This window comes from Cornus florida, unplaced genomic scaffold, assembly GCF_030987335.1.
Source record: "Cornus florida cultivar Cherokee Brave unplaced genomic scaffold, ASM3098733v1 CherokeeBrave_3.0.0_Hap2_Chr01, whole genome shotgun sequence".
Classification (NCBI taxonomy): domain Eukaryota; kingdom Viridiplantae; phylum Streptophyta; class Magnoliopsida; order Cornales; family Cornaceae; genus Cornus; species Cornus florida.
This window is the reverse complement of record NW_026775571.1, coordinates 27,965,278-28,037,366: the sequence shown is the minus strand read 5'-3', so window position 1 is coordinate 28,037,366 and position 72,089 is coordinate 27,965,278. Positions and strand designations below refer to the sequence as shown.

The 72,089-nt window shown below is 35.4% G+C and overlaps 2 protein-coding genes and 1 long non-coding RNA gene across 3 annotated transcripts; 1 reads left to right on the top strand and 2 right to left on the bottom strand.

The window, feature by feature from the left end:
* The first annotated feature begins 22,535 nt into the window (after positions 1-22,535).
* On the top strand, positions 22,536-23,670 carry LOC132281530 (late embryogenesis abundant protein Lea5-D). The gene is made up of 2 exons (XM_059783493.1): positions 22,536-22,794; positions 23,263-23,670. Exons 1-2 carry the CDS (start codon positions 22,721-22,723, stop codon positions 23,483-23,485), a joined length of 297 nt encoding a protein of 98 aa, XP_059639476.1. The 5' UTR covers positions 22,536-22,720; the 3' UTR covers positions 23,486-23,670.
* A 3,096-nt stretch (positions 23,671-26,766) lies between these two features.
* LOC132294069 (glyoxysomal fatty acid beta-oxidation multifunctional protein MFP-a) lies at positions 26,767-39,917 on the bottom strand. The gene is made up of 18 exons (XM_059791799.1): positions 39,655-39,917; positions 34,432-34,503; positions 34,285-34,350; positions 34,144-34,200; positions 33,973-34,040; positions 33,811-33,892; positions 31,320-31,375; positions 30,915-31,217; positions 30,751-30,837; positions 29,739-29,913; positions 29,517-29,638; positions 29,111-29,274; positions 28,779-29,033; positions 28,551-28,672; positions 28,345-28,466; positions 27,947-28,095; positions 27,723-27,861; positions 26,767-27,028 (listed from the first exon to the last, which is right to left on the bottom strand). The coding sequence occupies exons 1-18, from the start codon at positions 39,749-39,751 to the stop codon at positions 26,993-26,995; spliced, it is 2,172 nt and encodes a 723-aa protein (XP_059647782.1). The 5' UTR covers positions 39,752-39,917; the 3' UTR covers positions 26,767-26,992.
* A 9,709-nt stretch (positions 39,918-49,626) lies between these two features.
* Positions 49,627-50,501, bottom strand: LOC132281006 (uncharacterized). Its single transcript, XR_009471715.1, has 2 exons — positions 50,237-50,501; positions 49,627-50,149 (listed from the first exon to the last, which is right to left on the bottom strand). It is a non-coding gene; the product is annotated as an uncharacterized LOC132281006 (long non-coding RNA).
* Between the last annotated feature and the right edge of the window lie 21,588 nt (positions 50,502-72,089).

The following is a 72,089-nucleotide window of genomic DNA, read 5'->3' as shown; positions in this document are numbered from 1 at the left end:
TTCTACTCAAAGTGTCCCCTATGAAAGGTGTAGTGTGCTTTGGGAAGAAAGGGAAGTTATCACCACGGTTTGTGGGTCCATTCATAATTACCGTTTGCATTGGAGCTATAGCTTATCGGTTAGCACTTCTAAATCTTTTGGATCGAGTCCAAAACGTGTTTCATGTTTCCATGTTGCGAAAATTTCTGCGCGATGAGGATACGTATCAGCACATAGATGTGGGTGAGATTGAGTTGCAATCGGATGTAACATATATGGAGCCACCGTGTCGAATTATAGACCGTAAGGATCATGGTCTTCGCAATAAAGTCATATCGTTGGTACGTGTCCAGTGGAGTCACCATAATAAGGCTGAGTCTACTTGGGAACAAGAGGATGTCATTCGCTCAAAGTTTCCAGATATAATGGAAGAAGGTAAGGGCGAATTCCGAGGACGGAATTCCTTTTATTAGGGGGGAAGAATGTAATACCCCTAATTTTAAAAGGATAGTCTCGGTATTATTTTAATTGTTTTAAGTGCATTTAATTATTTAGTTGATTTCTTGGCTAATTGTTTACTTGTTTAATTGATTTAATTATTTGTTTAAATGTGTTAATTGACTTATTTGTTTAAATTAAATTGTATGTGATGATGTGTATTTGTTTAAGACTTTAATTGTTTTATTTTTATTTTTATTTTATTTATTTTCTTTTTATATTTTTAAGGAATTGGATATGGATAGTAGTAATGGACCAACCAATTGGGCTCCATGGACTACTTAGATAAGGGGTTTTATGGGTACGGATAATTACCCATGTATATGTATATTTAATAAATAAATAAATATATATATATATATAAGGAAAGTCTTTTAGAAATAATCTAATATATATTTATATATTACATATAAAAATAATTACACATAGATTCTACGTAACATATATTTAGGTTACCTTTTTAGTATTTAAATTTTATTTTATTTTATTTTTATTTTATTTTAGTTTGTTTTGGATTGGGAAAAGAATTAGGATTATTTTAGTTGCCTATAAATATATAACTATAGGATTGTGAAAGAGGTTAGAAAATATATCACGTACTATATTTTAGAGAGAGAAAGAAGGAAGAGGAAGGAAGAGAAAAGGGAAGAAGGAGGCTAGGGTTTTTATCAAATCCCTAAAGGCAAGTTTTAATTCTTCTCTTCTCCTTTGATTCATACCTTATGCATGCTAGATTAATTCTAGGTTCTTTAAATAAATTAATTGAATCTAATTACATGAATTAACTTAAAAATTAAAGTTCATGTATTTTAATAATGAATTTGTGATGAAGTTTCATATTTTGATAAATTGAATTTTAATGTGGTTGTTTGGTGGTGGGTATATTTGTTATTTTTCTTAAGCATGTTTTTTACATGATTCAGTATGTTATATATCTTACGTCAAATTGTGATTTCTTATGCTTCATAAATATACACGCCGAACGAGAAGGAGTAAAAAGTTAAAGGTTTAAACAATGATGAATCAATTTTGCTTTTTAGTTGATATTACGTTTTTTTTTTTTCAATGCACCAGTTCGTTTCTTTTGTTTCATGTTGGTTAGGTGGTTAGGAATGTGTTTGGTATATAAAAATAATTAAATAAAGAATTTCTTTTCATGCAACAGTTTGTATGCATGTGACTTGAGTCAAATTAGTATTCTTTACAAGCTATGCACGCCGAACGAGGCAAGCTAGAACATTGCTTGAATTTGATTGTAGCAATTCATAGAACTGTATTTGGAATTTTTTTCTTTTATGAATTGGGCACTCCAAACGAGGAAGGGAAGACAATGGTGTTAGGAATGGATCAGGTGGTACATAACAGTATTGGTTTTGCATTAAATAAATTTGTACGTAAATCTGATTAATGCTGAAATATTAAATTAGTATTATTATTTTATTATTTTTGAATTGATGGATCTATATTAAATATTTGATTAATATAAATAGATTCATTAAGCATTAGAATGCATGATTTAAGTTTACATGCTAAATATGAAATTTAATTAATTTTAAAAAGATAAATTAATTAGATATTGTTGGATTAAATTATTTTAATCAATTGCTTATATTTAAATTAATTTAATCAGAGCATGGAGATGTACAATTTAGTTGAGATGCATGTTAATTTCTTGTAATGTAAATTCAATGCATGCAACTAGAATTGATATTTTTGCTCAAGTAAATGCAAAGGATGTGTATATGATTTATATCTTGTTCATTTGGATTATTAGATGTAGATATTATTTACATAATCCTTGGATTGGAAACTTTTATTTGGTTATGATATGGATTAATGCACCATTATGGGATAGGGGCATATTAGGGACGGATTAACTTAAGAGTTAAGTCCTACCTATTTTCAATAAGGGAACGGATTAACCATAGTGTTAAGTCCTACTTATTCATGTCAGGTGAACGGAATAGTTGGATGGCATATTTTTATTAAAATAATAATTGGATAGTTTATTTTAATGATTGGATAGGACGGATTTTAAATATGTGATTATATGCCATGATATGAGCATGAGTCTCAGGATCAGTGGCTAGGGTGTGTATATTGCCAGGGATGTGTAGCTAGATATAGTGTAGTTTTGTACCCTGGTAGGTCTAGGTACTCATGCCCACTATATGTGCGTTTTGCATGTTGCCTACTATTCAGGTAGAAACAACTCTATAGTCTAGTGAGGTTCCTTTAGTGTGTATATATCTATATATGGACTATTTAGTTATTGTTGGATTAATTAGGATGTGTACGTGTATCGGGTCTCTATTTGAGATGTAGTAGATTAGAACTTGTATGTGGGCCTGACCCACCATTATTTTTCAGATGTTCGTCAGTTCCAGTCTTAGAGATTGTTCGTGCTGAGCAGAGACAGCCATTCATTCTTCTGACTCTACGTAGTACTCTTCTTCATTAGTAACTTATTATTTTTCTTTCGATTCAGTTATTTCAGTTAGGATATTATTAGGGGTCCACAGTATGGATTCCCGAGTTGTAGTTTAATTAATTACTGGTATCAGAGGATTGGAGGATTTTATTATGGGATTTTAATAATTATTTATTTGAGAATTTTTAAATAAGGATTTATTATTTAGTTTTCCTTTCAGCTTATCTATTTATTTTTAATTCATCTTGTATTCCAATGCTTGTTTAAATATTAATTGTTTGATATCCCTCGGATCTGTGCTCGGACTTGATCACCCGTGGCTCTAGAATCGAGGGGTATCACAGAAAGCTTGGTTAGTTAGCAAAGTTCAAGTAGAGGAAGTTGTTCGGCATCATTTTTGCTGGGGAAAGCTCGTCCAAGATGGTCTATCATTGTAGTGTTTGTTTTACTAAATCGAGTGCCATCCATGGTGAATCTTCAACGAAGAAAGCTTTGTTTGGTTGCTAGGTGTACTCTATGTCAAAGTGCTTTGGATACAATTGAGCATTTGTTTATTAGTTGCAACTTTACGCAGAAATTTTGGAATTGGCTGGGGGAGTTGTTGCAATGGAACATGCAGCAACTTACTGATGTTATGTCATTGGAGGATATGTTTCATTGGTTTAAAGATTTATCTGCTGCAATCTACCATAAGATCTTTTTGCTGCAGCTCTTTGGGGAATTTGGCATGAAAGAAATGTTAGACTCCATGGAAATTCTACTGAACCAGATGTGGCTGCTAGGAATATACTATTGGAGGTGTTGGACATACACAATATCTCTCTTTATGATTTGATGTAGTTGTCCTTGTTGATTTATTGTGCTTGAACAATGGAGTCTATCCACTACTCTTCAGTTTTCTTTTCAAAGTTTAAGGTATGGATTTATATATCCATTCATTCTTAGTTGTGTTCTTTCATTCTGGGGGAATGCCCTCTGTGCTCCTGTACATATTCTTATTTTTTTTTATACAACCATAATTATGAGAAAAAAAAGGAGGAAGGAGAAAGAGTGGTATTGCCCTCCATTTTCACACCTAGGAGCTCCAAGACACACAAACCCTCAAGCTCACAATATTTCTCTCTCTACAACCTTACAAAAATGTGTAATATTAATAATCCCTGCTTCAAGCCTCTTATCTAGCCAAAAATATCCTCACAACCACTCCACTTTCGTGGCTTATCATCCCTAGAAGAGTGCAGAGCCACATAATGGGTCTAGGGGACAGCAATGGATGAAATAATGCAGCCCACACACATTTGTCTGCAGATTAGCGTGCGCCCATGGCTTTACGAGGCTACTATCAATTTGGGCGGGCGCCGCGGCTTCATGAGCTTGCTGGCCATTTTGGCAAGCGCCCGCAGGTTTCTTGCAGGCGCCTGCAGGTTGTCCTTAGCTCTGCGCACCTTTGGTAAAAAGGCCATAACTCCCTACTCCAAACTTCAAATGACGAACCGTTTGATGATTTGGAATTCTAACTCAAAGAAAATATACTTTCCTCTCAACATAGAAAATATAGTGCTATGAGTCATCTTTCCAAATCATTAAACCATTTAGCAATTGGATTTATAACTAGAGAGATATGGTCAAAATATCACAAGGGTGCAAAGCTAAGTTCCGCCAGCCTGGCAACATGTTGGTGTCCTCTTGCTCTCTATTTTTGACATTTGAAACATGGTAATTAGACTTCCATTAAAAACATGCCAAACATAGGGCTTTGAGTTCTCTTTCCATAGAATCAAACGGTTTGTCATTTGAAGTTCGGAATAGAGAGTTATGGCTTTTTTACTGAAGGTGCACAGAGCTACTGACATGTGCGCGCGCAAGACAAGGCCCTACGTCTAGACGCAAGAACTCGCGTTGGGACGCCAAAATGGCCAGAGGCTGGAATTTCACAATTGCCAAATGGCGGCCGGGATGAGCCCGGAAAAATGTGTAATTACAAACTTAAGCTCCATAAGGCCCTAGACACCCAGAACGTGAAAGTGCTATTTTTATGGTCCGAAATTAATGGTCTTTATTGCATTTTATTGCATTTTGAGGCTAAGCACCTGAAAATAAGAAAAACACAAAAACGCATATAAGGTATACAACATCAATACAAAAATGGACTAAAATATGCAATTTAGGGCGTTTGAATGTGAAATATTCGGCGCTTATCATGGAGGATGTGGGCGATGACAAGGCCACAGAGGATGAGATGGATACTTCTGATGGCCAGGCACCACATAGGAGGCAAACAGCCCCAGCAGCACAGCCTGAGAGTTATTCTCAGGCTGAGATTCGAGAGTTACATGCTAGAGTGGCAGAACTGCAGGATGAACAGACGATGCTTAGAGAGATGTTGACCGAGCAGCGGAGCATTCTAGATAAGTTATTACACCGCACTCCATTTGCCAGTTCTACTTCTATTGATCGGTTGGTCAATTAACATCAACCTTCGCAATAGCACGAATCATTGTAAAATAGGGCTATTGGTCGGGTAAGTTGAACCACTGGAACTGCGCTAATCTATGGCAATCTAAGTGTCTAGAGTCATTTTAGAGTGATAAGGGGTGTTCATAGAGGGTTTGTTTTATGGTCACTAAACTAGGGATTCAAAGTGCATAAAACAATAGTGTGCTAGGAAGTAAAGAGAGATAGAACAATAGAGAAGAGACTAAGGAATTGACTTCACCACAAGCCATATAAATATGCCTAATTGCAATTAACTTGGGGAACAAAGTATACATGCAACCATGATATGTAGAAATGCAAGACAACTACAATATCTTCAAGAAGTTCACACATTCAAGAATTAAGTATAATCCATCCAAGGTTGGCATAAGTCATCTATCTAAACTAGGGTATAGAATGAAGTATCCTTCCTAAGCTATAAACTATCAAAGTCCTCAATTTGTGTGGTAAGTGCACATGAAGTCTAGAACTAAGCCATAATCCATCAAAGGTTTCCCTAAGCCATGGAATATCAAATTTCTTAAACAACATGCCATTAAAACTATTGTATAATCTCATCTTCATTCTCACTATAAAGATGTAAGTAGCATAATCATGAAGAAACAATTTCTAAGACAAGATAAGAGTCTCTACAAGATTAAATATGGAATGAAACACAAATACATCAAAGTGTATCTCTAGATTAGACAACTTGTTACATAAATGCAAAGTTCCCCAAATATAAACACAATTAATACATATTTACTTGACAAAGGTTACATCAACTCCCTAGGAAGAGGTTTAGTTACCCATGGTAGCTCTAGATGAAGCAGGAAGCAAGGCCTCCAACTCCATTTTCGTGCTCCCTTGTGTTGGCTTGAAGAACTCCTCTCTCTTGCTCTCTTCTCTCTCCTCTAATCTTGTAGAATCAAGCCTCATGTAAATGTGTGGCTCTCCCCTCTTTATGTAGATAAGAAATCCACCCAAAAAGCCCTCTCTCTCCTCCAAGAAACATCCCCAACCAACTCATAAAGGAGAGCTTCCAAAGTAGGTAAAATCTGAGCACAAGTGGGCTGAGTCGTGTAGAATTCTGCCCTAATTTCGAGTGCTCGAAATAGGGCCTCGAGCACTCGAAAATTGGGCAGAATGCCCTATGCTTGGTTTGCTCCGCCCGGACCTACTTTGGTAAAATGGCCATAACTTTGCGCTCCGAACTCCGAATGATGAACCGTTTGAAGATTTAGAAAGCTGATTCAGAGTTCTAAAAACTTCATGTTTTTGTGGAGATCCAAATCTCAAGGATGGTTGGTCGAAAATAAAGATCAAGGCAGAATTTCATTGCTGCCAGGCAATTCTGCGCACCTCTGGTAAAAAGGCCATAACTCTTTGCTATGAGCTCCGAATGACAGACCATTTGAAGATTTGGAAAGCTGATTCAGAGCTCTAAATCTTTCATGTTATGAGGGAAGTCCAGTTCTTGAGTTTGCTAGGTTGAAATGGCGAGCAAAGTCCTGACTCCACCGCTGCCAGAAATTCAGCATTGGCACCTTTTGTTGCTCAAGATTCCACAAGGCCTTATTCTTGTTCCATTTTGGCCAATGAACCTGAAGTTGCATAAAAACATAGAAATGAAGATAATCTACATAAATTAACATACAACGGACTTTACTAATGCAATTTAGGGCGCTTGAATATACAATATTCGGCGCTTATCATCTATCGACCCTCCGCCATCTCTTACAGATTAGTTATCTAGGACTTCTCTAAATTGGTTTTTACTAGATATGCATCTTTTGTTGACTAAGGCAGTATTTTTTATGTATTTCATTTGATATGCTCTATTTCTGCCCTAAGTCTGTTGTTCAAAGCATTGTACTGATCATGATTATATATGCATGTTTTTTGCCTATTTTACACTTGTGTTGATATTTGTTGCCATAAGCTATATGATTGTTATTTCTCTATTATTACTCCTTATACTTGATACTCTGATGTGTGTTGGAGTTGATGATTTTGCCAGGTACTAAGGACTAAGTTTGGGGGTGACTTCTCTATTTAGCCCTTCTGTGCTTCATATTGGTTTATCTTTGTTGGTCTGGCGTAGTATGGTAATATCTTTCTAACTCTCCTTTGTTTTCACACATTGAGGACAATGCGCACACTAAGTTTGGGGGTAAGGGAATTTCAAATTTTTGATGAGGATATATTGAACACAAGGTCCTGAATTTTTTATGTTAAAAGCATGATTTTGAGTCTGTTGATTGTCATGATTTCTATATACAGTCTGATGTTAGTTAGAGATGACTTGTATACCAAAGTTATGTTAAAAAGGAATTTTTGAAAATTTTTGAAATCAGTTGGTGGCCTGTGGTCCACTTTGTCAAGATGATTATTATTTGATGATTATTATCTCTAAAATACTTCACTTTGCACATATTCACACTTGCATGAATTCTGTGGGGTATAAACTGGAAGTTTTGTTTTGTTTTGAGTTAAACTTAGATGAGCAATAGAATTTAATGATTTTGATAACCAAGGTATAAATATATATATAGAAAGAAAGAAAGAATTGGTATGTATGCAATAAATGAAAAAAAAAAAAAAGAAAGTGAAGAAAAGAAGTAAAAAAGGGTCAAGTTAAGATATGTACCTAGATTGTTTGAGCAATTAAATCCTTAGGGACATGTTCTGACACCTAATGCCTAAGACCATTTGGTTTGGGAGTCATTGGCTGAAAGTTTATTACAAAAGGGGTTTAGGTTACTTAGATTACTTGAACAATTAGGTCCGGAGGGGTGCTTTATCACTTAATGCCCTAAAACCGTCTGGTTAGGGAGTCATTAGCCGAAAGTTCATTACATGGGTGATTTAGAAAGCTTAATAAACCTGAGCATTGCACAGTATCCTTTTCAAAAATGCATACGTGCAGAAAATAAATAATAATAATAATACCTTGGAAATTGGAATTTGAAAAGTTTGCCTGTAAATTAAGGGATAGCATGGAATGAATACAAGTATGGATAGTAAGTCACATGTTTAAAAATATGAGTTCACTTCTAAAGGGTTTTAGAGATTAAGATTGTTGAATAAATGATTAAACTGACATATGGGGACCATGGCTGCTAAATTAAAATTGGAAGTTTGAAAGTTTTTTTTTATTAATATAATTGGTTATACGTGTTGTATTTGATTGATTGATAAACTGCTAGGATATTATGATTTAAAAACAGGCTTGAATGAGCTTATTGTGCAATTAAGGCACTGTTTGAGATGTTTGCGGGTACCATCACTAGAAACCCTCACGAGACTACAATTCGTCCACTAGGGGTTTAAAGGCTTGTTGCATAAGCTAAATGCAACTGTGATTCCCACGAAAGCAGCTTTTTACTTCTGTATTGCTAAGGGACTAGCAATATGTAAGTTTAGGGGTGTGATGAGTGTTGAATATTGCATGTTCGAGCCCCTAAATATACGTATGTTAAGACCTAATATAATACTTCTATCTATTATTAGACTGATTTATATTTATTGTGTGCTTATAAGTACTTTCCCAAAGAAATAGTTAAAACCGAGACTTTATAATGAAAATACTGATATCGAAGCTTACAGAGTCGTTACCGGTCATTCAAAGCAAGCCGAAAGCTTAAATGGTGAAGTTTGGAGGAATTCAAATGCTAAGGCTCAAACCTAAGTTCTAAGGCTCGAGCTCTACAAGAAAAAGAAGAAAAATCAACCAAGGCATTAAAGCTTGAGCCTTATACCTCCAGAGCTCAAGCCCTACACAGTGGTGCTCAAGCCTTACCCAAAGGTGCTCGAGCCTTTGCCTACAAGCTCGAGCATCAGGCGTCGGAATTTAAAGAGTTGATTTCAAGAAAGCCAAGCTCCCAGGGCCTCGTGCCAAACCTCAAGGGATCGAACACTGTCATTCAAAGCTCGAGGCCTGAGCCCAAAAGCTCAAGCTTTGTACCTAAAGCTCGAGCCCTATAAAGCAAGAGTCGAGCAATGTTAAAAGAAGAAAACCCAAAAATATTCGAAGTGTTGATGGAAAAGACGCTTCGGAAAATAGTTGAAGAAATTTGACTAAGTACAAAAGTGAAGATCGTGCACGATTCTTTGAAGCTCGAGCCATATTTCAAGAAAGCTCGAGTTTTGCTTCCAAAGCTCGAGACTGGGCCAAATAGCTCGAGGCTTCCATGACAAATTAGATTTAAAGTTACGGGAATTATTCTTTTTCAAGTCTTAATTCATTCCAGATGGGCCAGAAGACCTAAAAGCCTGCCAGATCCTTAATTCTTCTATAAAAGAAGGCACAAGGCCTTAGTAGAATAAGTCTTTTTTCCTCATATTGTTTAGAGTTCTAATATTGTGGTGGCGACTTTTAGGGTTTCCATAACCTTAGAAGGTGAAGATCCTAAGAAGAGAAGTGTCGTCTGTAACGATGAAGACGACAACAACACAGATGATATTCTGCATCGTCATGAGTAGCTAATTCCTCTCTTAGGGCACTGATGTAACCCAATCTAAGTACTATGGTTTGATTGTTTCAATTTTGGGTATTTTTAATATATTATATTTTTTATTACATGATTATGAGCTGTTACCCAAGAATTGACTCTAGAGGGAGGATGAATAGAGTCAATGGCCAATTTTCACAAATTATAGAAATACAATTTCTAATCAACATTATAACCTATTGCGCAATAATCAACATATGAAATCAAGATATGAAAGTAAATAATTTATAGCACAATTGTAAAAGAGATAAGGGAAGAGAAATTGCAAACTATAACACGGCGATTTTTGCGAGGTTCAGAAACTCCTACTCCTCGGCTCAAGATCCCTCTTGAGATTTCCCAATCCAATATAGCTTCTCCTTACGGGTGGAGAGCAAACCTTTACATGAAGCAAAACCTTACTTCTTTTCCTTGCTAGGAGAACACCCTTCTCCTAGGCTTCTTTTGGGTCACACCAACCCTTACAAGTTTGTAGAAAAGATTGTAATTAAAATACAAGATTGAATCTCTCTCAAGATAGATATACAAGTGCAAGCTCACAAGAAATATCTCTCAAAGATTGATGTACAAACTTTAGCTCTCAACTAGAGTATATATGAATATAAATGAAGCTCAAACTCTATAAATGATATGAATGAGAGAAGATGATATAAGTGAAGAACAAAAACTCTAATGAACTCAATAAGATCTCTCAAGTGTAGAATAGAGCAAAAACTCTATGAAGATTAAAATAAGAGCAAAAGCCCTTTTAATATTTACTAGAATCTCTCAAGATAGAATAAGAGTGAATGAGAGAGATGAAGAGAAGATTGGAGAACAAAAGCTCTCTTTAATGCAATATGATATCTTTCAAATGATGTATCTTGGTTATACAGACATTCCCCACTCTATTTATAGAGTTTGCAAGCTCAATATAGCTGTTAGGAGTAAAATGCATAAGGGTCGAGTAGAATAGAGCCGTTAGAAATTTGAATCTGCAGAGCTGCAACCAAACCGGTCGACGTATCCTTTTTCAAACCGGTCGATGTATGCTACTTACCGGTCGACGTATTTGTTGAGTTCCTGAGATTTCAGTACTGCCTAGATACCGGTCGACGTATGCTTCAAACCGGTCGACGTATAAAGCTTCTTCTTGAATTTTGTTATTGCATAGATACCGGTCGACGTATGCTTTTTCAAATCGGTCAACCTATTCTGGTGCATTGACAGTTTGGACATTTTCTGGTGCATTGACAGTTTTGACAAATTATAGCTTATGCTTAGGACTTTTAGTACAGGACATCTGCACACAGCTTATTTCCATTGAAAACATTTAAGTAAATGTCTAGACATTTACTTTAAGTTTACAATGTAAATAAGGAAGTACCCCCCATTTGGATTCAATAAAAAATACTAGAAAATTGAAATCCAACTAAATCAAAATGTAGAAATTCAGTTTTAGTACAAATTTGGATTTCCGATAGTTTTCGTAAAAATGAATCCTTGTGTAGACCAATGTAGAATTGATGAAAAAATCCCATAAAATCAGTTTAGGCTAGTTGAAGTATAAGGAGTAATTACCGAGAAAAATTATTTTGAAATAACCATTATTTCAAAAATTCATTTTTCACACTTAGTCATTTTTCATACTTGGCCAGAAAGACAGTTTTTCATCAAGTGCATACTAGGGTCCTAATGTCCTTTACTAAGGCTTTAGAGATGAGTAATTAAGTTCTAAGCCTTAGACTCTACTTTCTATAGACCAAAGTGAATGATGAAATTGATGTGCATGATCCTAGCATTTTAGCTCAAGTGTTGAGTTCTTTCAAAGCTTATGCAAGCTTGAAATAAACTCACTCTTTAGCAAAAACTCCATATGTCAAATATGATGAAGTTTATAGTCTATTGCTAATATATATAGGAACATATAAATGATGATATGATATGCATGGTCCTATAGAGATGAGCTTCAAATGGATTCATAAATACTTTAACATTGAATCATAAACACTCACCATTCTATCTACCCCTTTCTTCATTCTTTGTCCATAATCGTTTAGACTTTGAGGTTTTCTTGCTTTGTTCCTTTCTTTGAGTTGCTTTCTTGCTCGTTGTAGTCCAAGCTTTTTTTTTTTTTTTTTTTTTTTTTTTTTGCAACTTCAACTCTTCTTTGTATCCATTTTTTTCCTTGATGTGATCTTGAATAATGGAATACTTGGAATGGTCTTTATGATCTTCATGAAGGTTCTTCTTTGAATATAAGTCATCTATAACACTCAATGTGAACATTAGTCCTTAAACACCATTAATGGTTTGTTATCATCAAAATAACTAGATTGTTATTGGATGAAATCCTTAAGGTCAACATGAGCAATTGAGATAACTCAATTGGATTTTAATATCTTAAATAGTTTTTGAAAAGTTATTACCATATTTTAGATATAACTGCTCTTAAACTATTCTCAACCCATTCTTATTGGACAGTATCTGGCGGACCCCTGCCGGATATAAGAATGGAGATCATGTAATGGTGTTCCAATGATTTTTATAAATAAATGTTTTCATAATCTATGCTTAGGAAAGATGGATTGTTTGCAAAATTAGTTAAAGTAGGTAGGTGGATATTCTATACTAACCGCAGATAGATTATAATTAATTGAAATTTATTGTAACGACCTGGGTTTTGATTCAACCCGGTACTACAGTGATGAACCGAAGATTGACCCGATAGCGAATCTAGATGCGGAAGTAAGAAACAAGTCAACGGTCTCCCAAGGCACAACACACCTCTAAGACACTTTGATGAATTTCCATGAGGTCGTGGAACTCAATGAGAACTGACGCGGAAGCAAAAGATCATAAATATGACGAATAAGCCCCCAGGGGCAAAATGGTCATTTCTGAAAATATATAAAATCGGGTGCTACCGAGCACACCACTAGGAAGACAGCAAAAAATTAATCAAGTTAGACTCAAGAATCACTTGATTCGGAGTCCGGATGGAAGAGAAAAGTCAAAACAAAGTTTTGACGTCGCCGCGGCCGTGAATAGTACCTGGGCAAAAATGCTGAAGTTCGTGTGCCGTTTTGAGGTACTAAAAGATGTTTTCCGGAAAAACACGAAGAAGAAACCCCCCTTAAAATAATTTTTCCAAGCTGACCATGTCAAAAAAAAATTTTATTTTTGATATGAAATCCCCAAAAAGCCCTTGTAACAGAATTTTTTGAATAGTGCATATGCGCACAGGAAAGCAAATTTGACGCGGGGTTTTCGGGTCCGAGATGACATTTTCTGGAAAAATGTTGTGAAGAAACCCCCCCTAAAATCACGTTTTCTATGTGACCATGTCAAGATCGGAATTTATTTTTTAAAGAAAATTCCCAAAATGCCCCTAAATCAGAACTGAACAAGAGGACAAGAGTTGCTACAGTGACTGTCTGCAACTGAGAGCAAAAACGGGCTAGAAGATGAATTTTTCTTGAAAAACACAAAGAAGAAACCCCCCTCAAAATTGCGTTTTCTACGTGACATTCTAAATAATTCAAAAAAAACACAATGTAGAATGCCCGAAATGCCCCTCCATGAAATTTGGTCATGGAGGTCCAAAAAGCTGCTAAAAAAAACAGAAAGCTGAGCTTTGCGATCGATTTCCGGCACCAAGACGACATTTTCTAGAAAAACACGAAAAAGAAACCCCCCCTAAAATCACATTTTCTAAGTGACCATATAGAGACCGGAATTTATTTTCCGAAGGAAAACCCCGGAATGCCCTAAAATCAGATTATGCAAGAAAATTGCAAAGTGAGTCCGTAGGAGGCTCAAATCTCCAAGGATGAGGTTTTTCTTGAAAACGACCATGCACGCAAACGTAACTTACCTATTAAGACACGCTACAATGGTCCATGGCTTAAAAATACCACCGACGCAAAATCCGACCCCCCAACTGGCAAAGAGACAAAAATGAACAAGAAACGGGAAATTTGAAAACCAAAATTATCAAATGATCTCAAATTACCGTTTGGCCCTTGGCCACACTCAAACATGATTTATAAGACCCTATGAAAGAATAAAAATGGAATTCCCACACCCGATGCAAAAGTTATGAAGTAATGACTTAGCATTTTTCAATATTTTCTCAATATTTCAAGAAATCAGAAATTACATAGAATGCAATATACATGTCATTGGCCTCCGGCCTCATTTCATACATGTCAAATACATTGAAAAGAGTGTACTCATGTACACATTACATGTTTAGAATCAAATATACACATTTTGACATAAAAGGGTACAAATAGCATTTCAAGTCGACCTTTACAAGAATTGAAATCTTCAAGTCTACAAATCATCCAAGTATGACAAGAATCACGAACCAAGTCTTCGTACCTGATCAAAACCCCCAGTAACTTCGGGGTGAGTAAATAAGACTAACAAGTTTACTCGTAGAGAATGAGCATGCATGACTCGATTTCTTTACGATTTTTAAACTGACATGCAATAGTTCAAATAGATCATGCCACCTAACGTCTATGTCAAGATTTGACTCAGAGATCATCCTAAGCTACCATCGTGTAATAGCTACAAGAATCATGACATGTATACACATATGAAACGAGTCAAGGTTGGGATAACCCAAGGAACACGACAAGAAGTGATACATGGAATCGGGGACAAGGCATAATATCTATGCAATTTTTAACACGATTGGAGCATTCCAATTTAACAAGACAAGATTTATACATGAGTTCAAAGATAAGGCATAATATCTATGCTAGTAAACAAGATTGGGACATTCCAATTAGCAAGGCAAGAGTTATATATGAATCAAGAACAAGGCATTATATCTATGCAAAGACAAAGCCTAAAACCTAAGCAAGGATAAGGCATAAAATCTATGCAATTAAACAAGAATGGGATAATCCATATAACACGATGGTAAGTATACTTGGATATAAGTCAATAAGAATTACATTATCAATGCAATTTACATGATTGGACTATACCAATTAACATGACATGAAGTATACTTGAAATCACGAATGAGGCATAATATCTATGCAAATGACAAGATTAGGACATTTCACATAATACGACAAGGCTTAAATCTTCAAGGAATAACAACTTGAAATTTAAAGAGTGAAATCAACCAATGTGGAAACTTGGATATTGCCCGGATTAAAACCGTACTCTTGAGATCAATTTAGGGCTACTAACCCATGTGTACCTTTCCCCTACTGCGCATTATAAGATAACCGTTCAATTGAGATCACTTTAGGGCTACTAACCCAATGGTACCTTTCCCCCAATATGCACTAATAATAGGGAGCTCTCTATCTCCCGTACTAGAACCAAGTCCTAGCCATGTTATTTCTTGATTGATATCCCAAGTTCCAAAATCAATATGTTGTGCAAGTCAAGATAGTATCAAATACTAGAAACACATTAACCACGTCTCATGCACAACCAAGATTTTGAAACATACAAGTCATGCCCTAAGTTTACATTAATATGATATGATGAATTTCAGATCTTCAGTGTGCGATTCGTTACACGCTATGCATGAAAGATGTTTAATGCGAAGTGTGCAAATCATTACACAAGGCAGGTCCAATGTCAAGTTACAAGTTCATTCTAAGCAAGATACAACCATATGAATTAAGTTCCATACAAAGGAATTAATTAAATATAAGTTTCAAAACTTATCCGATTATTCTCGATTTGATACACGTGAATGAACTTGTCTAGAAAATCATGAATACAAGGTTAGAAACTGAATCAAGACCAATGAACTATGAAATGGATTTTAATTACTTCATTTAATTAAAATCTCTAGGTTTTGAAATTCATTTAAATGATCTCAAATTAATATATGTTATACAACATGCCAAAACTTGATTTAAGAACACGATACAAGTACATTTCATGCAATGCACGGCCATGAGTATTAAACCTTAATACTAGAAAAATAATAAATGAAAGGTTTCAAAACCTAATCAAATATTCTAGATTAAATATATGTGGAACTACATGACATACATATCAAGAATATCAAGTCAGAATTCCAATGGAGTGAATAGTATGCTCGGAATAAATTAATTAATCAAATTAATTAAATATTACTAGATTTCAAAGTACATCCGAATACTCTCAAAATAATCTATGTTGAAGAGCATGCTAGGGCCTAATATAATATGCTAACACATACTGATTTCAAGTTAGTTAAGGCCATGTGAATTAATCTTTTACTTAAAATAAATATTAAATAAAATCTTTGATATTTATTCAAATATCCTAAGTTTTATACACGACAATGAGCATATTAAGGGGTAATATAATATCATGCTACATGTTTAAACCAAGCCATGAGCAACCAGGAAAATCAAATCCCGTATAAGAGAAATAAATAATAAAATCTCTAAATTTTATATTTAATCATGCAAATAAGTTGTATAAGCATCACAAGCATGCTATATAACAAGAAAATAAATTATAACGCCCCCTACCTCAATTTGAGATGAAATCTCAAAAGCCCACCGAAACAAAAGTGCTCCGAATCCGACGATACCGAAGGGTTTTGTCGGGGACTACACTGGGAACAAGAATCCGCAAGAAGCCCCATGAAAATCCAAACTTGACCTCAATCCCGAACTCAAAAAATGGTCGGAAACAGGTTCTAATAAGGGTGAAAGAAGCGCATAGTCAAGACAAACACAAAACGCGAAAGCACTATGACTTTATAACAAAGGGAATGAGGTTTAAATGAGAGGAGAAGGGTGGCAGCCCCCCTTGGGCAGCCATGGGAGCTGCTGGTCGTACTTGATGAGAGGAGAAGATGGCTTTTTGACTTTAAGTCCCCCTATTTATAGAAAATCTCAAAAAGTGCCCCGAACGGGCCCCACCGAGTCTGGAAAAGTGAATTTTGAGCAAACGCGCTCAAACGTCAAAACTTCATGAACAAAAAAGATTTAAAATGATAAAATATGAACAACGGAAGAAACGACATTGAAATTGAGTCCCGAGCGAAAAGTTATGCTCCGAACAAGTTCGGCGGCAACCGGGGCCAGAAACCCTGAAACTGGAAAACATTAATCAGGAAGAAATTCTATGAGTACACGACTTGACGAAATATGAAAATGAATCCCGTACGAGGATCCAGGTACCAGACGAGATATGTTTGCAATAACTTTAGTTAATTGCACAATGACCCCCACAAAAAGGGTTAACTGCAAAATTGCCCCTGAATGAAAATATCTTCCAAAAGATATTTTCTTAGATACCCCTGAAATAGAATATCTTCAAAAGATATTTATGAAAAATACCCCAAGAAAAGAAAATAATTCCAAAGAACTGTGCATCCATGCTCCTATGGACACCGAGAGTAACCAGAGTATTTTCTTGAAAAAGTAAAGATACGTATTTCGTGGAAACCACTTCGAATGAAGATACGTGAAGTCAAAATCTAACTCCGAGCACGAAAAGTGAGGTTGTGCCAAAAACTGACAAACGGGGAAAAGACAGAATAGGGAAAAGGACAAAATAGCGCATAGTGTCGAAAAACGAAAAATGTGGAAATGACTCGGTCCTCAAAGGAAATTGTCAATCCAAACGAAAGATTCTCGAAAACCATTCCAGAGCACTCGAGACGACACTATGTGACAAGAAACAGAGCTAAGAACAGAAAACTAAACGGAAAAAAATTATCCATAGAATTTCAGGAAAAAGAAAAGGGAGTCAAATGACCGGGTCATTATATTTATAAAATATCTTTCTTTAAAACCGAATTGAACTAATGTTATTGAGTTCAATTCACTTGAAATATAAATTGTTAAAACCCCAGAGTTGAACAGTTAACCATAGTACGAAGTTCGAGGTGAAATCAAAGCCCTAAGACCTTAATCTCTCTGATCTCTTTAGTTTAAATTCAGCTTAAGTTTATTTTATGTTTGTGACAACCAATCAATGAATTCAATCAGTTACCTGTAAACCAAAAAGTAAATTGGATTAGCTAGAAACATAACAAAGAACAGTCATCTCCCTGTGAGATCGACACCCTCTATATAGTCCTATCTTACAAAGATTCGTACTATTGCGAGTGGTAATTAAACTGACACATCAGGGTCTACATGATAGATTCCCGAGTTGTAATCTAGAGGGATTATTGGTATCAGAGGTTTTGAATTATTTTAATGAAGTATTGTTGGAGGATTTATTACTTAGTTCTTTTAGCTTATTTGTTTATTTGTGATTCATTTTGTACTCAATGTTGTTTAAATACTTTAATTGTTAGATACTCCCTCGGGTTTGGGCTTAAGCCTAATCAACCCATGTCTCGAAGTCGAGCGGTATCACATTTAGGGCTTCAAATGGGTTTGAAACTGGAACTGGTAGAGGGGAGGAGGCACCATCATGAGATAGGGTCAACATATGAAGGGATAAGTCAACCACACGGTTCAAGGCCTTAAACATGTTAGTTTGGGGGTAATGAATCATGGTTGGGCTCTGTAATGGAACTATTGTGCTTATTCATTATTGGCAAGATAGGTGTTGAGGTTTCTGCTGTGTCTACATTGCCAATAATAGCATTTATATCTGAATATGGTATGAGGGATAATTGATTAGATGGAGATTGCTCAGGAGGAATGGATGATGTGGCCTCAACAGCTGACCTGTAGCTTGTAGGGTCTGGGAAACGGTTAGGGATGGGGTGACATTGTGTGTTATTGCGAGCATTCTTCCTTGTGACCACCTTCCACCCAACTACCTTTTGAGGGCACACCCCTGTTTCATCACCAGACTCATGCATGTCATTCAAAGACCCAACACATTGGTCCAAGGTGTGACCAAAGGAGTTACACCCTGTGCATATCAAGGGCTTCCAAGGGTATTGCACGTTGATAGTCTCAAATTTGTTGCCTTTTGTTTTGACAGGAAAGGAACTTGGGAGTGTGGATTGTGGGTTGATTTCTACACACCATTGCATGGTCAATCATGTTCATATCCTGAGTGTTTGCATCGGCAAAAAGGGGTTTCCCTATGGCACTTGCAATATAACTAAGCCCCTTTGGGGACCAAAGGTGCAGTGGAACATTGAAGAATATTACCTAAATGGAGAGAGAATTGCATTTCTCTTTATGGGGTGGGCGACTGTCCCTGAGCCAAAGTCTAAGGGTGATTGGGTTACCTGTAAAAACCCACTCCCTACCCGAGATAATCTCCTTGCATTTATCCACTGAACAAAACCTGAAAACAAAGGTGTCATCCTTGCTTGCAATGACCTTTTGAAGCCCTCTGCTCTTCCACAGCTTATAGGCAATACTTGATACCAGTTTGAAAGGCAATCTCTTGTGAAAGAAACCCAAAATACAGTTCTTCCAATATTTTTCCCCTTCCAGATCAATGTCATTAGGTGGCTCAACAAAGAGGTTGTCATTATGGAGAGAGGGTTTGAAGAATTCAAATGACCAATATTATCATGAGTACCTTGAGCAATAGAAGACCAGCCGCGGTTTGCATTATCATGGGACTCATTCTGTCCCACGGTGCACACAGGTGTGGCTTCCGTTGGGTTTAGTGTGGGGTTTGGATGATTAGGTGTGATGGGGTTAGATAAAGAATTAGAATATTGGCTTGTGGGGACCAAACTTGTAGTTATAAGGGGATTCGTATACTGTACTGTACGGGTCAAACCAGCAATTATGGTTGGATCAACATGGTTAGTTGGGAAGGAAAATGAGTCACTGCTAGTTGGATTAGGACTAGGTATATCTTGGTCAATGTGTACTGGGTTAGATGTAGCTTGATTTCCAACAATCGCAGCAGACGGCGCGTGTAGCTCACCTCCAGAAATACGCTTCGGCCCGAGTGACCTTATGATGAAGGGGGTACAACGGTGTCCAATCTTGTAAGGATGTCATGCAACAAAGCAATTTCATTCTCCATGAGGGATGGCTTGTTGAGCCTCTTAAGCGCAGCTTGAAGCTCATCATCTTTCGCCTTGAGTAACCTTTGGAGTCTGTCAACCTCCTTCAGAAGTTCAAGTTTTGAGGCTTCCATGATAAAGGCATCAAGCCCTTCTGGAAGATAGACCACGTCATCAATTACCTTATTGCCGGGAATAAGGATACGATCCTGCTGCAGAGAGTTTTTGACCCGCAGGCAAGGGTGGTTTGGGAGGAGTATTAATGGTGATCGAGTTGTAATTTTGGCTTGCAACGGGCTTATGCCTGCTCTCCAGTAATAGTGTGGTTTTGGTTGGTGGACCGTCTAGGTGTTTAAGTGGACAACGCGCAACTGATTTGAGCTTGGTTTGGTTGGATCACAATGATGGCTGATCGATTTGTGTAGGCAGGAATCGGGGTTTGAGGTGGTTTGGTGATCGTTGTGGCAGGTTTGGTGGTCGTTGTGGCAGGTTGAGGTGGAGGTTCTCTAGGTTTTTTATAGTGTGTGACCTGGGCAAGTTATAAAAGAATTTTTTTTGTCCCTTTGTTACTGTACAAAAAAAATTTTCTTAAAAGAAAAAAAAAAATGTATTGCTATTTTCAAATAATATATATGTGTATGTATGTGTGTAATGGTAAGGCAGAAATTATAATTCATATTTTAAAAAATAACTCTAGCTAACCTCCAATTTCTTATTCTACGGGTAAAGTATAGTCTTAGAAGTTTTGCTCTTCCTTTTTTGGATTTTGTCCTCACGACTTAAGCACAAAACGAACCGATTCAAGAGTGAGGGATACATAAAGCATAGAATAACGGTATCTTTGGTGACATGGCACAAGCCAACGGTCTTTGAGCATATGATCCTCAATTTTAATCATTTGATCCATTTTAGGGTGTCAATTGCCAATTTTTCATATTAGTGTTCATAGTTGTCCTCAGGTTTGATATGTCCAATTCACCCCATGAGCATTAAATGAATTGACAAAAAATTATTAAAAGGTCTTGACCACACTTAATGGATCAGTTCAATTCAAACTCTCCAATTAAAAAATATATATATATTTATATATTCTAAAGAAAAATTTTCATTAATTTTTATTAAATTACTCCACCAAATATCAATTAATGTGCGGACCTTGTAGTAATTTTTCAAAAATTATAGTCATGGTTGGAGAAAGATCAAAGGGTCAAAGAAAGCTTTAAGTTGTGAACATTCCGTGGAAGCTACAAACGCCAATCTGACCACTGCATGAATTAAGGAAGCTTGTGGTGCAAGTAATTAATGTCATTAATGGCGGGCTCGGAAGGTTTGAAGAAATTTGCTTTAATTGTCGTGACCTGCTTTGCGAAAGCGAGGCACACAACGCAACGTGTGCACGTTAAAAAAGGATCGTATCATTTTCCCAAAAAGACCAGCAAAAAGGTTAAGAGCGAAGAGACTCTTTAATTTTAGCAGCTTCACGAGAGAAATCTCAGTGAGGATTGCTACTCATGGTCATAAAATAAGTTGCAAAAATAGAAATAAATATATATATATTTTTAAGATTTTGAAATGGAAAATGAAAAATACTTTTTAATTTTTTAAGTACCAAGGAAAAGTAATTAATATTATCCTTTTTAAAAGATGGTCATACAGACATACATATATATATATATATATATATATATATGATGATCAAAACAATTTTAACAAATTGATAAAGTAGTACAGTTGACATTTAAAAGAAGGGTTAATTTGGATTTGGCCAAATATAAATATCTTTTTGAAAATTATTATCACTTACATTCAAAAAGGTTTGATTCATTTTTTACTCATATCCTAAAAATTACTTTTGATATATGTCAACCCACTTTTTACATGTAAAAAGATATTAATACCTCTTTTGACTTTGTATTGATTTACTAATTGTTTGATGTATAAAATGACATTTGTTCTCTTATTCGATCCATATTAAGTGACCAAAATACCCATTAAAATATATGTGTGTTTATAACTTTATATATTATTTTACAAAAAATTCAACAAAATCCATAAAATAAATAAGTAAAACCCAAAAAATAGATTGCTTAATTCTTCACACACACATATATATATATAATTATGATATATATTAAGTGAGGGTGTTGATGTTTTTGGATAATCAATGGGGTAATTTCATCCTTATACGGTATATGTAACGAAAATGTGATTTGAGGTGTGAGTTATACTAATTTTCAAAAAGTATTACAACGTGATATTTGATGTCAGTGTAATTAACCCTTAAAAGAAACTAAGGTCGCTAAAATTTGTGGTCTAATGCTATATATCACTGTCTTGCAAAAAAAAAAAAGGAAAAAATGCTATTTTTTTTTTTAGTTAAACGAACAATAAAAAATGATTAGTCCTTTTTAGAGTATAGTGGGAATTATTTGTAGAACGAAAAAGATATTTATTTATTTATTGTTCTTACATATTTGTAAAAATTAAAGTCATTATCCAATAGAGTAATTAATCTCATTAGATTTATCAAACTTCTAGAAATACTAAATTATACTATTATTATTATTATTATTATTTATTTTTGGAAAAGGAAGATTGATTTAACTTTTCATCTAGAACATTGTTCCTCGCTTCATGGAGTTTCCTAGAAGAAAATATATATACGTATAAACCACAACGCAAAAACTAGAAAAAGTGTAGAATGAGAAAGCCAGACCAGAAAAAAGAAACCCACTTTGACACGCTTCTCTCAAGTCTCAATTTTACAACTCATTCAAAAGCGGGTTCCTTGTCTTTCTAGAACACCCACCCTACCTGTCATCTCTCTCTATATATATATTCTCTCTCTATATATAAATTACAACTCTCTACAGTTTACACATATATATAGCCCAACAAAAGTAATCTCTGCTCTCTACATATTAAATGGCTCGATATCTGACAAACGCTAAGCTTCTCGCTACTTCCACTATAGATGGCCTTTCCTTCAATATCATCAGGTGAGTATAATATATAGTATGTGAATATATAATGGATGTAAATGTTTGTTTGATGTATATATATTATATATACACAAGTAATGATTGAGCCAAAAAAAAAAAACTTTTTTACGCATATCAAGTCATGATAACACACCGTTGGATATGAGTTGAATGTAAAAAAAATTAATTATTAAATAACATAACAATTATATCCAAGCGTTATAGTTGATGTGAATAAATGTTTTCGTTGGGAGCAATTGTCTCACTAATTTTTTTATTTAATATTATATCCTTGATTATTTATTTTTTGAATTATATATCAATAAAATTTCACTTTTGCACTTCCTGAATTACAAAAAATAAAAATAAAAAAATAAAAAAAATATTCACTATTGCCATTCTTACGTAATTTACTGAGTCGGACTTATATATATATATATATATATATAATGGTTTTGAACAACGTTTTGATCATGTGGTAAACAGGCGAGGTTACGCTGCAACATCACAAGGAGCTGTGGTGGCTGAGGGAGGGTCCTCCAGAGGAATGGTGGGGAAGGTGGAAGGGACGGCAGTGATTAAAGAGAAGTCTGCATGGGTCCCAGATCCAATCACTGGATACTACAAGCCCACTGATCGTCCGGCCGAGATTGACGCGGTGGAGCTTCGAGAGATGCTATTGAATCACAAGGTAGTAAAACCACAATGAGTCCGAAGTGAAAAAAAAAAATTGGATAGGGTCAATTGTATAAGAGAATTGGGTGGTTAGTCTGATCTCTCGTATCCTCTGTTGTATTCAGATTGTATTGGTGTACATGAATGGTGCCAAGTTCTTAAGATACTTAACTTTCAAAAAAATTAAAAAAAATTCCGAAAATACATATATTATTTGTATATTGTTGTATTATTTTTTTTTTTTTTTTTTTTTTTTGTTCTTTATTGTTATATTTGTTAATTAAGATGATAATCTCAACTTTTCTGCGTGGAATTTATTATACCTATATAATTATGGAAAGTGTCATCACCTGCACATTTAGTGTTTACTATTTTTACAATGCCTAAAGGTGTTCATGCATGCAAGTGTTGGCCAGCAATTTCTCCCTCGAGCAATATGAGACTTTACGATTGCCACCACTTGAGACCAAACGTTCTGAGTCTTCTGACTAAGTTAGCTCTCACGCTCTTTCATTTTTTGTTAGGAATTGGCTTTGATAACATCTGGTACGATATATCTACCTTATGAAGCCGCTGGTGAAATATATGTTTAGACAAGTTATGTGGTATTTTTTCTATCTCTCAAAATGAATGTTGAGCAATATCTAGTCTCATAATCAATTGTTTTCTTTCTTTTAGGATTACTGTACGCAAAGGAAAGTAATAATAAAAAAAAAACAAACAAACAAATTTTTGGCCCATGATTGTGGTGTCGGACTATTAGAGAAGAAGATATTCGGTGGTGCACTGGATCATCACATCCATCCATACCCGCACGTGCACAACATGGATGATTGTGATGTGCCCGCTGCACTGAGCACACCTAATATATTCTTCTATTAGAGAACACCATATTCTTTCATTTTTTAACTTATCGAAAAAAGAGGTTAAAAATATAAAAGAAAACAATCACAAGGCACAACAGGAAAGGAAGGTTTTTTGGACCTGTTTTGCTTGTTGGTCATGGAGCCTAACGAGTACTTTCTTGTATCCCGATATATAAGAGTGCTTTGGGTTTGGAATAGGATCAATAGTAAGATTTTTAAAATTTTGAGAGGTCCTAAGCGAACCTTTAGATACGAGGCCCTTTATATACAAAGTTTTACATGAGCAAAAAATTATAAGAGTGCGAATTTTTCATTAAAATGAGACGATAAGTACATAAAAATATATGAAAAATTATGGATTAGTCCTACTTTTCCACTTTACAGACAATTGAGTTCTAAAAAAGGTTTTAGGAGACTACGAAGTTCTACTTTTCATACAAATTTCCAACAAAGTTTTATACCTAATACAATTTCTTTTCTACCCTTTTCTACAGAGGTGTTGATTCAAAAAGAATAGAAATGATACATTTGTTATTCATAAATGTATTCAATGAAAAGTTTTTCATTCCAATTTAACACAAAGAGTATTTTTTTTTTTTTTTTTCGATAATTAACACTATAGAGTATTTACTAAAAGTGTATTTGAAATACTTTAGTAAAATGTTTTAGGACTATTTATTTTGGTACAATTAATTTTGTTTTAACAAAAGTTATTAGTTACAAAATATTGGAGGTAAAAAGGGCAAAAAAAATAAAAAATAAAAAAATTGTATTTTAGTAAACAAATGGCCTAACTTATCAACAAAGGGCAATATTGGAAAAATGTTCATTATTTGTAGAATGTGAACTTATTTGGAAATATTCTTCAAAAGTAGAATTTAATTGACTTTGTGAATATTTGTTAGGACTTATTTGTTTTTAAAATTTAAAAGTAAGAATAATTAGTATTTTTAGGAAACACGAAAAAAAAAAAAAAAAAAAAAAAACCCTACTGAGAATCAAAGTAAAATACTCTCTGGGGTATAGAGAAGAGGAGAAGAAGAATTGATTTATTCATTTTTCCTTTTTGAAAAAAAGATTGAAAAAAAAAGATTAAATCAATTCTCAAATTTAGGAAGGCTAAAAAAACGAATGAATCAATTCTTTCTTAATTTATGGCCCTAAGCAACTGTTTGGGCTGCCTATGACAAGGGCCGGCCCTGGTTTGGAGTGCAACATTAAGAGACAGCAAAAATCATATAGAAAGAGAGTGAAGGGTTGAAATTTGTAATCTTTAATTTTACACATAGTAAAGACTTTCGTTATAAATTGTTTTGCTCTTTGTGTGTGGTGTGTTTACGTTTTTTATCGTGTTTCGTAATTGTTACTTAAGTTCGTTATGTTTATCGTAACAAATTTATTTTTCTTCCATCCTCATCTTTCAACCGCACGCAAAATATACTAGCTCTTTATCATTCTTTGTTCTTTTCGATCTTTTTATTCATTTCAAATACTCTCCTTCAATCGAATGAAAGTCTTGTGATAAAAAATAAATATAAAAATATAAGAAAAAATAAAAATAAATCTAATCAAAGTCCTAAACTATTCCAAGAGATTTTTCCATGGACCATTGTCGTTATAGTTTAAATATTTATACTACGTTTGGTTGAGGGTTGAAGAGAATGATTGAAATGGATATTGAATTTTTATATAATGAGAGCATACCGGTTAAAAAAAAAAAAAAAATTGACACCTCATTCACCTTTTTTACTATTTATTTCATTCAAGCAAACAAAAAGTAAAAAATGTATTTCCTTTCCTAAAAATTGTCTCGCCCATCCATTCCTGTAATAATGGCACATATTAATTTAGGCAAGAATTTCTCATCTCATATTGGGACAAGGGACTAGTCGACAAATTTGTCACGGGGTATAGATGACTCGTAAAAGTATATTGCCACACCTTAAAAACGGTTGCACAAGTCACGTTATTTTTGTGTAACTGAGAGTTTAGGTTGCATGGATCATGGATTGTGACCACCATCCACCATCCAGTTTTTATCTTCTTTTTTCTTTTATTTATTTATTTATTTTAGTTACACACATTTTGGCCAAGCCGGTTTCAACCCTGCCTAAACATGACATTTCTTATAATATAAATTTATCTTGTAAATTGAGAAGAAACCAGAAAAATGGAGAAACAAAAAGTAGCACAAGTGAATAGGACCCACAATTGAGTTATTCACAACGTCGAAGAAGTCGGCCTAAGTATCATTAGTACTCGAATCAAAATAATTAAACTTGAAAACAGGTAAAAAGCGCTGGAACCCGAAAAGACTAAAGAGCATTCCCAACTACATTATTTTCGAGTGCAACACCACCTTTAAAGTAGACTCGTAGAATTTTCCAACCATAAAAGAAAATAACGCAAAAACTAACACTTGGCATGGGCCCATGGCAGCATCGCTAAATAGAGAAAATCAATACCCATGCGGCTTTTTTTTATAGAACATTATTGTCTAAATTCTCATTTCTCGGTCATATTGGTGTTCTCAATACAACATCTCATGCATTATTTAGCTCTTCCAGAGCCTCTCCATCAAGAAAAAAGAAAGGGAAAACAAAAACAAATACAAGATGCCAACATATTTGTAGTGATAACTAAACCGGGAATCACGTGCTACCAGAAAAATAACCTTAGAGCCGAGATTTTGCTTGCTCCAACGGAGAACTCTGCAACGCAAAGGTTCAAATATTTTTTTAGCAAACAGTGTCAGCAAAAGAGGCATCAACAATATAAATACCACATTAGTTACAATTTGTACGTTAATAAACGCTTAGCTCATGGTCCAGATACTTCCTGCAGATCGGAATCATTCACCAAAATCCAGTAATCCATTTTAACATCAAGTAGCATACCATCAAAATGATCAAGGTCCAACATTTAATATGTCTGGCCTAAGTGAGCAATTGTTTATGAAGTTTCTTTTATTTATTTAGAAGGTAATTGTTTATGAAGTTCAATATGATTAGACTTATTAAATGTACCTCACTTTAAGCTTGATTTTTTTTCTATATGGCAGAAAAGCTTTTAAAAAATGTCCAGGAAATCATACACGAGCGTCATGCTGATTTTCCCCGAGTTAGTCTCTTATATGACACTCATCGATTGCAAAAACTGTGAAGCCAACTTGATGTAACGGTACACTTCCTTACTAGAGCAAAACTTATATGTAGCAACAAAAAAATTAACCAAAACCAAGGATTCTCTCAGGAATTTCATGTGAAAGCACCTGGATGGTGGTGATGGGTCCAAAATAATCCATGTCATGGAATATCGTAGTAGAAGGTTTCAATGATGAATCATGTATTAATCACTAATTCGTCTAACTATGCAATTAACAATGGTTAGTTCCAGAACTCTCACCAGAGGAACCCCCTTGGCAGCTCTTTCAGCTAAGTAGGCACAAGGCTTGAAGAATTCTCCATACATGCTTGACCATTCTTCCAATCTTGAACAAATGTATTCGGATCCAAGCGAGTCAGCCCAGAACATGATCCCGCCCCTGATCCACGAGTAACCCCATTGATTATACCAACAGTTCTTTGAGATTTGTAGAAAATGACATTAAGTCAGATAAAACCACAAACCTGTACGGTGGGAACCCCATGCCCATTACGGCGGCAATGTCCAGATCAGCTGCTTTGACTGCAATTCCTTCAGCAAGGACTCGGCAGGCTTCATTCACCACAGGGAATAATATCATCTCTATAATGTCCTTGTCTGATAACTTCACGAGCTGCATCCATGTTCACCACCACCAAATTCAGAAAAATCCTCACAAAACAAGCACACATTACAGATACAGATACACCTTCAAGTCAGACAATTATTTTACTTCCCAGGTATGGCCTGTCATAACTTCAAGTCAGACCATATATTATGGTATATCATTGCACCACCTGCCATGCAATACGTGCGGAACACCAACACAAACTCCCTAGTCTTTTCCAACTACTAAAAAGCAGAGAAAGAGAGAGATAGAGACCTTAGGGTCCACAACAATGCCGGAGATATCCCTCGCCTTCTGAATAAATTTATTTATTTCTGGATCTGGGTTTGCCTTGCGTTTGTCATTATAGACGTAAAACCCTTTGCGAGTAGTTTCACCTGAAACAAGTGTCATACAGTAAGAAATATTTTATGATTCAAACCCCAGAAATCCCCCGAAATTTGGAATGATGTAAATTATACCTGCTCTCTTCTCCTCTTGCATCATTGGAATTAACATTGATTTATAAGTTCTCTCAGGAAAGTTCTCAACAAATTGCATGCCAGTTGCAATAGCAACACCAAAACCAACTAGATCACACAATCTGCACACATAAACAAAATATTTTGGCCAGTTCAATTTCACATATCATATCATTTTGACACTCGAGATCAAGAGGTCAAAACACAACATAACACCCCAATTATTACCTGAATGGGCCCATTGGCATTCCAAATTTGGTAATCACCTTATCAATCTGATAGACATCTGTACCACGTTCAACAAGCAAAAGAGCTGCTTGTGTGTAAGGGAAGAACATCCTGTTAACAGCAAAGCCAGTGCAATTCCCAACAACAACTGGGGTTTTCCTTATCCTTTTCCCAACATCCAGTAAGTCGACAATTACTTGGGGAGACGTTCTCTGAGTACGAACAATTTCTAAAAGCGGCATGATGTGTGCCGGACTGCATTGAAAGCACAAACCAATTATTTTATGCAATAAGAAATGAGGAGAAATAAAAAAAATGCACCACAAAGTTACCTGAAGAAGTGGGCTCCAGCAATCCGATCATGGGACTTCGTCTTCTCACCAATCAGGTTCAAGTCAATTGTTGAAGTGTTACTCGCAAGAATGCAATGAGGAGGGCAGAATTTTTCAAGATCCACAAAAATTTGTTGCTTTAAAGAGACATTCTCAATAACTGCCTGTTTCAAGCATGAAAAATAAGAAACATTAAGGCTAAGAACAAATTAGTGACCACCAACAGTGTAGCTTAATTATACCTCGTCACCTTTCAAAGTAGAAGGTCGAGTGTTCATTCAAGTCCTCGTAGAGTCAAAGTGGGTGTGTGAGTTTCAAGTAGAGAGAAAAAGAAAAAAAGAAAAGGACAAAATAGTGTAACAAAGCACACAAATGGTAAAGTAAATTAAGATGTATTCTGCAACACCTCTATGACCATGTCCACATCTCTAAAGCTTTCATAGTCAAGAACACCCTTTAGAAGAGAGAGGGTTTTTTCAAATTTCTCTTGAGTCATTTTCCCTTTCTTGACCCGGCTCTGCAAATTGGCTGAACAAATAAAATTTCAATCAGAAACCATAAAACAAAATAGCCAGAGTTAGATGAACTTATGTAAAGCTATAGTCTAAACACAAAACCCTGGCCTCACCTTTAACTCTACCTATCCCAGCTTGTAGGAACTTCTCATTCACTTCTTTCAGGATCACCGAATAGTTGCTAAGAATTAAAGCTGTTGCTATTCCAGAGCCCATTAACCCTCCTCCGATGATAGCAACTTTACTTATTCGTCTTGGTTTTAGACCCAGATCAGTGACCCCAGGAACCTGTTTATAATTCCAAAACAGTGTGTTACAGCATTAAGCAGAAAACTTTGTACCGTATAGACAGATAAGGCTGAACCAAGACCGCAACTCCATGGTTGTAATTTGAAGAATTTTTTACCATGATGCAAGAGCAAATCTATTCAACTTGAACTTTATAAATTATTCATTGAACAAGATCAAAAAGGTATTTTCTCATGTAAGCATCCAGACAAGTTTCTGACATCTACTCAGCAATCATCAATGGTTGCAGAAAACTCAGGCACAAGCCATGCAACTTGGAAGTATGAGTGATTTCCGAAAATAAATAAATAAATGAACTCTGAGTGACTTCCAACTTTGAACAATAAATCACAAAATTGTTCCATTTTCATTGATTATCAACAATAACTCCCTCAGTTCAACTTAACACCAGGATCAATCTTTTTAAGATTAAGTGTTTCTATAGCTAAACTTCAGAGAATTGATTCCACTTCTAAAGTGACCCTCGTCAAAATAAAAGATGGAGCTGAGTACAACTATATTGATGGTTTGGTTTTAAAATTTAGCAAACTTCCTGAAAGCTCGCCACACATCCATAACTTCATTTCAATTATGGATTGATAGCCAATCAAGTGTAGTGGTGTAGTGGCAAATTTAACTTTCAGCCTTGCTTCTAAATGAGGTAAGAGGAATGTTATCCTCTATCAAATGAAACCTATAGTGGGCTAATTTCTTTTTGGTAATAAGAAGTTTTAAATTTTTTGGTAACATAAGAAGTTGTTTAGTTAATTGCAGGCTAATTTCAGCTTAAGCTAGAAATGAACTGCAATGATAATAGCAATTCTAGCTTCAATAAACCTTCGAGGTTCCACGTTGAGCAAAGAAGATGTGGACCAAGCTCTTGCAAGTGTCCGAATGTAGAAGTCCTTGGAAAGCTTCAGCTTCCTGCCAATATCAGACGGTCAAATTTTTGCTCAGCTGTGATTTGAAGGTAATTAAAGTGAATTGGGGACAGATAGAACCTTCCAAAGCCCAGCACGCGGACCAGAAACTATACCCTCTTCAATAACATCAATGCAGACTAATGGGTGTGTCAGATTAGGAGCTTGTTTTCGAGCCTGAGCTCTCGCAAACTTGAGTATCTCCCTTGCCTCACCAAGAGGCTCAATCTTGTCAGTCTTATACAGGCTAGAAACCCATGGTCTTTTTCGTTCCAAAATATCAAGTGCCCATCGACGAGCAGTGTTTACCAAATCATCTGGTGAGACTATGGCATCCACAAGACCCAAACTATGAGCTTCCTCCCCTTTAACAGGCTTTGACATCTATCAGAGAGAGAGAGAGAGAGAGAGAGAGGTTAAAATATTTGACATTCTATAACTACTTTACATTAGGAGCAAGAAAATCCAGATCAAGACAAGATGTACCAGCATCATTTCAAGGGCCTTGGCAAGGCCAACGAGGCGTGGAAGCCGCTGCGTACCTGAGGAAATTCAGAAGCATGAGATCTTTCTCTCACCTTGACTAATTAAAAAACATAGCAGCAATCTCAATATGTACCATTCAATGTGATATAAAATCCATTTGAAGGCATTGTGACAAGGCATAAGCAGCTATTCTAGAGAAATCATATAAACATCAGTTATTTATGTTCCATTTTATGTTCTTCTAAGAGAGCATGCGGACTGACAATTATTAAAGCCAGCGAGAAGTCGTACTTTAACCCCACATTATCAAATAAGAATCAGAGAAAAAATCATTTGCTGAAAGAACTTGCATATATGTTATTCATGACACACACCATAAGAGCTTACAAGATATCATGTACAGGAGTAAGTCACAGATGTTGGGTTAGGTTCGTATATGATTATGCTCATGTTATAATCATTATTCTCCTTCGAGAGTCTTGCAGACTTAAATCCAATTAAAGCCTTCCTATTACTGCGTTTCTCAGACAATCTGTTAGTTTGCAAGGTTTATTCAACCTAAGCAGCATAAAAGAATGGTTAAAGATAACTAAGATACCAGCTCTATACTAGGATACCTATCATCATTTGCATAATACAACAAAAAAGAGTAGACAGGAGGGAGAAAACAAAATATTTTGTGTTTGTCCGAGTGTTACAACCACCACAACAGCACCAGCTCTATACTACTATTAAACTCTCGTACTCAACCCTGACGAAATTTTGGCCAACATTTGCAGATTCTTCTCTACTAGGGCTATATCAAATCAAAGGCAATCATGTCTTCCCTCACAACCTCAAGTTCCTCAACTGAAGTTCTTTTCGCTACCCATATAGTGCCTTCTACTTGAATCTTGTTGCTCTTTACTATTGCTACAACAATTTTAGTTGCACGTGAAAAAACCCATCTCATCCAACTTATGGATGCTACATCTATTTTATCAACACATTACTTCTTGAATAAATCATTGGCACCAGCATGCATAGCCACCTAACAGAAGATTGTATCGCATTTTTGTTTATAGGAGCCGTCATGTGAAAATTATCCTTTTAATTTGATATGCATGTATCAGCCCAACAACACTTGAAAGAACTTCTCCCCTACTGAATTTATATCCTTTCGTGAGTGCAACCATTCAGTCTTCCCCTACTAATAGATTACCGATGCAAGATAAATTTTCCAGTTTAAAGAAAAAATATTTATATATATGTTTTGTAAGATCTCCACTTTGTAGATACCAAATTCCATTACTATGCAACTAGATTTCTACATAAACAGTATGCAGTGATGGCTTTAGCCTTAGCCGACTTAGGCGATTGCCTAAGGCCCCAGCCAAGAGATTTTGCTAAAATGTTTTTCAAAGTAAGCCCCCCACTCTAAATTTTATTCAATGTAAACTTAATATTGGAGAATGTGAAAACCCTTTCATCTACTTCTATTCTTTCTCTTCTTTCCTATTTCCCCCCCATTTTAACTTCTTCCATCCCCTCCCCTTTTCTCTTCTCTCTCTCTCTTTCTCTCTCTTCTTACACCCTTCTCTCCCTTTTCCCAATATTACAGTCTCCCACGCCATCTATTTTTTTAATATTTTCTCTCTCTCATGTTACCTCCTATTTTTCTAATCTCTCACTCTCTCACACCATCTCCTATTTTTCCTATTCTTTCATGTCTCTTGGTATTTCTGAATTCCTCCACGTTCTTTCCTTGCAAACTTCACTCTTGTGTGTGCCTAATCGTGATACTCCAAAAGATTTAAAGACAATATTTTGTTTTTAAGCTAATAAAAAGGGGGGATTTTCCACTTGGATGCTAGAGAACTTCACTAGAAGCTACAAAATAGAAATAAAATGGATTCAAGAATTCGTTGGAGCACTGGATGAAAATTTTCTAGCATCAAGTTATGTTGTTCTTTAACTTAATTTAGTTGTCCTATTATTATTTTTATCATAAAATGTGTATTTTGTTTCTGGAATTTTTTTATTTATTTATATTATTGAATTTATTTGCAGGATATGAAAAACTTTAAAAGAAAAAAAGAGGAAAAAAAAAGAGAGAAAAATAAGTAAACTAATTCAATCAAAAAAAGAAGCTCTTGACAATTTTGTTACTACTAATAACCAAAACATAACAAAAAATTTAGGTGCAAAATATATTTTAGCAAAACTTGAATATAAAAAATCTAATTGGTAACTTTGCATCTCAAAAACCAAGAAGGGTGTTTTTTAAATTGAAATTATTAACCATATTTGATATTAGTATATTAAATATTAAAAGGCCATTTTAAAAAATTTCGCCTTAGGCCTCAAATTATTTTAAGCCGAATTGAAAATGATTTAGTTACACAGAATTAAAAACAGCTTTGAAATAAATAACATGACCAATTGATCACTTATTCATTTCAAAAGACATCCTAATAGACTATCATGGTTTTATTTAAACAAAAAGCCATACCTCCAAATCCAGGAATTACACCAAGCTGAAGTTCAGGCAATCCTAACTGTGCATTGGCAGTAGATATTCGGGCATGGCAGGCCTGACAACATAATTTTTTAGGGTCATTTACACAAAACTCAAGAGGACAGCTATTCATCCAAAATAAGCAGCAGCACATACCATTGCAACCTCTAGACCTCCACCTAAGGCAAGACCATCAATAGCAGCAACTGAAGGTTTTCTTGCACCTAAGAGAAAAAGAGAGCATGAAAATAATAAACACAACTTAAATAACCACACTCCAGAATGAAGAAAAAAAAAAAAAAAATGAGATTAAACGCAACAAAATACCTTCCACAGTGTCAGTAAGAACCTCTACCGATATAAAACCAGGTTTTGGTGCTGCAGCTGTGAACAAAAAGAACTTGAATTTCAACAAAGATGTGACAATGACTACAAAAGGTTATAGGACTCACAAAACTTTACACACACTTTTTCCCCCTTGAATTCCACCAAAAGCTGATATATCAAAGCCACCAGAAAACTTGCCATTTGCACCTGCTCTAGTAATAACATATTAGCTTCAAATCTCAATCATCTCCAATGCATACAAAATAATAAGCAACTCTCCATATTTACCCGTTACAACAATTGCCTTCACATCATCTCTTCGTAATGCTTGCTCATAACTCTCTTTCAGGCTATGTAGTACTGAAAAAATATGTGAGCAAATATAATGAGTTATTTATTTATTTCGAAAGGTTAAGCAATATATTTATATATGTGTGTGTGCAAAAGTGTACAAACAAGAGATGGGCCATCACCTTAAAAGAGGGACCACAAGGAAACATTATAAGAGTTAGACAGCTAACCCAACATTGGCTAAGCCCATTGTTGGAGAATATTATTATAAGAACCCTTAACATAATCCTTGACAGAGTATTGATATGAGAATATCATAGGAGTGATTTTAACCTATGATAGAATATTGACTGGAGTGATATATGGGATTGATTTTAAGAATCCTCCATCAATGTATTTTCCATATTTATCACTTGTATTTGCATACAAAGATTAGAGAGAATATAACAAAAGTGATGTAGCCCTTTGGGCTTTATGTGTTGCGTTCTTCGTGTTTAATTTCTCTTTTCAACTTTTATATCTTTCAACATGGTGTCAAAGCAGCTTTATCATACCCTACTCTATACACTACTCGTCTCTGAATCAACTCGTCTTGTATCTCCAGATCAACTTGTCTTGGATCTTCTAATCAATTCGTCTCGTCTCGTCTTGTCTCGTCTCGTCTTGGATCTCTGGATCAACTCATTTCAGATTTACTCGTCTTAGACTCTCGACAACTTTATATTTAGTTTAAAGTTTGACACTTGAGTTAAAATCTCAGTATACCAACTTCAGGGGGGTTGTTGGAGAATATTATTATAGGAACCCTTAAATTACTCCTTGTCAAAGTATTGATATGAGAATATCATAGGAGTGATTTTAGCCTATGATAAAATATTGACTGGAGTGATAAATGGGATTGATTTTAAGAATCCTATATCAATGTATTTTCCATATTTATCACTTGTATTCTTTCACCTCTAAATAAAGGTGATCATTGTATACAAAGATTAAGAGAGAATATAACAAAAGTGACGTAGCCCTTTGGGCTTTATGTGTTGTGTTCTTCATGTTTAATTTCTCTCTTCAACTTTTATATCTTTCAACACCTATCTATGTCTAGACAGAAGTTAACCCAAAACAAGACATTAGATGTCCGGAGGGCGCACCGGTGGACGAATTATGGACGACGGCAAGTCCCAAGCACGATGGACACACTGAGCATCCAAACCATTTTTGAGTGTGTCTAGAGTTTCTCTCAAATTGAGTTCCTAGTAAACGCTGAGAGCTGCAAATCCCTTTGAAGATTCTTGAATTTCTTTCCTTCCAAATATGGTAAATGGTGGCTAAGAGGTCCAATTTGCAGTAAAATTTGATTTCCAATGATGAGCAGCTCACATGATGAAGTCATCAAGGATGATGGAAGTGTATGGAAACCATAGAGGTTTTGGATCTAGCCCCAAATAGGGCCAATGAAGCTACAGGAGAAGAAGAAATTATCCAAGGATTCACTGGTAGAGAGACAAACTGTACAATGGTTCGGAAAGTGCCAATTTGACAGTGGATTTCGATCTAGTGTTGAGAGGCGGTTGTGAATTGCAAGCCATATAATGAACTTATGGCGAGGGATACAGGATGAGTTCCAAACAAGTGACTCCATGGGACAATCAGCGATGGGTTGTAAAATGTAGCGGGCTTCCTTTAAAGAAAGCAAACCATTTGGAGATGGAGGATATAGAGTCAGGGCACTGTTTTAGTGAGTTATTAAAAGAAAAAATTGAAGAAATCAAAGATACGAAAAATCATGAAAAATGTCTTTGTAAGTAGCCTAAGAGCAGGCCCTTTGATGCATATGTCCCATACATCTCATGGAACAGAAAATTAAAAATGAAAACGATCAAGAATTAAAAAGAAAAACGAAGTTAACGGGTATTGATTTCTAGCCAAAAGACAAAAGAAACCAGCATGAAAACGTAGTAATATAACTTAGCCACAAGTAACTCTAGTCCATAGGTAATAATGCTCCCCTTACAAAAGCATAACTTGAAAGTTAGAGAAAGAAAACTTGACATGGACTATATTGGTATGTGCAAATCCTTTTTTTTTTTTTTTTTTTCCTTTGCTGTTTGTGTGTGTGTCTTTTATAAAACCTGCAATTACAGATAAATGAGCGACAAAGACGAAAACTTACGAGGCAAGATAAGAGGAGAGTAGTTCTTTAGATGGCTAGTTAATATGCTGTAAATATCAAATGATCTAGCATGACCTTCTAAAAACATATTTACCTCTACATTTTTCATTTATCCAAAAAATATATATATATATTTACCTTCACATTTCTTAGGCAAGAAATTTTATCCCATCCATATAATGGTAAACATTTTGCTAGGTACCACATCTTAACCATGGTTTATTTTCTGTCAAAAATTCTAATGAACTCTCAATTTTTTTTCGCTGATCTCTTTTGTGATACGATACTTGAGATGTGTTTTGAAAGAGTGAGTTGGTTCCAGTTGGGGTGGTTGAGGAGATTCACGGCCTTGTGATATTCTTGGGTGCTAGGTTGTCTCTTTCCCTAACTCTTCTTTGGGAGCTTCGTTGAGGAGGGCATCCATTAGGGACCAGCAGTACAATGCTTTGAGAGGAGGCTTGCCGGATTGAAGAAGCAATATCTTTCAAAAGGGAGCCTTTTAACTCTAATGAAAGTACCCTTTCGAATCTTCCAACATACTTTATGTCCCTTTTTCCGATGCCCATGTTAGTTGTCCGGTCAACTAGTCAATTGGGGGAAGATGTGTACCCCCATTCAGAAGGGTGGTTTGGGAATTGTTAGGAGGTTAAATTTGTTCAACAAGGCTTTAGAGATTTGAGGGTGAGAAGTCCAGATTGTGGAGGGCCATTACTTGCCGGAGTGGGGAGGGTGGTTGTCTAGGGAGTGAGTTCTCCTTCATGCGTGGGGGTTTGGAAGTTTATCCGAAAAGGTTGGGATGAACTTTCCAAACGCATTCAGTTCAGAGTCTGGAGTGGGAGACATGTCAAATTTTAGGAGAACCTTTGGTGCAGGGACATTGCTATGGCTCGCAGATTCCCTTGGCTTTTCAAGATAGCTACGAATAGACATGCCTTGATTGTTGGCTGTTATCAACTTAATAGCGGAAGGATGAGTTGGGAGTCGGGACATGCAATTTCGGAGGGAGTTCCATGACTGGGAGCTTGCGGAGGTAGCAGAATTCTTAGCCTTGCTATACAACCAAGTCGTGACTCGAGAGGGGGGAGGGGATGGATAAGATGGTTTGGATGGGTTCCCCGAGAGGGATCTTTGAGGTTCGATCTTTCTACCAAAGTCTCTTGGAGATTCCGGGTCCCACCTTCCCTTGGAAGGCCATTTGGAGATCGAAAACCCCCTTGAAGCGCCTTTTTTGATTCGTCAGATGTCAAGGATTTTTACCTTAGACAATCTTAGAAGGAGTAGATAGATTGTGGTGAACTGGTATTGTATGCACAAGAAGGCAGAGGAATCGCAAAACCACCTCCTTCTACATTTCCCAATGGCAAGGGATGTTTGATTTATGTTCTTGGCTGCGTTTGGTATGTGTTGGGTATCTCCAAGATCTATGGTGGATATGATCAAATCTCAGAGAGGGTGTATAGTGGATAGCCGAGCCAAAGATGCTTGGAGGGCCACTCCCCTTTGTTTATGGTGGGGCTTGTGGTGCGAGAGAACTAGAAGATCCTTTAATGGAGAGGAGACTCCTATTTGTTCAATCAAATACAATATATTGAGTTCCCTCTTCTTCTTTTTTTGTGGGGGGGGGGGGGGAAGGGGGGGGGAATTGGGAACCTCAATGACTATGATACATCAACAAGAACTGAAAAGATTGACATCCAGCTCCTATATGTATGTTGAAGAACAACAACAATATAGTGAAGAAAGTAAATGACTTTTAAAAATAATGCTTTACCAATGGAAATAATTTGCTTGTTTGATAGAATCACATTCTGCTTTCTGTATATACAAGATATATATATCCCTGGGAAGAATGAAAGATATTTTTGGCAAAAAATCATGTTCGGTGCACTATAGCATTCTAACTAGGCAAATAATCCACTGCTTATTACTTCACCCACCTATATGTGTGTGCAAAATCAGCAATTATGCCTCAATCAAGTAGACTGAAAATCAATCCCCATTTGGTTCCAACAATTTGAATGTATGACTAACTGCAATTACAGGCACATACGTACCCTCCCCGTAAACTATAATTGCATCCCTCAACTAGGATTCATGTGAAGTGGCAAAATCAGCAATTATGCCTCAATCAAGTAGACTGAAAATCAATCCCCATTTGGTTCCAACAATTTAAATGTATAACTAACTGCAATTACAGGCACATACGTACCCTCCCCGTAAACTATAATTGCATCCCTCAACTAGGATTCATGTGAAGTGGCAAAATCAGCAATTATGCCTCAATCAAGTAGACTGAAAATCAATCCCCATTTGGTTCCAACAATTTGAATGTATGACTAACTGCAATTACAGGCACCCTCCCCGTAAACTACAATTGCATCCCTCAACTAGGATTCGTGGGTATTGACACCCAGCCTCCTTTTCTCAACTAAATTAGTGGTCATCTATTAGAATTTTATAAGTACTATTTGTTGTATTTGAAACCCCAATTACTTTTCTGAGTTTTGCTCTTAATAACGAATAGAGTTCTGTCAAATGCTAACCAACAGGCAGTTCTATAGTTCACGTGCGCCACTGTTCCTCTTCCTATTTCAGATTGTGCATTTTCTAAGCCTCCCATTTAATGATTACCCAGATAAACAATTTAGTAAAATCTCAATTTACATGAGATTCCCCAACTCCACATTTGATCTCCATAATTTCCTCAGAAACAAATTGTTGCAAATGAAACAAATTTAGGGCAATGTTATGATGAGTTTTCAACCATAAAGTGAAAATTAACTTCAATGAGAAGAACAAGCTCGTGATAAAAATGTACCGAAAAGTACAGAGAGACCCCATAATCTACACCGACTAAAAAAACATATATCAGAAACTTAATACCCAGAAAAACGAAAATGAAATCAAGGTTAGTATGAAGCAAAATTGAAGACAGGTTGATGAGATCTGATTAGAATTGTATATAAAGATAAACATATAATATGTGTGTGTGTGTGTGTGTGTGATTTACTGACTATTGTAAATTCATATTGAAAAGGATAAAAGAGTACCATCAATGGCGAGAGAATTCACAGGAGGGTTGATGATGGTGATGAGGGCCACCCCATCAGCTCCGACCTCCATGACTGTTCTTCCCTTTGTTCCCATGTCTCTCTCTATCTCTAAAAATGAATATCTTTATCTCTCTAAAACTTTACACTATGGCTGATTGGGGTTTTGAGTAATATGGGAAATGGGTAGTTGATTTATTGATGGCCGTGACGTGCTGGACTGTGCACAGTGACGTTGGAAGCGTTTGGAAGGAAACCAGCGGTGTTAGAGATAACGATATATATGTGTATACATATACATATATATATACGTATATAGAAATCACATCATGGTTACGGGAAATAGTGGAATACCAAGTCCGTTCCCATATGCAGAGTTTGTGAAACACGCTCTTCACTTTTGTTAGTCTTTTTTATTTTAAATTCGGAAATTAAAATAAAAATTGATAACAAATTGAACCGTTTAGTTTGGTGTCATAAATTTCGTTGATGGCACAATTATGAGTATATTTATTTTGGTAAGTGAAGCTTGCACAATTATATCAGAGCATATTTATCCGATTTGGATGAAATTAATCCTTTTAATACACAGATCATATCATATCAAGTAATTTTAAATTGTGAAGATAAAATTCAAAAAAAGTAAGATCATATTAAATAAAGTAATTTAGTAAAAAAAAAGTTGGCTTTTTGCATATTAAAAATCATTTCAAATCAATAGTGAATGAAGAGGGTTTATGTTTTTTGTTTTTTTTTATCACAGAGAACTCTCTTCATAACAAAAATTACATTAAAATTAACTAGAGAAGGTTGTCAAATTAAAGTTGTTTATGCTTTAATGCATGACATTTGATCAATTGCTCAATTACTTTTAATGCATGATATTTGATCAATTGCTCAATTACTGGATGTTACATCAGGATGTATCAAAATATACTATTTAACATCGTGATAAACCTGAGACCAACTCATGGCTGACTTTAATTAATTTAATAAAACTGATCAAGTCCAAATAGTTTCAAGTGCCGAAAAAATCATGGCCATTTTTTAATTTGCTTTGTTGTTACGAATAGGCCAGTGGCCTAGCGGTACCAGCTCCTACTTGTCGAAGAAATGTCAATAATTTGAGTCTCAGTAGAGACATGTGTCTGTGATTATAAATTAGGAAAAAAAATATTTGCTTGTAACATTGTGTAACCGTTTTGAACCAAAAAAACAATTATATATATATATATATATATATGTGTGTGTGCGCGCGCAATGTCACGAATAAGACTAGAACTAGAATGGCCCGAGGAAACTGAACAAAAATTTTAACCCGACCCGATAGTTAGAGATGGTCGTGTTGTTGACGCAAATTTCTGGCGATTCATGGCTGAATAAATTTCTTCAAACTTTCAATATCATAACACTCGTGTTTCTCTAACAGCACGCCACGTCGGATGGTCTAGAACGGCAAGAGAAGGGCTACAACACACGTACTGTCAGATCTAAACAATCACAGCCCAATAGAGAGGACTCAACGTCACCCCCTCACTACGTGTTCCCATGTGATTGGACTTCCTTCGACGTATTGCACGAGTTTTGGCGTGGAGTAATATTGCCTCAAAGGGTAAGGTTGAGATTGAAAAACTTACAGTAATAGAGTTGAGTGATGTTTTCGAGGTTCACACATTACGATGTCATCTCTTTCAGATTGTTATTGTTGACGTTTGACAAATGATAAGTTAGCTCCATTTTGGGCTTATCGCACTCCTCCAACTTGTGCGTAGGAAATTTGAGGATTCTTGAAAATTCTACTATACTAATTATTTTGACACATGTTCTCTCTTCCAATTAAAACTCAATCCTTTTTTTTTTTTCTCCAAAATATTATTATACTCGGTATAAAATATGTCCCTTACTCTTGTGTCACTAATACAATACATTACAAAATAATAATAATAATAATAATAATAATAATAATAAATTAAGTGTTCATATTTTCTTAGTAAAAACTGTTTATCTTCTATTGTCTAAACGTTTCATAAATAATCATCAAAAATCAATCCCATTATACCACTTAATATAGTATCTTTTAGTATGATAGCGATAAAAAATAAATTTTATATTTTTAAATTAATCATTATATTTTTTAAATTTATATCAATTTTTTATCAAATATATTTTTATGTTTTTTGTTTTAAAAATTTTACAATAAATAAATATTATCAAAAATATTTTCAATTATTATTAAAAATATTTTATAACAAAATACTTATTTTGTTTTAAATTAAAATAAAATATTAAAAATAAAATGGATATCAAACATGTCCCAAGTAAATATAACTGGAAGAGTAATTTTTGTCCATTGTGATATTTGGGCCAACTCATAAAAGTTACTGTCTTTATCATTTATTCGCATAAAATGTAAGGAATAATTCTTCTTTTTTGTATTCTGCCATAAAGAGTTGACTAATGTCCCGTCGTTATGGATCATTAATTTAAAACTTCAATTTATATAAAATTTTCAAGAAAAATGTTAAGAATGATGGTTGTTTCAAGAAAAATAAGATTCCAATTGTGAGCATTAAAATCGTCCCTTTTTTTTTTAATAGGATTCATACACAGCATCGAAATTCAAAGCATCAATCTTCCATTTTAATTAATTACTTTGCACAAATAATTTCAAATCTGTGCAAATAATATCAAATCTCACGTATTTATCTAATCTTCTTCTTAGAAACATATTTATCTTTTCTTCTTATGACAACTTACATTAAAAAGATTGATACAATGAGATTTGTTCTATAAGAAAAATGCAGACTAATCATTTAACTTATTGTCTTCTAATTAAAGGTAAATTAAAATTTTGGCACGTGCCTATTATTATTTGGACATTGTGTCGAAGCTTTTGTGACCATGTAAAAGGATCCGAAAAAATAAAAATTGACACGTTGAATAACCAATTTACCCAAAGTTACTTCCTTTTGATAAACCAAAATACCCTTTTTTTTACTTTACTTTAAAACTAGGGTAAATTTCACTGACACCTCCGATAGTTTGGCCAAATATTAGTCTAAAATATCTTTCAAAAATAACTATCAGTTAGGTCCAATTTCGCTTTTCCGTCACTAGCTCCGTTAAAAACGTGGGAAAAGACATGTTTGCCCCTAATTTTTTAATCAGATTTAATACAAAATATCAAATAAGGTAAATGACTTTTATACCCCTCATTAAACTCCCACCTACCCACTCTCCCGCCAATACACAAAGACACTTTCTCTCTCCTCTATCTCTATCTGTATCGGACGCTTGTCTGTCTCTCTCTCTTCTCTACAGATCAAAACCACTCTCTCATTTCTCTACAGATGAAACCCATTCTTCACCTTTTCTACAGATCAAAACCACTCTCTCTCTTCTCTACAGATGCGACCCATAGATTAACAAAAGCATGAAACCCTAGCTAGTTTCAGAGTCGTAATTCTAGAGTCCATATTTCATACCATCAAAGCCTAGTTCCAGAGCCATATACCTTTCATCCAACTGTGTACCGTCGATCAAGTCCATTTCAGGTCTTTTTTATATACAATTGACCCATTTCAGAGTCGTTTGCACGTTAATCTCAGGTTTTGTTTTTTTTCCAAGAACCCTAATCTAATCATTGCTATGTTATTGTTTTGTTTTCTGCATGTTATTGTTTTCTTTTTTGCATGTTATTATGCAATTAAGATCTTCTTTTTTCGTGGAATAAGATGGTGTAATTAACCCTAATTCTAGCAAAACCCCCATAATTAATTAGGGTTAATTGATGGGGCTTTTGCTGGATTAACCCTACTTTAGGTTAATTATCTCTGAAATCACCCAAAATTAGGGTTTATTAACTCAAATTTTGGGTCATTTTAGGGTTTACATTTGGGTTTACTTTTAACATGTTTATTTTTGTTGGATTAAGGTTTGTTGATTGTTAGCAATTACTTTTACCATTCTTTATTTTGGCTATTAGCAATTAGTTTTGTTTGTTAGCATGATTATTTGTTTTTTTTTATTTTTTTATTTTTATTTTTTTTATTGGCAGATTCAAATGGCATCTGATACTTTGCATGATATCATTGTTCACTATGAGGGACACATATATGTCATAGGGAACATTAATCCTGATAAGTATAGTTATTTGTCACTGAATACTCATGTTACCTACTTGCTACGTGATGAAGTGTGTCATGAGAAAGGTTCTGTGGCATTTAATATTTATTTTCAAATTCCTGATTGTACTGATAGAATGTTGCTAGAACTAGATGAAGATGTAATTATCATGTTTGAGTTGATGAAGGGCTGTAAGGATATAAATGTATTTGTTGAAGTTGCTCAGTATTGTTTAGCTTCATGTAGTAATGGTGCAGGCTCTAGTAATGCCTTTGAGGTGGGAGGAGACAGTGATGTTGAGGAAGTCATTCCAAATGAAACAGTGATGTCAGATGAGGGGAGTGATGAGGAGAGGAATGATAAGATGAATGATGATAGAAATGATGAGGGGAGTGATGATGGTGAAGGAGATTCTCAGTATAGTTTTTCTGACAGTGATGATGAAGAGTGGACTGGTGTTCATGAGGGAGGGAGAGCTAATAATTTGGGAGATGACAATTTGGATAATATTGAGTTGGAGAAGGAGACTTCAGACCATAGTGATGGTGAGTTTTCTGATTATGGTGAGGATTACGATTTCAGTGGAGAAAGTGAAAGTGAGGAAGAAAGAGAGACATGTGAGAGTCAAAGTGGAAAAAATAAAATTAGAAACAGAAAATATAGAAATATAACTATGAAGTATTTACACAGAGCTTTGAAGGGAAAGCCATTTAAAAATGGTGAGGGGGGTAAAATTGTATTTGAGAAGTACCATCTCTTTGATAGTATCCACCACTTCAGAGATGTCTTGGTAGAATATTCTATCCAAAAAGGTTTTAAACTTGTGAGGGAAAAAAATGAAAGGAAAAGAATTACCTGTCACTGTGGGAATGCAGGCTGCAATTGGGGAATTCATGCAATCCTATTGCCTGACAAAATGTCTTTTATAATAAAAAGAGTTTGCCCAGAACATTGCTGCATCAGAACATTTAAGAACAAAGGTGTGACTTCTACATTTATAGCAAAAAAGCTTCTAGACAGGTTCAGAAAAAATCCTGACATTTCAATAAAGGATTTGAAACAAGAAGTTAGAGAGAAATTTCTTACAGTTGTTACTGATATAAGTTGTTGGAGGGCTAAAAAGAAAGCAAAAGAGGAGATTGAAGGGAGTCATACTGAGTCATATGGAAAGCTATGGAAGTTTGCAGCTGAGGTGATGAAAACAAATCCAGCTAGTTTAGTGTTCATAAGGAAAAATGCAGATGAGCCTCAAAGATTTAAGAGAATTTTTTTTATCATTTGCTGCATGTCAGAATGGGTTTGTTAATAGGTGCAGAGCATTTATTGGTATTGATGGATGTTTCTTGAAGGGACCTTTTGGGGGTACTTTACTTAGTGCTATAGGACTTGATGGAAATAATGGGTTGTATCCATTTGCTGTTGCCATTGTTGAATCTAAAGGAAAGGATAGTTGGAAATGGTTTTTAGATCACTTGCACAAGTTCCTTGGTGATACAGCTGGAGCTATTCCTTGGACCTTTATGTCAGATGGGCAAAAGGGAATTTTGGGAGCTATTTCTGATATTTTTCCACAGCCACTAACTAGGAGATGTTGCAGGCATATCTATGCTAATTTTAAAACAAAATATCCTGGTCTGAAGTATAAAAGTATATTCTGGGCAGCTGTAAATGCATATAATCAATTAGAATTCAAATCTGCAATGGGGCAACTGCAGGCAATCTGTGGGGGGGGGGGGGGGGGGGTTACAATTGGTTGATGGAACATCCTTTAGCGACATGGGCTAGACATAAATTTGATTGGTTGATGGAACATCCTTTAGAGACATGGGCTAGACATAAATTTGATCCTAGGGCAAAGTGTGACTTTGTCACCAACAATCATGTGGAGTCATTGAATTCTTGGCTTGGGAATATCAGACAAAAGCCAATCACTGGAATTCTGGAAAGCATAGCAAAAAAGCTGATGTCCAAGTTTGGTAAAAGATTTCAAAAGACAGTAGAGTGGACAAATACAATAGTGCCAAAAGCTAGGAAAAAATTGAACTCTAACATCTCTAAAGCTGCTACATGTGAACTGATTTGGCCTGGTGGGAATTTGTATCAAATTACACAAATGGATACACACATGTCTTATATTGTGAACCTAGGTGAGATGAGTTACCGTTGTGGGGAATGGCAAGTGTCTGGAGTGCCTTGCAGGCATGCATGTGCAGCTATTACACACACAAGGCATGATTTTGAGAGTTTTTATTCAGATTTCTACAACAAGAGTACATATGCAAAGACTTACAGTACTTTTATACATCCACTGCACCATGACACTATGTGGACTGAGGTTGACAAAGCACCATTGGAGCCACCAGTTCTCAAAAGACCAATAGGCAGACCTAGAGTGAAAAGAAAAAGGGAAGTTGGTGAACCAGAAGCAACTAGAAGGTCAAGTGTTATCACTTGCAGCATATGTGGTGTGTTTGGACACAACAAGAGGGGATGTGAAAAGGCTCCTACTGCAGCACAAGTAAAAGCAGCAAAAGCAAATGCAACAGCAAGCCCATCATCATCAACAGCCCCAACAGTAAGGAGGAGGAAAAGTGTACCAAGAAGATCAAGAAGGATTGGAGCAGCAGCACAAGGTTCTCAGGTATTTAATTCATCTCTTAAAGTTTTGATTTATATTGTAAAAATTTTTTTATTTCAGTTTATATTTATATTGTGAACTTTTGTTTTCATTTCAGGGTTCAAGAAGTATGGCAGCAGAAACAGCAGCAACAACACCAATAACACAAGGCATTCAGGTATATAATTCATATATGTCTGATATTATTCATTAAAACGGGTATAGGTATAAATTATGAAGCTTTGTTTTCATTTCAGGATTCAACAAATAGGGCAACATAAATAGTAGCAGTACCACCAATAGCACAAGGCACCCAGGTATATTATTCATATTTGTCTGAGATTATTCATTTAACAAAATAATTTATAAAGTTTTGTGCATTTCAGTTTATGTTTATATTTATGTCCTTGTTATTCAGGGTTCAACTTCAATATTTATGGAACCAGCAAGAGCAACATAAGGCATTTAGACTCCATGTTGCACCACTCTACCTCTTACAACAGGAATTAGGACATAGTCTATGGTAAACAAGACTTTTTGCACAGTGCTAACATAATTTTTTGCACAAGCTAAATTTCACACACAGCACAGTTTTTTGGGTTATGCAAGTAGATATGGGGAATACTTTTGGGTTATGCAAGTAATGATATGCAATGGGGAATACCTTTTTGGTTATTTTGAAAGTTTTGTAATGAATTTGAAGAGATATTTAAACTTAGCTATGTGGCTGTTGGTAATGGATTTGAAGGGATGTATTTTTTGGCTTTTAAAGTTTGTGATATTTGATGGATTATATTTTGATCTGAAAAATGGTTTTGACTTAGTTAAAGGCTGTATGCATGCTTTGATATTGTAGTTGTGTTGCATTACTATATACTGATTATAAAATAACACTAATTATTTTATTTAGATAGAAAGACAATGGACATTGTTAGGACAGCTATAATACAAATGCCCATGCTTGCATACATAATTGACCTCATCAAAGACATTAAACCATCTATAATGTCATTCCTAATTCCATCATTGACATTAGCAGCATTCACATTAGTAATAGCATCAGGTGCAAGTACATCCTCAAGACTCAACCATCTAAAGTATGCGCATCTTCCATTATAACAATTGTAGAAGTGTCTTCCAGGATTTTTGTCTGAATGAAATACCCTCAATGCTGCTCTTTTTCCACATGAACATATTTTAGTTCTGAACATTGGCAACACACACTTAATTACCCTTGTTTACTTGAAAATATACATGTTACAGGTTAAAAAATATTGGCATTGGCAATTACATATTCAAAAATATAATTTGTAATTATAGGTTAAAAATATTTTTCAAAATATCACCCTCAAATTTACATACATTTTTTTTTCTTCACATTTATGAGGTTCAAATCAACAAACAATTATAAAGGAATTACTTGTAAAAAAAAAATTGTAATTACAGGTTACAAACAAAATTACAATTTCACAAAAAATTTCTTACCAAATGCACACCTTATTCCTTTCTTTGGAGCCTTCAAGCATGTATGAAGTGCAAGCAGTTCACGCATGTATGAAGAAGTGCAGTGTGTATTTATAATGCAACTACCAACGGCTACTTTGGAGTCATTTCATTGCAACGGCTACTTTTTGAGCCACTTTTGGAGCCAAGGCAACTTTTTCAGCCACTAATTACTTTTGGAGCCAAGATATACGATGGCTGAAGCGGTTAGTTGATTTCAATGGCAAAGAAAGGTAAATATGTCATCTGAACGAGGGTAAATATATCATTTTAATCATTAAAGAAATAATTAAATGGGTCAAACCAAAGTTAAAGGGTAAGAATGTCTTTTTAGATGTAAAAAGTGGTCTGACACACCTGTCAGCTAACTTTTGGGGTGTGAGTGAAAAACGGAGCAAATGTTTGTAATGTGAGTGATAGTTATTTTTTAAAGATGTTTTAGATTGATATTTGGCCAAACTACTGGGGGTGTCAGTGAAATTATCCCTTAAAACTATATTAAGGATTTAAATTGGTAGACTCAAATACGTGTGTCTTGATGTTTGGGCCATGCATAACTTCTATTAGATCAGCAATTATCTCCTTGGTTCTGCCCTTTTGGAATCGGAGTCGGGGCTCCAAGCACATCTTCACACTATGGTGAGAGATAAACCAAATCTAAGCAAATTCTAGCCCACTTATGTCTAGGCCTTAAGAAATTTTTGCTGAATGACCAATGAGATTATGAGATATTTTTCTGCATTTTAGGGATAAAATGGAGGTTCCTTCAAAGAACATAAGTGGATATTTTTACAATAAGTAATTAATTTTTTTTTTTTTATCCTAGTAAATTAAGGGAGAAAGACTCGAACACATACACACTCGCTCAAAGAGATGGTCACTAACTCATCTCTAACTAATAATATATAACCAAACTCTATATAATCATCGTCGCTCATCAGCCATGACATATTCTTTGAAGCTCCCGCCACTGCAACTGGAAGCCTTGATGATTTCCTACTCCATCATAATGATAGAGTGTGAGAGACCTTATGAGAGAGAGTATTGACAAAATATATTAGGGTTGGGAGAGAAAAATAGTGGCAAAAGATAAGTGAGAGGGGGTGAGTTTTAGGCATTTTAGTTATTTTCTCGTTGAGATTTTTATGAAAAACTATTTAAAAAGGAGGGACAAATATGATATTTCATAGGATTTTTTTAACGTTATTCCGGCTCTAACTCTTACAAAGAGTTATTTCATATCTATCTACAATTAGGCCTTATTTAAGGGTGTATCAGTACAATTAACCCAAAAAAAATTTGGTGCAGGTGCACTAGAGATTTTAGTTCCCCGTAAGTTGGGTTATTAATTAATGTAAAAAAAACTTGTCTTCATAAACAAAAGGGTTAAGTGCAAAAAACCCCCCGATATATAGAGTTTGTGCAAAACTAGTCCATACTTTTTGAAAATGTGCATGCAAGTCCACAAAATTCAAAAAAGGTGCAGAACTAGTCCCTCAGACCACTTTTTGACTTAAAAACCCCATTTTACCCTTTTTTATTCCTATTTTTCCCCTCACCCATATATGGCTCAGCTTGGCTGGTAGTGGCTAAACGGCTCAGCTCGCCGGAATGTCCACCACTGTCTTTGCTCTTGAATGGATTTCACTGTTCCCCCAAGAACTAAACCAGATGCAGTTCTGCAATTTGACAATTAGGGTCACTCACTTTGCATTCAACATTACATATGTGTGATATCATATCCTCCTCTGTATTTCTTGAGATTATCTAAAGGATCTACCCTTACAGTATCATCTGATTCTCTCGCAGGTTTAAACATATGCTAGCAAAAACCAGAAACAAAGAAAACAGAGGGAAAACAAATCCAATTCACCCAAAAACAGAGGGAAAACTATATACTACTCTTTAAGTCGCGAACGCCTCTTTGACCTCCGGCAGTGGCTCCGCCTCTCTAATCTTGAACTTCCAGTTGAAGTACCCAACCATCTTGTAATTGTAGCTCCCAATTTCTTCAACTCTCTCACTTCACTTGAACAGAGCCGCAAAATCCCTCTATTTATGTGATGAACAAACCAACCTATTCATTCACAAATCCCTCTTTTTTCGCCCGGTGTATTACGATCATCAAATCGTAATCAAATCAAATACTAAATCCCAAATTTTCACTATTTGGAGGAGATGGGGGGAAAAATCAATTTGTTGTCGCCGTCGTCTCGTCACCTTCACCGGCGCCTTATAACACAACTTCACCTGAAACAACACCATTTTTGTCAACGGCGGGCAATACAGAGACCACCTTCTTTATCAACATCGAAAGCGCCGGAAATTAGTGCTCACCGTGGGATCCTCCTCACCGAGCACTGCCTTGCTCGTTAGCAACAGTCGCCTCTTCATCGCGAGTCGCCATCCTCTTTACCGCCATCGAAATTTTTGTTCCCTGTTTCGAAGACCAGTCATCGTGGGGTCTCTTGAAGGCTTCGAAAAGGGAAGCCTCCATTTCCACGACCATCCGAACCAGCCAAGCTCACCGTCGTTCCTCCGTTGCTGGCCGATCCTCATTGCCGTCCCCGTTGTTGTAGCAGTGCGGTACTTTCCCCTTCGCAGAGATATATACTCATAATATATATATATATATATATATATAGATATGACCCAAGTACCTCTGTTGGCTACAAGGGTGCTCAATTTTTTTTGTTTTTTTTTGATAAGTGGGTAAAAGGGTCATTTTATATGGCCTAAATTTATAGTTATTAATTTATTCAATTGAAGTGAGGGTATTATTGTCATTTTACACCACACATGGACCTATTTGCACCAAATTGATATTATATGGGGTTTTTTTTTACCACATAGGGACTGATATGCACTATATCGATAGTAGATGGGGTTTTTTGTACTTTACCCTAAACAAAACAATTCAAACCTATGCATTCTCATTTATGTATTTGATCTCCTTTTTCAATATCCTGCGTGAATGAGAATCATGTTTGACCAGGGTTTTTAATGGGTAAAGAGCAAATAATAATAATAATAATAATAATAATAATAACATATAGTATAAATATAGTGTATATAACAACCCTCCAATTCACATACCACACCAATTATATAAATGTTGTCCAAAAATACGGTTTGACTATACAATATACTATAGTATTATTTAGTTAAATATTATCTGAAAATATAATGTATATATATATATATAATTATTATGATAGTCTATATATATAATTATTATAATAATCTATATATATATATATATATAATTTGTTATTATATATAGTTTAATATAATAAAATAAAACCTATAAAATAAAAGAACCTGATTAAAAGTCGAGGCTAGAATTTGATTCTATGTCCTTAAGACAGATTCGCCTCGCTATGATGCTAACGGACTCAGTAGCGTCTATCTCCCAAGATGCAACGACTTGTCTTCCTTTGGTAGTAGCACTGCAAATCAAAGGAATAGGCGAACCGGTTCGGTGTAGTACTCTCTGACTCGAACTCGGACTCGGAGTGTCTGACTAAGGCTCAAACCCAAATACTAAGGCTCGAACCCACAGAGTGAAGAAAGAAGGAGGAAGAAGAAAATTCAGAAGAAGAGAAGAATTCTCTGAATTTGGTGTGATTTGCAAATGATCCAAAGGGGGGTATTTATAGGTAGCCAAGTGCCTTTTCGGGTGGGTGCAACCATGGGTTATGATGGTTCGGAAAAAGGTGTAACCTTTTGAAAAAACTAAAAAATAGTTTTTTAATTTAAAAGGTGTAACCTTTTAGAAAAACTAAAATATGATTTTTTAATTTAAAAGGTGTAACCTTTTAGAAAAACAAAAAAGTAGTTTTTTAATTCAAAAAACCAACCACCCAAAAAACCCACCCATTTGTGAAACCTATTTAAATAAGCCCAGCCCAAAAATAGGCCCAATCCAAAATTCCATTTAATAAAAGCAATAATCCGGACTTTACAATTAGGTCCAAGCCCAAGCCCAAATCCAAGCCCAAGCTTGACTTATTTAAACTTCAATTGGTTTCAACATTTTTTCCATTTAGGCTTTTCAAACACCTCACTTTGGATCAATTTCTTATTCACCCGGAAACGGATTTGAGAAAGTAAATATACCACGTTCATCTCCTTGCGGAGAGGAACGCGCTGCTCTATAAATCTGCAAAAAATTCTTAGCCGAATCTATTCCAAATTTCATCCAAAGTTTTTGTTTTGTATACCCCGTTTCCAACAATCCCCTACATGAATGGAAATTAGCGTCAATTGCAAATGAAGAAGATACAGACACTAGAGAGAGTACTATTGGAAAGTTACTGCATCGAGATAGGTAGCTTTTAACCTTGAACCTTCCCTAGTATATTACTATCAGATTTATTGGCTAACCAATGAACATGATGTCTTGAACTGTTCAGCCGTTGATGTAAACCAAGACAATAGCAAACACACAGTTCCTTCCCGCACAAAGTCGGTTCTCACGGTTGTGTTCATATGGCTCTGAACAACTCCTGGTATTTCATGAGCGCTCTAAAAAACTTAGCCTTAGAAGTTCTCATAGAAGCGGCCCCACTTCACACTTATATAGGTGACTTCTTATTAAGAGTATCCTACTATACCCCACTTGAATTTTCAAGATATAAGAGTCATTAAAAGCATAGCTTATCCTACTCATCGCTGTAGGTAGCACTGTCTCATCATAGAAATAGGTAGAAGATTAATTCTTCCCAATGGTTCTGGTGAGCCATTCAGAATTTCTGTTGTCCCTTTAAACCTAGATCTTGGGATCTCCAGTCAACTAGGTTGGGTTTCCATTAAGATGACTCGTTAGCTTTCGGCTTTAATCCCATTCCCTTCGATGAACTATACACTTGCTCTCTTGTCATACCTTTTGTAAACGGATCCGCTAAATTATCTTTTGACCTGATATAATCTATTGAGATTATCCCACTTGAGAGCAATTGTCTAACGGAATTATGTCGTCGACGTATATGTCGAGACTTACCGTTATACATATTACTTTGTGCCCTTCCAATTGCTGATTGACTATCACAATGTATACATATAGTGGGCACATGTTTAGGCCAATTTGGAATATCTTCTAAGAAATTACGAAGCCACTCAGCTTCTTCACTAGCTTTATCCAAAGCAATAAATTCAAATTCCAAAGTGGATCTGGTAATACAAGTTTGTTTTGAAGATTTCCAAGATATGACACCTCCTCCAATAGTAAAGACATAGCCACTTGTGGATTTAGAATCCTTCGTATCTGATATCCAATTAGTATCACTGTATCCTTCAAGTACTGCTGGATATCTAGAATAATGTAATCCATAACTTATAGTATATCTTAAATACCTTAGAATCCTGATTATTGCAGTCCAATGGTTCTTTCCTGGATTACTTGTATATCTACTCAATTTATTAACTGAGTATGCTATGTCTGGTCGTGTGCAATTCATCAAATACATTAAACTTCCTATAATGCGAGAATACTCAAGTTGTGATATGTTAGGACCCGTATTTTTAGATAAATGAAGATTTACATCAACAAGAGTCTTTACAAGACTACTATCTTCCTTATTAAAATTTTCTAATATTTTCTCAATATAATGAGATTGAGATAATACTAGACCATCTGATATTCTAGAAATCTTGATTCCTAGTATGACATCAGCTATGCCTAAATCTTTCATATCAAAATTTTTGGTCAACAACTTTTTAGTTTTGATTATAACATCATTACTACCCATTATTAGCATATCATCCACATATAGGCACACAATGACATATCCATTTTGAGTGTTTTTCACATAAACACATTTATGACACTCATTAATTTTAAAACCATTTGACAACATCACTTTGTCAAATTTTTCATGCCATTGTTTAGGTGCTTGTTTCAATCCATATAAGGATTTTACAAGCTTGCACACCTTCTTTTCTTTTCTTGGAACTATAAAACCTTCAGGTTGTTTCATATAGATTTCCTCTTCTAATTCACCATTCAAGAAGGCAGTCTTAACATCCATTTGATGCAATTCTAAATTTTGCAATGCTGCAATAGCTAGTAACAATCTAATGGATGTTATTCTTATGACTGGTGAGTATGTATCAAAATAATCCAAGCCTTTCTTTTGCCTGTATCCCTTAGCAACAAGTCGGGCTTTATATTTATCAATTGAACCATCAGGCTTCATCTTCCTCTTGAAAATCCACTTGTACCCTAAAGGTTTAGTACCAAGAGGAAGATCCACCAGCTCCCAAGTATGATTTTGCATGATGGATTCAATTTCACAATTTATGACTTCTTTCCATAAAGGAGCTTCAGGAGAAGACATAGCTTCCTTATAGCTTTATGGCTCATTCTCCAATATATATGTCAGAAAATCAGGACTAAATGACTTAGACGCTCTGGCTCTTTTGCTACGTTTAGGTTCTTCCTTATTTTCATCATTTATAGACTCTTGGTCTATATTCTCTTGTATATTGCTATTAGCAATATCATGATTTCTTTTAAGAGGATTTTTACAAGGAAATATATCCTCAAAGAAACAAGCATTCCTTGACTTAATAATTGTATTGACATGGATGTCAGGAATGTCTGATTTATGCACAAGGAAACGATATGCACTGCTATTCTGTGTATAGCCTATGAAAATACCATCAAAGGTTTTTGGTCCTATCTTAACTTTCTTAGGAGTAGGAACCGCAACCTTATCTAAACACCCCCACATTTTTAAGAATTTATAAGAAGGTTTTTGACCTTTCCATAATTCATAAGGTGTCACATTCGTTTTCTTTTGAGGTATTTTGTTGAGAACATAATTAGCAGAAAGCAAAGCTTCCCCCCACAAATTCTGGGTTAAACCAAAACTTATCAACATAGCATTCATCATTTCTTTTAAGGTACGGTTTTTGCGTTCAGCAACACCGTTCTGTTGCGGTGAATAAGGAGCCATAGTTTGGTGAATAATACGATGTTCTGAGCAAATGTCAGCGAATGGTACTTCGTATTCACCACCTCTATCACTTCTAAGCACCTTTATCTTTTTGCCAAGTTGATTCTCAACCTCATTCTTGTAATGTTTAAACATTTCCAAGGCTTCATCTTTATTTCTTAACAAATATACATAACAGTATCTTGTGCAATCATCAATAAAAGTAATGAAATACTTTTTCCCACCTCTAGTTGGCACAGATTTAAAGTCACAGATATCACTGTGAATTAATGCTAGAGGTTCAGTACTTCGCTCTATAGAGTGAAATGAGGTTCTAGTCAATTTTGCTTCTATACATATTTGACATTTTTGATTTAAATCAATACTAAATTTAGGTATAGACTCCATGTTAATTAATCTACGAATCGTATCATAATTAACATGTCCTAACCTACCATGCCACACATTAGATGACTCAATCATATAAGCAAAAGAAGCATTAACTTTATTATTATTATTAATAGCTTTGGGTACAACAGTCATTACATTGAACTTGAAAAGTCCATTACTTAGATACCCTTTGCCCACATACACCCCATTCTTGGTCAGCACAAACTTGTCAGATACAAAGACTAGCTTGAACCCATTCTTGTTTAGAAGTGACCCAGAGACCAAGTTCTTCCTGATGTCTGGTACATGCAGCACATTATTAAGAGTGAGCTCTTTCCCTGAGGTCATGAGTAGCTTGATCTTTTCTTGTCCTTCAACCTTTGCAGTAGAAGAGTTCGCCATGTAGAGTTGTTCTTCATTATCTATAGCTTCATAGGTAGTGAACATCCTCTTTTCAGAGCAAACATGACGAGTAGCTCCTGTGTCCACCCACCATTCTCTATTGTTGCTCACGAGGTTGATTTCAGAAACCACAGCTGAAAGATTTAGCTCTGATACATCAGTTATCAACTTATCTTCCTCAACAATATGCACCTCAGTGGTCTTTTTCTTGGGGTTGTGTTGTGCTTTGCGGTTACGATAATCTTTAGCTCGATGCCCCAGCTTGCCGCATGTGAGGCACTTCCCAGTGAACCTTTTGTAGTTTCCTTGGCTGGGACCTTCGCCAGAGTACTTCATCTTCTTATTCTTCTGTACAGCTTCTACTACATTTGCCTTTGACACCATTGAAGCATTCCCGGCTTTCTTTTCAGATGTGTAGTTATCTTCTTCAATTCTTAGCCTGACAATCAGGTCTTCGAGCCCCATTTCCTTGCGCTTATGCTTCAAGTAATTTTTGAAATATTTCCAAATAGGTGGCAGCTTTTCAATTATTGAAGCTACTTGAAAGAATTCACTCAATGTCATCTTCTTAGCATGTATCTCATGGAGGATCAGCTGGAGGTCCTGCGCTTGGCTTATAACTGTCTTGGAGTCTATCATTTTGAAGTTCAGAAATTGTCCGACCATGAACTTCTTCAATCCAGCATCCTCTGTTTTATACTTTTTGTCTAATGACTCCCAGAGCCCTTTAGTAGTATTTATTGGACTATACACATTAAATAAAGTGTTGTCCAATCTATTGAGGATGTAGTTCTTGCATAGGAAGTCTCCATGCCTCCATGTATCAACAGCTCCCAGCTTGGTAATGTCAGTCTCACCCTCATCTAACACTGGGGCAGTCTCAGTTAGATACTTGCTTAGATTCAGAGTTGTAAGGTAGAACATCATTTTCTGTTGCCACCTTTTAAACTCCGCCCCATTGAATTTTTCGGGCTTCTCCCCATGACTGACGGGAACATTAGGCATAGTAGTACTCGTACTTGCCATTCGTCTGATATATATTAAATATACAGACCACAATCAAAATTAAAGAAATAAAACAACAACAATATTTAAATAATTAAACTATAGTATAAACGGAATCTGTCTTAAGATTGTTGTCCAAAAATATGGTTTGACTATACAATATACTATAGTATTATTTAGTTAAATATTATCTGAAAATATAATGTCTATATATATATAATTATTTTAATAGTCTATATATATAATTATTATAATAATCTATATATATATATATATATATATGTATATATATATAATTTGTTATAATATATAGTTTAATATAATAAAATAAAACCTATAAAATAAAAGAACCTGATTAAAAGTCGAGGCTAGAATTTGATTCTATGTCCTTAAGACAGATTCACCTCGCTATGGTGCTAACGGACTCAGTAGTGTCTATCTCCCAAGATATAACGACTTGTCTTCCTTTGGTAGCAGCACTGCAAACCAAAGGAATAGGCGAACCGGCTCGGTGTAGTACTCTCTGACTCGAACTCGGACTCGGAGTGACTGACTAAGGCTCGAACCCAAATACTAAGGCTCGAACCTACAGAGTAAAGAGAGAAGGAGGAAGAAGAAAATTCAGAAGAAGAGAAGAATTCTCTGAATTTGGTGTGATTTGCAAATGATCCAAAGGGGGGTATTTATAGGTAGCCAAGTGCCTTTTCGGGTGGGTGCAATCATGGGTTATGATGGTTCAGAAAAAGGTGTAACCCTTTGAAAAAATTAAAAAGTAGTTTTTTAATTTAAAAGGTGTAACCCTTTAGAAAAACTAAAATATGGTTTTTTAATTTAAAAGGTGTAACCTTTTAGAAAAACAAAAAAGTAGTTTTTTAATTCAAAAAACCAACCACCCAAAAAACCCACCCATTTGTGAAACCCATTTAAATAAGCCCAGCCCAAAAATAGGCCTAATCCAAAATTCCATTTAATAAAAGCAATAATCCGAACTTTACAATTAGGTCCAAGCCCAAGCCCAAATCCAAACCCAAGCTTGACTTATTTAAATTTCAATTGGTTTCAACATTTTTTCCATTTAGGCTTTTCAAACACCTCACTTTGGATCTAATTTCTCATTCACCCGAAAACGGATTTGAGAAAGTAAATATACCACGTTTATCTCCTTGCGGAGAGGAACGCGCTGCTCTATAAATCTGCAAAAAATTCTTAGTCGAATCTATTCCAAATTTCATCCAAAGTTTTTGTTTTGTATATCCCGTTTCCAACAATAAATACAGTGTATTTAGGGACTTCTGATAAGGAAAATGCCATCGGAGAGGCCATGTGCAATCACATCACTTAAATCCTTCAATAATACTCAAAACCTTCAATAATACAAAATTTACCTTTTATATATACATTAGCCATTGGAAAGGTTTCTCTCTCTCACACTCCAGTGATACTTTGTTGTTGGATTTTACACCCACATTTGGCAAATAAAACAAAGCAACTTATTTATAAGTAGGTGACGCTTAAACACACATACAAGCAAAATGAAATTTACTTAGTTTGGCAAATTGCCTACATTTACGAGCAAAAAACGACTATTTTTACTTTAAATTTTGATTACACACTTTTTCTCTTCTCACAAACTCAACCCATTTTTTCACTCTACAATTATCTATTTTCTTTCTCTCTCTTTCTACCCAAACCCATCACTACTTATAGAGTCTTCAAAACCCAATTCCTTATTAAATAAGAATGATGTCACTTGTCTACAAGGAGTTACCAAATCAATCTTAACTCTAAAATAGAAACTTAATGAGACTCAATTTCTTTCACAAATTTAGGAAACTAATTTATGCAATTTTGAGCCACAAACCCAATAATCTCCACCTTGGCTCGAAATTCATCTTCACATGCTCCTCCACAACTCCACATTGACAGAAGATCTCTCAACCTTGAACCTAACATCTTTTTTTTTCTTGTCATTCTTCGCCGTTCCGCCACACTCATCTGTTCCTAGCAAATTCCTGCTAGAAACTAGTTCTGAAAATGGAACAATCTAATATTATATAATTCCAGCAATTACAATGATTAAAATCATATACCATGTTAAACATTTAAGTTCCAATATTTAAACAATTTAAAGTATTCAATTTACAACTTAACAATTGAATAAAATCCGAATTAACATGAATACTTAAAGTTCATGCCCTTAAATTCACATACAACAGTTATCGGGTCCTTATTGAGTGTTCGGGGCCTTAACAAATCAAATTTAGGTCATTTAAGGTGTTTTAAACCATGCCAGGACACCCAGCACTCGAGCATTATTCTCCCAAAATTAGCGCTTGAGCGCTGTAAATAGTGCTCGAGCCCTGTGACGGGATAACAGCTTGGGATGGCGATTTTTAGGCCAAAAATTCATTGTTTTAGGGTCCTAAATATGTTTCTAGGTCCCATAAACATTTATTGACGAAGTATAAGCAATTATATCACATAGAAACCAAGTTTAGCATAGATCAAATCTTAAATTCAACATGAACATACAAACATATATATATATATATGTAAAATGTATTGATAAAACCTTGTTTTAGCCCGATTTAAACATGAATTCAGATTTAACAATTCTTTAATAAAATTCTAAAGCCATACTAGAGACATATAGAACATGAGATCTAAGGGAGAAGTGTAGAATGAAGAACTTGCTTAAAGCTTTCGGATCGAATGCTAAACTACTTCTTCCTTATTCTTCTTCTCTAACTTCGGCAGCCTTCGGGTTAATTACCGCCGTTCACTCCGCTGATCTGATCTACCTATGAATGGATCTTCTTTCCTCTTTTTCTTCCTCTAGCTTTCTCTCTCTCTCTCGCCTTTCTCTGTTCTTCTTTCTTCTATTCCTTTTCTAGATCTACAATATATATATACACACACACACTACATATAACCCTAGTCCTAACACACGTCTGACAAAACCTAAAATAAAACTAACTATAATAATAAATAATAATTATAATAAAACATAATATATATATATATATATATATATATATATATATATATATATATATTAATCCCCATGGGTCAATATCCAACCTATTTAGGATCCCTTCCAAATAGTCCAAGACCTATCTAGTTGGTCCAAAGACTACAACCCAAATCCATAACCTTTTAAAATAAAATAAAAATAAAATAAACAAACCATTTAACTAAACAATTAAGCATTTAAAATCCATTTAATTAAATAAACGCATCACACATGAAATCAATTAAAAGAATGCACATACACAATTAGTCAAACCAATTAATTTAAATTAAACAAAATAATAAAAATAAATAAACAAAATAACTAAAAATAAATAATCAAATAATCACACAATTAAATATAAAAACAATTAATCAAATAACTACTTAATTAAATCTCCAGAAATTAGGGGTATTACATTCTTCCCCTCTAACAAAGGAATTATGTCCTTGGAATTCACCTATTTACCTCAATTAAATAACTTTGGAAACTTTGAATGGATTAAGTCTTCCCATTCCCAAGTGGACTCGGCCTCATTATAATGGCTCCACTGAACACGCACAAGAAGAATAACCTTGTTGCGAAGAACCTGATCCCTATGGTCAAGAACACGACATGGTGGTTCTACGTATGTCACATCAAGCTGCAACTCGATTTCGCCAACATCTATATGCTGATAGTAATCCTCATCTCGTAGAAATTTCCACAACATGAATACATGAAAAACGTTATGGACACGATATAAATGGTCCATAAGTGCTAATCGATAAGCCATAGCTCCCACACGATCCGTAATTATAAAAAAACCTACGAACCGAGGTAACAACTTCATTTTCTTCCCAAAGCACATTACTCCTTTCATGGGAGACACTTTGAGCAAGACTTGATCTCCAACCTAAAACTTTAAACTGCGAGTACGACGATCTGCATAACTCTTCTGCCTATTCTGGGCAGTGCACATGCGATCTCAAATAAGAGCTATCTTTTCAGAGGTATCTTTAATGAACTCAAGACCCAAAAATCTACTCTCTCTAACCTCTAACCAACAAATATGAGATCTACATGGTTGGCCATGCAATGCCTCAAATGGTGCCATACTAATAGTCTTTTGAAAACTTTTACTACCTCCATCCCAAAAAGGATGTCACTTTTTGGGAACTGAATTATGAGTCACGGTTCCCAAAAAGTGACATCCTTTTGGGACGGAGGGAGTATTATAAGCAAACACTACGAGTGGCAAATAGTTCTCACAATTACCCTTAAAATCAAGGACACAAGCTCGAAGCATACCTCTATAATCTGATTAACTCTCTCAGCTTGTCCATCTATCTGAGGATGGTAAGTAGTACTAAGATGTAACTCTATACCTAAAGCCTGCTGAAAGCTCTCCCAAAATTCTGATATAAAGCTTGAATCCCTATCCAATATGATGGATAATGGTATGCCATATAACTTCATAATCTCTGCAATGTAAAGTTTCACCAACTATTCCGAGGTGAAATCAGTGTGAAAAGGTAATAAATAAGCTTATTTGGTCAACCTATCAACGATGACCCAAATGGAATTGTGACTCCTATTGGAATTTGGCAATCCCTCCACAAAGTTTATAGAAATACTCTCCCATTTTCACTCTGGTATAGGAAGTGGCTGTAAAGAACCCGGCTGTCTTTGATGATCAATCTTGACTATCTGGCACGTACTACACTTGGAAATAAAAATAGCTATGTCCCTCTTCATGCCTACCCACCAAAACTGTCGCTTCATGTCTTAATACATCTTATCTCCACCTGGAAGGATAGAAAACTTAGATTTACGAACTTCAGTTATCACATCCTTCCTCAAATCGTCAGTAGAAGGTACCACTAGATGTCCTTTGTACCTCAAACCTCCATATGTCCCAATAAAGTAAAATGGAATATCACCAGAAGTTAACTCTGCAACTCTATCGATGTACTGCTAATCCATAAGTTGTACCTTAATTATTTTATGGATGATAGCAGGTGTAATTACTTTGTATGCCACAAAAGCACCAAACAACTCATCTATAGTTTTTAAAGCATTCCATTCTTTAGCGAACATTGCAGAAAAACTAGTATAAGGTCGGCGACTGATTGCATCTGTTACTGCATTTGCTTTCCCTGGGTGGTATTGTATAGAGAAATAGTAATATTTCACAAACTCCAACCACTTACGCAGTCTCATATTCATCTCCCTCTGCGTGAAAAGATACTGCAAACTCTTGTGGTCACTAAATAGTCTGAAGGATTCACCCAATAGATAATGCCTCTAAATGCGTAAGGCAAAGACCACAGCTCCTAACTCCAAATCGTGAGTCGAATAGTTAAGCTCATGAGACTTAAACTTATGAGACCCATAAGAAACCAATCGCTCCTTCTGCATCAAAACACATCCCAAAACCTGCAAAGAAGCATCTGTGTAGACAAGATACTCTATCCCACTTAGTGGTTTAGCTAGAACAGGTGCAGAAGTAAACTTGCTCTTCAACTTGTCAAACTCGGTCTGACAAAGTTCATCCCACACAAATGGTATACCCTTCTTAATCAGGTGGGTGAGTGGTCCCGCTATTTTCGAGAACCCCTGGAAGAATCTGCGATAATATCCTGCCGATCCCAGAAAGCTACGAATCTTTTGTAGGTGAGGTAAAATGTCCCTACTCTATGACAGCTGAGACCTTGGTTAGATCCACCGCTATCCCTTATCTAACACCACGTAAACCAGAAACTTCACTTCTCACTGCCAAAAGTAACACTTTTCAAACTTAACATACAACTGGTGCTCACGATGCGTCTGCAACACTATATGAAGATATCTAGTATGATCCTCCTCTGACTTAGAATAAACTAGAATATCATCGATGAAAACAATTACGAACTGATCTAAGTAAGCCAAGAAGACCATGTTCATTGAGTCCATAAAGACAGCTGGCGCATTAGTTAACATAAAAAGCATGACCCAAAATTCATAAGATCTATGTCTAGTGAGAAATGTTGTCTTAGGAACATACTGCTCTCTAACTCGAAGTTGATGATAGTCAGATCTCAAATCAATCTTGGAGAAGTAAGTAACTCCCCTTAACTGATCAAATAGGTAGTCAATTGAAGAGGCCGATGTTAATATGCTAAAATTGTAGTGAATGTGAGAGTGGTTCAAGAAAAGCCTTTTTGGTCAAATTTAGATTTATAGAAACCACTACTACTACTACTACTAACGTAGCAAGAGTGAGTATGGATCGTCCCAAGGGATTTGTAAGGTACTACGGAATTGAATTCGGATTAGTAGGTCGAATGAGAAAAGAGAGGTTTGGTTGGTTGAATTAGGCTAATGATTAAAAACATGCAAATTAAAAATGATCTACAGATTAAGGTACAGAGAATGAGAGAGAAGTCTTGGGACATAGAATTCACCACTAAGCTTCATTTCACTAAACATTTAGCATTTGTTAATTTAGGTGGATTCCATGTTGTAAAATAAGTGTGTGTGACATTAATTGAAATACTAAGCATGGATGGCAAATTAAGTATAAATTGTTTAATCAATTTAGTGAGTAGCACAACCTATCAAATTAAGCCTTTAACCATTCAATAAACCTACAATTAATACACATAAAAAAACTAGAGAAATGTACTACTTGCATTCATAAGCATTGATCATCAAACAACAAGAATAGATTGTTTACCTATCTAGGAATTTAAAGCAACTACACTCTAATTATACTAATGGCAAGGAAATTAAACTAATTAAACTAAAGAGGTAGCACAACCCATCAAGAAATAAGCATAATCCATTAAACAAACCATAAGAGTAATCAATTATACACCATGCCTTGACCATCACTAGATTTATAATTCTAACACACATAGACATGCATTAAACTCATAAAATCTAGTGTAAGCTCATGACCATCCATTCTAACATACATAGACATATGAATAGAAATATAAGATCAATTGAAAAAATTAATCCATACAAATCATGTAGGAACACAAGATCTATATATAATCATGGTCAAAACATTATTTACAACATAATTCCCCCAAAACTACAAAATACAAAGTTTAGAAAGTAAGCCTAGAGGCTATCTCTAGCCCCAAGAGAAGGATCTAGCCACTCATGGTTGTTGTTATCCAACCCTCAAGGGCTTTTTTTAATGTAGGCACCATCTTCTTTCTCTTTGCTTTACTCTAAAAACCCTAATTTAGAGAGAGAAAAATATCTAATTGTATATCAAAAGTTGGAATAACTAGAGGAGAAACCCTATACAATTGGTTTAATTTCATTTAAATATAAGCCTCTTTGAGTAGGCAACAAGTCAGAAAATAGGCCTTGATTGGTGCAATCTCGCAGTTACAAAGGTTAGTGGAGTTCTGGCGCACTCGGGAATTAAACAGTTCACTGCCAGCAATAGTTTCAATCGATCGAAGATAACGTGGCAAAGATATTTTGACAACTGGTGACCTTATCCACTGAGCTGGTATTGCCTTCATTTTGATCGATCGTAGATCTTTTTGATCGATAGGGAACTCCTTCGATTGATCGAAGACTATCCAGTGTAGGTTTTTTGACTTTTTTCGGATTTTCTTATTGACCCCAAAAAGGAGCTAATAGGCTTTTTTTTAGCCTGTTTGAACCTTATTAACCTGAAATAGACAAAAACACAAATTAGAACTAAAACGGGAAAGTAAAATAGATGAATGGACTAAAATACCCTAGCTTAGGTGCTAAAATGCATCACATTTGAGCACTTATCACACCCCAAAACTTAGATATTGCTAGTCCCTAGCAATAAATTACAAAGAAAAGAAATAAATAAACAACTATACAACTATACAAGAAAGTAATAAAAGGGTAACGCCACTTTCGTAGGGGACACGATTGCATTTAGCGTATGCAACAAGCCTTTTAAACCCCTAGGTTACCCCTAATGGACGAGTGAAGTCTCGTGAGGGTTTCCAGAAATGATACCCACAAAAATTAAGCTCTTTCTCACTAAAGAGGCATCAATATTCCAAACAAGCATTAGGAGAAAACTACCTCAAGTGTGCAATTTTTCAACCATCTCCAAGTAACTCTCCAAAATTTCAACAATATGTAAGCAAATATGGTCCTCCACACATCAAGAGAATGATCATGTAAATCAAAACAACTCTAGAATCCTTTTTAAGTGAACCGGCATCATATATGTTATTTTCTTAGCCAACTAATGAAATGGTCACAATCGGCCTCAAGCTAGCACATAATTCTAGTACCGATCATCAAGACAAAGAGTGAACCTTTTATTAAAATTTTATTCAACTGGATACACTTATTCTTTTCATTTGATTATTATTATATTTATTAATTATTATTATTATTATTATTTTAACGATAAAAAATGGAAGCATGGTGCAATGTAGTGATTTCTTAAGCTTTCTAGAAGATTCATGAGGCGAGCATTAGGTCAATGACTCCCAAACCGGACGACTTTAGGGCATTAGGTGTAGAGATACCCCTAAGAACTTACAAGTTCAAATCAACTTGGTTACAAATCAAAACAACCCCCATCTTACTCCTTACCTTTGGTAAAAAGTCCTCACACTTTTTTTTTTTTTTTTTTATAACCTAGAGTTTGGGCCCTCCACCTTTCGGCGCGAGAAATTCAATGGTTGATGAGGCTAGAATCCCGGCTACTTAGTGAAAAGGGTTTGTTATCCACCTTTGTCAAGAATGAAAGCTTTCAAAGCACTACTAGCTCAATTGAGATATAACCAAACCAATAATCAACAAAGCATGTACTCCACAAATGAATGCTAATGTGCGCCTGTGCTACTGTAGAACCCTAGAGTGGAACTTAAAACAATCACAAGATCAAGATAATGTGGACCACAAAAATAAGCATGATATCAATTTTTTGAACAATTCACTCCTAAATGGCATCTACAAGGCATACAAGGAGTATTAAACTTTTAAGTCAAGTAATTTTCAAATTCTAAGTATCATGGCCCTCAGAAGATCAAAATCATAGCTAAAACTCTCAAATCATACCACATGCATAGAAAATAAGTACAACATGCCAAAATATGCTAACACAACCCTAAACTTAATATGTGCATTGTCCTCCATGTACAAAAATAACAACAAATAGTGGAAAGAGTATACCATATGGGTGTACCAAATAGGACCTGACAGTGGAAACTCAATATTAGAAGGTGCACCCCCAAACTTAGATTCCAAAAACCTGTATGAAAATGGTCACACTAGCAACTGTCAAAACATATGCATCGATGATATAAATGAGAGATGGAATGGAGAACTAGGCTTAAATCCATGGCATATAGAAATATAAAGCACAGAATATCCAAAACCAATATCAATAATATCAAAATGCCAAAAATCCATATTTGAAAATGTGTCTAAAACCAATATCCAAAACCATATGTATCAAATGCAGGGCAAAATAATATCCAAAACCAACTTGAATATCTTAAAACTATGCAAATATCTCCAAAAATATCAATGTATCAAAATATATCAAAGTAAGGAATGAGTAATAGAGAGAGAGAATGGTGGAATCATGGAGCGGCATTGGTTCAAGTATATCTGCAATGATCTGGAGCATATCTGCAATGATCTGGAGCATATCGGACATCTCCCGGCTATGTCAAGTAAGAGACTGCTGAATGTCTGTTCGCAAATTTGAAATGTCTTTCCTCGCATCGGCTACAGATCTCGCTAGATCGTTATGTCGCCTCACCAAGTCATCATATCGCCCCGTCATGTCAGCTCTGAAAGAAATAAAATCTGACTGCAGCTCAGTCAGGTCAGCATAATAGCTGGAATCTGAACTGACATGATGGGAGCGAGTGTTGGCCTGGGGCATCGACTCTGTAGGAGGAACATATAAGGGGCCGGCCTGCTGAGATGGATGGGGAGGAAGAGGTGGACCCGGTTGTGAAGTGGATGTGGAAGTAGTAGTACGCTGCCTCTTTCTGGGTCTAAAGGAAGAAGGTAATCCCTGAGATCCCTTGGCTGTCTCCTCCTCTGCTCTCTGTTGTGCACGGATCCTTTTCTGCTCTCTATTCTTCCTATTCTTCAGATAAGCATTGTAGGTCTTCGTCTACCGCTTGGCATCATACACCCTTTTTTCTTTCTGTTCATCAAGCTCTGCAATCTCAGCTGGGTCAAATGAATAGCCCTGGTCGATCAATATCTGTGTGATCAAAAGGTCAAATGGTAAAGGCCAAGTATCAGCTCTGGAATTGTGCTTAACTATCAGATTGTCCCAGTACTTATGGATAATCTCCCAGATAAGAGCAAGAATAAATATCCAGCAGCCCTGACTCAAACTGTAAAGAGCCTTTAGAATCCCCTCCCGCCTCTGTGTACTATGGCTTGAAAGAAAAGCATTAAGATGCAGCACAGGATCCAAGAACCAATAGCGAGGATCAATATTAACCTGGTCTGCAAATATATTGCCTAAATAGGCTGCCTGTGGGGAGAGCATAGCAACCATAGTCATCTCAGTAGGGTGGGCAGTGATGATCGGGTAAAGTGCTTCTCAGAGTTAGCGACCACTAGTCAAAGATGGGGACATCGGCAGGCGGCAGCAATAGCAGGGATAGATGTATCAATGTCCTGACCATCTATAGTCGTACACATCAGCTAGCGGTCATCCTCATCCATCTGGAGGTGACGGAAAAATAGAGCAACCAACCGGGGGTATACTGTAGTGTTTGCTGGAGTCATGATAGCATCTATGCCCCTGCGGGTGAGCTCAACAAACGACTATTGTGTTTACCCTAACCCGAAAAATAGCTCTCTGTCAAATCTGTGTTCTGGATCCAATTTCCTGTTGGAAAAATAGCGAGTAGGCACTGCCCTGACAATGGAGCCCTGTGCATTCATAAAAGATGGCCTTAAAGATGCGGATGTAGATGCAGTAGCCTTAGACGATGAAGAAGATTCCTCTTCTGAAGATGGTGAGGCTGTGTAGCCTTGGCTACTCTTTTTTGGGCAAGTGTCTTTTGCATACGCTGCATCTGCAAAATCAACAAATATAAATCAGTGCACAAGTATAAAATGAGGTAAGCATCTGATAAGAAAACACAAAGCATGACTGAATCAAGTAGAATCAGAAAACAGACATATAAGAAAATGCTTTTACAATAAGTGATCAAGAAAGCTTCACGAATATCATTCAACATGCTTCAACAAGACAAGAATAGATCATGGCACAATAAGCAATCTCAAGTATGCAAAATAATGCAATGATAACACAGAGGGTAGAAAAGTCACTTTTGGAAATATTTAAGCAAAAATAAGATCAAAATGACAAGTATAGGATGTGATGTGCATAAAGTATACAACGTGCGTTCACAACCCTAAAACTCAAGAAGATTCTGCAATTTCATGGCAAGTAGACCCTAGGATGACATCGTATCAATTCCTAAGCAAGAGTGTCTACAAATTCAACCTTTAAAACCAATGGAGGAAGCAGGATGACATGGAGAAAATAATCATGGCAACTGTCTACCTAGAATTCAAGGAGCATGCATGTCATCAAATAAAGATTAAGTGAAATGCACGGTTGCAAAACACTTCAATCCTAGGCATGTTATGATACATAAGTTCAAAAATGAATCCTGGACATGGTATGTAACTATATGGCATGTATCTAAATATTGCGCAAATATCAAAGTCAAACTCCAATCACAGAAATATCTCGCACTCCATTTCAACAAAATCAATAACCTATGATCACTCATGGCTCGTGACCCTCTCTAAGCAATATATAAGCAGAAAATTAATTTCTTATGGCTCGTGACCCCCTTTAAAGCTTAAATGAAGCAAATAATGGTCAAAGATTGAGAATAATAAGAAACTTACCCCTTTTTGAATCAAAATCATAACCGGCAAAGAACCTCAATCTCAAGCCCTTACTAGCTTTTCATAAATGGAGCACAAGTACATACAATCAAGCAAATAGCATTTTAAGAACATCTTTCAAGTTTAAGATAACACACCCCCAAACTTATTTCAAATGACATTTTAAAATTCAAATTAAGCTCCAATATAGGTACTAAGGCCAAAGAACAACAATGATACCCTTGACATGTATTTGAACTCTAAACATTCATTTCCCTCCCCAAAACTTATTCAAAGATCAATGCAACAATGATTTATTCAAAATAAGCACCCAAACTTTTAAAACTTTCAATGTGACAAAAGTGTGTGCAAAATGTATATGTGCAAGCAACAAGTTGCAAATTATTCCAAAAAGTACAATTATTTAAAGAAGACCACATTTGACAATTTTCAAGTTTATCAATCAACATTAGAACATTTGACTTTAAAAAGTTTGGTTTAGAAGGTCAATTCAATACATTTTTCAAGAAAAGTTCAAAATCATGACAAGTAAAGTCAAAAGATATCAAACTTATACCCTAGCATAGCAAGAATCAAGAACTGATCACAAACAAGTTCAATAACACTTAGAACATGCATTTGGATTGAAAGAAAAGAACTGGAACAAGTTTTATCTCATTTAATGGCATTTTGGTCAACTTTGGAAAATTTCAACACTTTTGGGTCAAATTTGGAATTTTTGAAAAATTTGAGGTCCAAACATTCATATGCATTGTAGATGAGCATCATAACAAGAATCATGCATTGAATATTCAACAAAGGAAGGAATTAAGTAACTCGACTTCACATTTTCAAAACAAAGTTCAAAAACTCCTTTGCACATTTTGGAAACCAACAAGTGTAATCACAAAGTCATTTTAAGCATTCAAGAATTGTTTTGCCAAAAGATGCACCTTAACCATGAGCATTCAACAAATTAAGATAAAAAACTCGCAAGAAATTCCATTTGAAATCACATTTATGCATTTAGACTTGACTTCTCCATTTCAAGACTTAAAACCATAAGTTTCAACCTCAAGTCATAATTTCATGCATTTCAACATCATAGAACAAACATCCATGCATTTTCAATCTCAAGACGAACAAATGAAACAAGTTGGGAATGATGATCTCAATTTGTCAATTCATTGGTCATTTGCAATGTCAAAACAATTTCAAGGGATTTTTCAACTTATCTACAACATTTTAACATGATTCTTTCTAAACACTCTCAATTCTATGCACAATTTAACAATTACATTCCAATTTTTCACATTTCAATTACATTTAACAATTTCCCTTCTAATTTCTAAATTCAATTCAACAATCCAAAAGCATTTATAGAAAATAAGGTTTCATTTGAGATTTTGAAACTACAATCACAAATATAAAGACCTTCACATGATCACATTTCCCAAGATTCCAAACACTCAAATACATATATGCAATGAAAAGAGTTTGGCAAAATCTCAACATTATATTAAACATCTCAACATGGCATCTCAAAATCTCATCATGTCAAATTAGACTTAACAACTTGGATATATATAATTACACATTCACAAAATGTCCATTAACATTAGGATACATGTATCACAGTTTCAATTTTCAACTTCCAAAATTTGAAAACACAAAACAATACACATATATCAACCATCCAGTGTTGTAAAGTCCAACCTCCAATCAATCATACAAGAACAACAAACCAATTCACATCCCATCCTGCTTTTCAGAAAATCAGGGACAAGCCCTTCACAAGTTTTTCAGAAAGAATTTAACATCACAGTGTTCTAAAAATTAACCCCAAAACACATTTTCAACATACTACCCATTCTCCTTATACAAAACTGCCTATACTTCACGAACACAATAGCAACAAACTCCAATTTCACATATGCCCAACTCCATCAAACAACACTGCCCATCCTCCTTTGTCAATATCACAAGGTACATTATAGTCCAAGAAAAGTCCAGAATCAATTTTTAGTCCAAATATATATGTTATTAATTTTTCAAATTTTCATTTTTTTTTTCTTGTTTATCAATGTGGATGCATATATACATAATGATAATGTAAAACAAAATTGGAAACAGAATTAAAAACATTAAAAAAAAAAAAAAAATGAACTACATGCCCAAAACAAAGAAAAGAAAATCAAAGAGAGATGAGACTCGGGAAACTTGATCGGTTGGTCAATTAACATCAACCTTCACAATAGCACGAATCATTGTAAAATAGGGCTATTGGTCGGGTAAGTCGAACCACTGGGACTGCGCTAGTCTATGGCAACCTAAGAGTGTAGAATTGTTCTTAGAATGATAAGGGGTAATAAGGGTTTGTTTGATAGTCACTAAACTAGGAATTCAAAGTGCATAAAACAATAGTGTGCTAGGAAGTAAAGAGATAGAACAATAGAGAAGAGACTAGGGAATTGACTTCACCACAAGCCATATAAACATGCCTAATTGCAATTAACTTGGGGAACAAAGTATACATGCAACCATGATATGTAGAAATGCAAGATAACTACAATATCTTCAAGAAGTTCACACATTCAAGAATTAAGTATAATCCATCCAAGGTTGGCATAAGTCATCTATCTAAACTAGTGTATAGAATGAAGTATCCTTCCTAAGCTAAGAACTATCAAAGTCCTCAATTTGTGTGGTAAGTGCACATGAAGTCAATAACTAAGCCATAATCCATCAAAGGTTTCCCTAAGCCATGGAATATCAAATTTCTTAAACAACATGCCATTAAAACCATTGTATAATCTCATCTTCATTCTCACTATAAAGATGTAAGTAGCATAATCATGGAGAAACAATTTCTAAGACAAGATAAGAGTCTCTATAAGATTAAATATGAAATAAAACACAAATACATCAAAGTGTATCTCTAGATTAGACAACTTGTTACATAAATGCAAAGTTCCCCAAATATAAACACAATTAATACATATTTACTTGACAAGGGTTACATCAACTCCCTAAGAAGAGGTTTAGTTACCCATGGTAGCTCTAGATGAAGGAGGAAGCAAGGCCTCTAACTCCATTTTTGTGCTCCCTTGTGTTGGCTTGAAGAACTCCTCTTTCTTGCTCTCTTCTCTCTCCTCTATCTTCTCAAAATGAAGCTTAGGATATATCTGTGGCTTTGCTTCCCTCTTATCTAGATCAAGACCCCAACCAAGGCTCTCTCTCCTCCCTCCAAAAACATTTCCAACCACTCCATAAAGAAGGTAAGTAGAAAATGAGGAACCCAATGCACAAGTGGCTGAAATGATCCATTTCCGAAGTGCAATCTGCCTGAATTTCGAGCACTCGAAATAGGGCCTCGAGCACTCGAAAATGGAGCAGATTGCTCCATGCTTGCTTTGCTTTGCCCGGACCTACTTTGATAACACGGCCATAACTTTGTGCTCCAAACTCTAAATGATGAACTATTTGAAGATTTGGAAAGCTGATTCAGGGCTCTAAAAACTTTATGTTTTGGTAAAGATCCAATTCTCAAGTTTGGTTGGTTGAAATTGAAGAGCAAGGCAGA

Coding starts and splice junctions, on each gene's coding strand:
- LOC132294069 (XM_059791799.1), bottom strand. CDS start 39,751: ATGGGAACAAAGGGAAGAACAGTCATGGAGGTCGGAGCTGATGGGGTG. Junction 34,201..34,284: donor TGGAATTCAAGGGGGAAAAA/GTGTGTGTAAAG, acceptor TTTTGTTCACAG/CTGCAGCACCAAAACCTGGT. Junction 31,218..31,319: donor AGGCCCTTGAAATGATGCTG/GTACATCTTGTC, acceptor TCTCTCTGATAG/ATGTCAAAGCCTGTTAAAGG.
- LOC132281530 (XM_059783493.1), top strand. CDS start 22,721: ATGGCTCGATATCTGACAAACGCTAAGCTTCTCGCTACTTCCACTATA. Junction 22,795..23,262: donor CTTTCCTTCAATATCATCAG/GTGAGTATAATA, acceptor TGTGGTAAACAG/GCGAGGTTACGCTGCAACAT.